The sequence below is a fragment of the Typopeltis vanoorti genome, chromosome 19 (assembly GCF_054136105.1).
Source record: "Typopeltis vanoorti isolate ZY-2024b chromosome 19, IOZ_Tvanoo_1.0, whole genome shotgun sequence".
NCBI lineage: Eukaryota > Metazoa > Arthropoda > Arachnida > Uropygi > Thelyphonidae > Typopeltis > Typopeltis vanoorti.
In genome coordinates, this window is record NC_143567.1 from 15,089,042 (window position 1) to 15,161,130 (window position 72,089).

A 72,089-nucleotide genomic window follows, 5' to 3' on the forward strand; every position below is an offset into this window, starting at 1 on the left:
AGAGTCCAAAAGACGGCCTGTGACTAGTGGTGTGCCACAGGGTTCCGCTCTTGGACCACTACTTTTCAATTTGTTCATTAACGATATAGGAAAGGATCTGAGAGGAAGTGTTCATTTGTTTGCTGACGATGCAAAGTTGGGTAGAGCAATGGTGAGTGCACAGGATGTCAAAATTTTGCAAGATGATATGGATGGTTTGGAGGACTGGGCAAAGGAGAATGGATGTCAGTTTAATGTGGCAAAGTACAAGGTTATGCATTTTGGGTTGAAAAGATTAGCAGCAGTATGTCATATTGGTGGATCCGTACTCCAGGAGATTGACGAGGCTAGGGATTTGGGAGTGTTGGTGGATAGGGAGTTGAAGTTTAGGGGGCACATCGCAAAAGTGGCTAAATCAGCTCATGATCTCAGTTGGTTGCTGAAAAATACTTTAACAAGCAGAGACAAACAGGTTATTAAGTTAAGGGGATAAAATTTTATCCCCTTAACTTATCAACCTCGCCAGAAAAAAAATAGCCGTTTGGCTTTTCATCTTAGTTATAAACAGGTTATTGTTTCTCTATATCGAGCCTTGATAAGACCCCATCTAGACTACTGTGCCCAGATTTGGGCGCTAGGGTTTCTTCCTGATGGGGAGGAGGTGAAGAGGATCCAGAGATGAGTGACCAAGATGATAGCAGGTCTATGGAATGAACTTTATGAGAAAAGGTTGAAGATTTGTGGGTTGCAAAAATTGGTTGATAGGCGGAAAAGGGGTGATATGATTGAGACATTCAAATTACTGAAGGGTTTCTATAAGATTAATTCACTAGATATTTTTGAGAATAGGACTTGTGGTGGTGGTGGTGGTGGTGGTGGGAGGACTAGGGGCCATCTAGACTACTGTGCCCAGATTTGGGCACCAGGGTTTCTTCTTGATGGGGAGGAGGTGAAGAGGATCCAGAGATGAGTGACCAAGATGATAGCAGGTCTATGGAATGAACCTTATGAGAACAGGTTGAAGATTTGTGGGTTGCAGAAATTGGTTGATAGGCGGAAAAGGGGTGATATGACTCAGACATTCAAATTACTGAAGAGTTTCTATAAGATTAATTCAATAGATATTTTTGAGAACAGGACTGATGGTGGGAAGGACTAGGGCCATACATAGAAGCTGGGCAAAAGTGTGGTTAGCAAGGGTGCTAGAGCTAGGTTTTTTACTTGGAGACTGCTGAATGAGTAGAATAAACTGCCAGAGTCTGTTGTGGGTGCCATGACTGTGAATGAGTTCAAGGCGAGGATGATAGATACTGTGTGAATGTCGAATAGTTGTTCTTGACATGCTGTTAGGGCCTCCCTCGATGAGTCTAATGACTCCAAGAGCAAGACAGACAAGCAAAATAGAAGATCAGAGTGAAGAAATTCATGCAAATGAACTGTTAGCAGCAATAAATAAAATAAAACTGGGCAAATCAGCAGGCCATGACAAAATAACACCAGAAATGGTAAAGAATTTAGGAACGAAAGCCATGAAATTTCTTTTACACTTATTCAATGTTGTATGGAAAAAGAAAATTATTCCCAAAGACTGGGAAGTAGCTATAATTATCCCTATATTTAAGAAAGGAGACAACAGCAAATGTGAAAACCACAGAGGAATTTCGCTTTTAAGCGTTCCAAGAAAATTATATACCCGTATTTTAAAAGCGAGGCTTAGAAATCAAATAGAGGATACACTGGATGAAATGCAATATGGCTTTCGAAAAAATAGCAGCACGCAGAATCTTATCTTCAGTCTTAGACAAATATCAGAGAAAACATTGGAATATGAAAAAGAATTACATTCATGTTTTATAGATTTTGAAAAAGCCTTTGACCGAGTTCCCAGACACTTAATATGGCAAACATTAAAGAAAAACAAGATACAAGATAACTTACCAGCAGCCATACAAAGCTTCTACAAAAGTAATAGAAATTATGTAAGAACCTGTAATAATAGATCAAAAGAATTTGAAACAAATGTAGGAGTGAGGCAAGGCTGTATCTTCAGCCCTCTTCTCTTCATCGTAGTAATGGTTGAAATTTTAAAGGCATGCCAAACAAAAAAATTCCACCTAGGATACAGGAAACTGAAAGAAACCAGGATTTCACACATGGCTTTTGCAGATGATGTAGTGATTCTAGCAAATACAGCTGAAGATTTGCAGTACAATATCAACATTTGGTATGAAGAAACAAAGAAAAGGAATATGACCATAAATATAAATAAAACTATGATCATATCTAGAAACCAACAAAAACACATAATAAAAATAGAAAATCACCAACTGGAACAAGTCCACTAAATACTTGGGATCATATATACAAGAAGATGGTAGACTAGACACAGAAATTAAATACAGGATAACTGGGGGAACAAAACTATTCTATGCAATGAAAGGCCACTCCTAGATAAGAAAGAAGTCATCCAGAATACCAGAATGGCAGTGTACCTTTCAGTGTTTCTACCAACATTAACATACAGTTGTGAGTCTTGGTGTTTAACAACAGGAAGCACAAATAAACTACAAACAATTGAAATGAAATATCTCAGGAAAGTGGCACAAAAAAACTAGATCGAATAAGAAATCAAACCATAAGAAACAGCCTTCAAGTTGCACCTCTGAATCAATTCATAACACAAGTCCAAATGAGATGATTTGGACTTCTTAATCGAAAGGAAGAATAGCAAAAACTGTATACGAAAGCCAGAAAATAGGAAAAAGAAACATAGGCAGACCCAGGAAAGGTTGAGAAAAGGAAATTAAAGAAAAATTGAAAAGAGACGAAGAAGAAGAAGATGTCTGTATTACGATTTTTTTTTTTAATGGGGGTCGTGAAATATTTTAATTTTTCCAAGTGGGCCTTTACATCTATAAGTTTGGGAAGCACTGTTCTAAGGCACTTCAGACTGCATCAATCCACCGAGATGTTGGTCTCCCACCAAGCCATTTTCCTCCCACCCTGGCAACAGATACCTGTTTTTTTTTTGTTTTGTTTTTTTTAATTTCTTCTATATCATTATGGACAGATAATTATGTTTCATTCATTTAATCATTTTAAAGGCTCACTGCTAGATAGCACTGTTTCAAATCGCCTCGTTTTCTCAGTGGTAAGAGTAAACCCGTTTGATATTGGTGAACTAAAGTGGGATGTTAAAAATTAACTAATAAACACTCTTACGGATGTTTGGAAATCGTGTCTATTATTAGTTCAGTATTATGAGTTTGCATTTCCTGGGTTATTTACGTCCCTGATCACCGAGTTGCAGAGCTAATGCTTTATGAGTTTTATAAGTTTACAGTAAAAAAAAGCTGGATGTAATTTTTTTTTAATCTCATAGAGTGCTAATTCCATAAGACAATGTGTAAATATCACAGGTAAGAAAAAATCGAAACACAAGCAGGAAACATTAATTTAAATCATTTATTTTCATCATTTAAATAAAATATATTAGAAGAAGAAAAAAAACGGTTCCTAGTTGAGCTTTGATGCAGTTTTTATGCCTTATTGTCTTCAATCACGAAATCATCATTTAAGCCTTTTTTTGGCATTTTAACTCTTAATTTTAAAAGCATCTAATTATTGAATTATCGTAGTATTTTGTAAAGCGTTACATTCACATTATCATCATTAAGCCTATGAGAATCAAAACTATGTAAAAACAGCACAGTTAACTTAATCCTTGCATAATGTTTATAACAATGCACCGTTCCAGAAGATTATGCTTAGGTTATCAAGGAAATAATAAATTGTACGGGTGCTTAGTTACAAAGTTCAGGCAGAGCATAATGAGAATGTGCTATATCTAATATCTTGATATGGGAGTTTTCAAAAGAAGATGAATTACTAGTAGTAAAACGGAGGTAACAGGTTCCCCCCTCCCCCACAGAGAAACTTGAGTTTTTCGTTCTCAAAACAAGCAAATATGCCAGAGAACTAGTGTATGGTAGACAGTGTAGTACAGACAGTGGATTGCACAGTATTGTGTAGCATAGAGTAGCCTCCAGCAATGTCACGGAACTCCATTGAATTATCATGGAATAATAATAAATAATTATTATTATCCTACGACTATGAGCAGTTGTTCACTTGATAAATTAAAAGACTACAGACGATAGCACACTGGTAACAAAGATCCGCAGTAAAATTGCTTTTGAAGAGATGATTCATTTTCTTCCTATTAAGTATTCATTTTCTTTCTATTGCCGGCCTGGTTGGCCGAGTGGTTAGCGTATCCGCTCTCCCGCCAAAAGGCTATGGGTTCGAATCCCACCGTGGGCATGGATGCTTGTGATTGCCTGTGGAAATACCAGTGGTGGTCGGCGGTAGATAGTGAAGGCAGTAGTGGAGACGGAGAGTTGTAGAGCAGGTGCCCTCCCTCGATGAGTCTTTGAACTCCCTGGAGGTGTTATGTAATAATAATAAAGGTGAAACAAGTGAAATCTATCGCATTGAATGGAACTCCTGGATGGGAGGAAAATCGAGGGACTCCTGAAAGCAGCATGTCAGGATCTCCGTGAGTGGAAAGTTGGTCTCCTCCACAATAAGACAGATACATACATATAAGAAGACGCTACATATAAGAAGAGTAAGGAAGAGCAGGTGATTGTTATATTTGGAAACTACTCGTATCTGTACACTATGCTCATAAATATATTGTGTGCAAAACTGAGCAGAGTAATCGTACACAATTAAAGTGCATTAAAAATCAGACGATATGCTCCAATTGCACATAATGAAAACCGATATTCCTTCAAAAAGGGTTCATTTCCGTAATATTGTTAACTTTAAGCTCAGGAAAAGAAACCACATTGGATTAGTCTTTTGACCTGGGAAATTTAAAATTGAAGAAAGGTTTTAAGGAGATTCAGTGGCAAAATCCGAAGGGACTAAAAAGGAAGCTGAGATGATATCTTCGGTTTTATGTCACATAACATCTGGATATTCTGGAGTATTTATTCGTATTTTTTATAATGAACCAAGCAACAAAAGAACATTGGTAAAAATATTCAAGAAGAATGCAGTCAGAGTGCATATCGGTACTTGATGTAGAAAAGCCACTAGAAATCCAAAAGATGGAAAGGTAGTTTGGAGTAGAGAATATTCGATCAGAAATGTTCAAATATGGAGGGATAAAAGTTTTACATTGGCAACACTGCATAATTTAGAAGACAGAAGATCAAATTCCAAATGATTAGAGTAGCGCTACCATATCACCCATCTATAAAAAGGGAAATAAAACTTATATAAGAATTATAGAAAAACTTCCCTATTGAGTGGTCCATAGGAAAGAATCCCCTGGGTCAGGCCAAATAGGTGTTTTCAGATCAGACAGACATTAGTCACGAAACCATGGTAATATAACGGGGATCTATTTAAGTTTTATAGATAGGAAAAGAGCCTCCGTAGCTCAGTCAGTATAAACGAAGCCCTTTGGTCGGAAAGACCTGGGTTCGATTCCCGTCAGTGATGTGTGGAACCTTTATCTGGTCTCTTTAGTCGAGTTAGTCGGTCTCATACGGCGATAGGGAGTTTTTTCGTCCGGAAATTTGGGGTTTTTCGTCCCCTGGAACAGACAAACTGGCCCCGTGAACACAAATGGATTACAGTCATGAATACGTCCCAGCCATATGCCGGTCCTGAGCCCGGATAAAATTGGGGGGGTTGGGGAAAGCAATGGGGAACTACCTTGTAAACATCTCACCAGGTATACTTTGTGGGTAATGTCTACAAAGTCACCTACGGTCGGAAACGACTGAAAGGGAATATCAGATCAGATAAGAAAAGGCGTACATCAAGGCAGTGGCGCACCCAGAGGGGGAGGGACCAAGGAAATCTGTCCCCCCAAAGAAAAAGGAAAAAAAAACACTAGAAAAATTTCCAAAAATCTTTTCCTAATTAAAATTCTTTTTTCTTTTTTTTTTTTAATGTATGTTGTGTCGTGGCTTCTATTTCTATACTATTTATGAATTAGTGATCATTGCAGATGCTCAGTTATAGATCGTATGCGATGCGTAGTATGTATTCTAAATCGTCTACTCAACTCGCCTCCCCCTCCAAGATTAAATCTTTAGTGCGCTACTTCATCAAGGTGCCAAGATACAAGTATTCCGGACTTTACAAAACTCAACTGAATAACTGCTGTAACAAATTTAGTGTGAAAATTAGCAATAAAAATACCGAAACAAAGAAAATACGTAGGGACATGAAAAATCACAACTGTATTCACAATGGAGAAAAACATCTAGAACAATTATTATACATTAGCTAAGTACACTTTTTAATGAAGATGGTAAATTAATTTGGAAACAGATAACAGAAGAAACAAAGCTGGTATGACGTGTATGTAAATTATTTAAAATAAAAAAGAAATTAGTCAGAGGACTAAATCATACAGGAGACAGACTTCAAATCAATTTTAACTTGTGGATGTAAGAGTTGGGTGAGAAATAAAACACTTGATCAAAGAATGGAGGCTACAGATATCAGAGTTTTGAGTAAAACTCGGCAAATGAACAGATGGCATGACAGAAAAAACTTATTAAAATGATCCGAGTTAATCTAAAACGGTATTGCCACTTAAACAGAATGGGAGAAGAAAGGTTATAAAAATAGGTGTTTGCTATGAGAAAAAAGACCCAGAGGAAGGCAATCAAGATCTAGTCGGAAGCATGCAGTTACTAATGTCTCAGAAGATCGATATGTAAGATCTGACAAAAAGATTAATTTGGAATAAAACTGTTGATAGTAATAATGCAAACTTAATTACATAGTAGTATCACAATGTCCTGTACACTCTTTGAAGGTACATATTAGGAATTTGATTATGACGGTGACGGAAAAATTTCTTTTTTTTCTTAATCCTCCCCTCGTCTATCTATTACGGTGTCGAGGTATGTATTCGTGTAACCGCAACCATACTGGACGATAAGGTGGTTAACCTTATGCTTCTCGGTGTGTCCTATGAGACGAAAAACAGAGTTTCCGGTGAAAAAAATCCCTACCTCCATTTGAGATCGGTTAACTCACCTTTCATCGAAAGAGACCAGATAAAGGTTCCTCACCTCACTGACAGGAATCAAACCCAGGTCTTTCCGACCAAAGGGTACCGACTGAGCTACGCAGGCCGATGAAAAAATTTAAATAATAATAATAATAGCTCTTTCATGCACTAAGTACAAAGAAGCCTATAGACACTTCCATTTATTCCTTTATTTGCAACCTAGATGGATATTGGTGTGTGCTTAGCATATGTAGCTAAAATAGCCAAGATGTCGTCTAATGTATTTTAATAAGGGCGTGATTGAGTTTTCAAAGATTTCATATATAGACTGGCAAGGGTAACTAAAAGGGAAAGAACCAACTGCGGCAATTGCAAATTTGCAACTAGTTTATTCAACTAAAGCAACCCGCATTTATTTAAACAGCATTTGTACAGTCAGGAATGTCAAGGCCACTTATTTAGTAAACACGTTTTTTTTTTAATAAAAAATTCCAACACGAGAGGTTTCAAACATGTAGCACATGAGAACTAAGTGGATTTAAGGGTTATAAAATTCAGGAACTCTGATTTAGAGAGCAAGTAATAGAACTATGTCAAGCCACATTGAGCAATGATATTCACAATCATTCATACCATACTGGAAATCGCACCCACAGCTTATAAGTTGGAAAGGAAGATGCAATTCACCGAGCCAACTCAGGCAAGGAAGTCATCCTCTCCTTAAAAACAAACATGGATATCACTTCAGTTTGATACCATTGTCCACAAGCTCTCAAAGATTTTCTGAATACTCTCGACGATATTTAATCCTCCATTAAATTAATTTTTTTTATTTAAAGTTTTTGATATTTCGCTTAAAAAAAGCTTGCGTATTTATTTTTTATATATTTTTATTATACATTTTTATTTCACACACGATAATCCTGTAGATTTTTTTATAGTAATCCCAGACATATGTGGTTGTTCATTCTATAATATATTAGTAATGTGGAGTAGTGGCGGCCCGTATATAAGCACTGCGACACTGCAGCACCCCCAAGGAAAAAATGAAAAAATTAAATTTTGTTTGTGTTTATAAATAATAACAATGATTACAACATTATATAAATGCAATACAACATGTTAAAGGTTACAGCTTATGTTTTGACATTGATTGAATGGTTAATAATTGGAATTGTTCGATTAACGCTTTAGATCACGAAACAAACGCACTGCGATCTAACGCCGATATTCGTTTGCTCTTGTCATTGCACGTTACGTCATTCCCAACTGTAACTGCTCAAACGGAAGTGTATTTTTAGTATGCTTACGCGCCTTATTTCTGTGAGATATGAAATGTTTATTATTGGTACGTGTGCGCGGTGAACTATTTTTTGTAAATCTTATTTTATTTTGTTAAAATAAGATATAATTATTTATTTATTATAAATACAAGGTTGAATTATGACGAATGTCACTGTTGAAAATATGAAAAGAATTATATTTTTTCAATTATCGTTACACGAAACCAATCCGCTATCCAACGCCGATATTCGTTTGCACTTGTCCTTGCTATTGATACGAAACTTTTATTATTGGTGTTTGTTCGTGGTGAGGATGAAATATTTTTAATAAAGCAATTTTTAATATGTAAATTTATTTATTAATAAATTAGTTACTGATTAGGAAAAAAGTTTTTTTTTGTTTTGTTTTTTATATGCAGCACTCCCACTTAAAATTTTCACCGGCCGCCACTAATGTGGAGAGACAGAAGTTGAAGAGAAGACGACACTTGTTCACGTGGGATTTGAAAACATGCATATTATATTATTTTGGAAATAATTGGTTATGTGTATGGGAGAGGTAACTGTCCCGAAAGACAGCAATAGAAAGAATGAAGAAAAAGAAAATTTTGTTCTATGAGTTTAGAGTTAAACTCTTTTCTGTGCTGAGTAAAGCATTATTAGGGAACTGATTTTAGGCACCATCTCAAATGTGAGGATACTGTAATTAAGGTGTGAAAGAATAATTATCAATGCTTGGGTGGATCTTTGATTTGTAGAGTATTAATAACTGCTATAAGAAATTTTCCTCAGTCAATCCAGTCTTCTGGCTTCTTACTAAGAAATCTGGGCATAACATACACTTCTGTCCATCCATAACTCCGCCTCTTATATCAACATAGCTCATGTTAAGATAATTCAAAGATAGAGCATCAATTGAACTCTTGGTATCGGCCTTCTCCTTTAACTATACCACCGACAGCTCGCCGTTTGCCTCCTCTGATCTTTCGATCAGGGGAGACATGAAAAAAATCCATAAAAAATCCAGAAAGACATAAAAAAATCCCTCAATAAGTTCTGGGTACCATCAATCTTCTGATGGTATCTAGAGCTAATGAGGACTGTATCCCAAACAACTGCTAAAAACTTGTGCTCCAAAATTAATGCCGTCTTATGTCGCCTCTTCAACTTGTCATATGAGTATGGTATCTCCTCACCAGGACACAAAAGCAAGCCTACACCTAGCTGTTCCCTTAAAAAAAAGATAAAAAGTTATTTTATCATTCACTTCTGAATCTTCTGTACTATTTCGAGTGTTCTTGATTAATTAATGATCACCAATATGAATTCCGCCATTTTCGTTTTCTACAGCTGTTCTTCTAGCCAACTGTATCCATCTTTGGACGAGGGGCGAATGCTGGTCTTGAAATTCACGCTTGCTCTTGTTATCATTCAGGAAGTGAGAGGTGTGATTGAAGTCTAATTAGCAGAATAATGAATTATTAACCATTTAAACTATATATTTAGAAATTTATGTACATTTAATCATACAAATACAACATTTATTTTACAAATGATATTCTATCGTTTTCAATTTAGCTACTTGAATACAAATTCTACCCTACGGTTCTTCTTTATGAACTGGTCAATAACATCGTCATAAAAAGTTGGTCGTAACTTAATTTTCTCAAGCAACACGCACACTTGTAAAGGCTGGCTGAAGCTCACTGGCTAGAGCTACTTTGACTGCGTATGGCCTGTGTTTAAGCAACAGAGTGAGACGATGTGAAACGGCTATGCGCGCGTATGAAATCACGGTGCTGCTGCGAGGACTTGAAAGCTCCTACAACCGAGCAAGCCAAGGTAGCTTTGACTAGACGAGCAAGCATCGGCCTTCGATACACAACGCAAAGCTCAATTATTGCCGCGCAAGCTTAAGACGTCTTCTGTCTGCAAAAATAAAAGCCTAAATGGAATGCTTATAAATGCATGCGTTTATTAACAAATAAATATTACTTCTTTCTCAATTAATGAGCTTGCGCAGCAAGCATAGCAAGCATGGAGAATTCTCCCCCTGCTTTGGACATTAGCCACGAAGAGATCTGAAGAAACTCGCGTGAAAGCATTTCCAGGATTAGATCACGTCTCGAATAAAGGCCTCCTTTCCAAGCTACCATCTTATTATCTTTAAGACTAGGTCGCCAGTTTCTTTTATGAGTCTTAACTGCGTTTTATGATTGATGCTTTCGCTCTCTGCAAATTTCGCAATTAAGGTTCGATAACCCACGACCTTATGCTTGGAAGAAGCTCCAGGAAAGGAGAAAGAGCACTTCTTTTGAGTTTTCTATTTAAAATATTATATTTAAGTTAATTTTTTTCTAGGAGGCATTTCTTACACACAATATAAACTACAATTTTTTTTTTCACTTCTCTTCCACTAGTCTCCACGCTTCAATTGATAATTATTCGTCTTTCTTTTAGTATATCCTAAAAAATGTTCCGCTTTTGTTTGCTTAATTTAATCTAGCTTCTAATGTCATCGATCTTAATTTTCTGTTGTCTTTCCAAATTATTATTTTCTATATTTTTCTTTAACATGCATTTTCAACTCTCTACAGACGTTAGTGTTTCGTAATTTATCAATATCAAATTTCTGCTATTGTTTTCCTGTTTAATTAATTATTTATTATTTAAATACACAAGTGCACAGATCCAATATTAGATAGTGATCTGATCCAATATCAACAATTTTCTTTTATTTCATCTAATAATAGTTTCCTGTTCTTTCGGCTATGGTAGTGTGATCTGTTTGATTTTTATTTTTCCATCCGGTGACACCCATGACTCCTTTATGTATTTCCTAATGCTGAAAGATTTATCTATTACCAAATTTATATTAGCCATACACTTCCATCAATAACTCACCATTAACTCTTTCCTCTCTGAGATCATGCTTACTCATTATGTGTACCAATTTCAGAATCAAAGTCGCTTATGAAAGCATGTTGTCTTCACCAATCATCATCAAAGTTTTATCAAGTAAATGTTTTCTTTTTCTTTTTGTTTAAATGATTCACTCACGTTCGTGTGTAGCATTCTGACCTTCCAAATTTAGTTTTTAGAATTAATGTTATTATCAGTTATAATAAATAATAATTTGTTAATCTAATTAATCTACTCAACTGAAAATCCAGTTTTTTTTTCTTTTTTTTCGGTAATGATTTGTAAAGTAATCATCTCCCTCTGGAATCCGCCACTGTTTATAGCACACGGCTGAATTACGAATTGTTTACCTGTAACGGAAAATATACTATGAAGGCTTTAATGAAGTTTTGGATTACGTATTTGCGGTTGCAGTTGTCAGAAAAAGAAGAAGTCGGACATGCAGAAAGAGGAGGGAAGAGAAAGAATTGCTATATTAAATACACAGTATAAATTTTTAGACCTCGCTAAATTCGTTAATCTTTAAGAACCTTCAATGAAGTAGTTTTACGTACCATTTTACGTACCATGAAACTGTTCTTAATATTGTAATAAAATATTAAGAACAGTTTCGGTTTTTTGTAGTGTTATGATTAAACATCATATCCGTTGTGCGTGTGGGAAGTACAATAAAACGTCGCATTCAGAACTATCATGAACAGTGAAGTGCCATCCTCCCATCTTGCCCTGTCCTACTTCAGGGTATTAGTTCCGTCGTTCTCAGCAGGAAAATCAACTACTAATTGTTTGTCTACTGACCTTCTGATCTCGCTGGAAGTCGAGGTCACAAATAATCGGGGCTGGATACACCAAAGGGTACCGTGTCCTCACAATTATCATGTGCTCGTTAACTCAAAACCCTCCTCCTACACCAAGACAAACTGACCTTAAGCTAGGAATGTCAACCGCCGTATCAGCAGGAGGGGAGGTGAGTGTTGGAAATGCCAAACTTATTTTACACACTTAAATGATTTAACAACATTTTTTTTGTCTTTTCTGGTGAAGAAAGTCGGTCTTAATTTACGCATGGCTTGTAACATTATTGAATTTTACTACAAGCTCACACCCCCTCCCCAAAGACCTATCCCTCCTAACTCTATAGGTGACGTAGAAGTTTCTTAGGGCCACCTGAATTGACAGACAGTGGTGACAGACTTCGAACGCACCCTCCTGAAGCGTAGATCACTGTCAAATAATGTTTCACCAATCAGGAAAGAGGCGCAGATGCTACCTAATTGATCACTGTTATCCTGTACCTGAGAAGCGTGGATGCATAGAACCTGTGTTTTCTAGTATAACAGTCACAGCGGAATGTATAAAGATGATCTACCAACAGATCACCACAGATGATTCCAGAGGGAATATTCTTAGGGGGACTGCAATATATTAACCTAAATCGGACTTATTAATACAAATGAACAAAATGCAGTTAATTGTACTTGATTATCCTGAGACTTGGACCGTGATTTTAAAGTGTCCTAAGAGAGTTGCTACTTATAGTGAATGTTTTGTCATTTGTGCCGACATAACCGAAATGAATAAAAAGCGACTTGAAGAAACGTGCGAACTGCAGAGTGGTTGTATGATTCCATCCATTAATTGAAGTATGACTCGGTGGCAAACTGATCGTTATTTCTTCGAACTTACAGTTATAATAATCCTTTTGGCTACTGATTTAGCGCAAAGTTGCGGTCCCGGCAGGGGTGGCGGACGGCGCCGTATTCCCCGTAAACTCTTGCCATTGGTGTTCCAACAGCATGTTCCGAACGTTTCCGAGAACACTTTAGGTGCAAGTGGATTGAGAGAAGGAAAGATACAAAGAGATGACGGAAAATTTAGACTACTTGTGCCAAATTATAATTCGGATATTATCTTCAGAGATGAAGAAGGTAGCGGAGCTGATCGGTTGATGACTCAGGTAAGTTTAAATGTGTCTGTAAAATGCCGGAAACGGCAATGCCGATTAGAAAATATATCTGAATGAATAACGTGTTTCTACAGTATACGTGATTATCTAATATTTTATTTGTTTTTCCAACAGTCCGAGATTGAGTCATACATCTATAAAAAATCTTCTTCTCACCGTTTACAAATGAAGATTACTTGTGTTATCTTTACTTTAGATTTTTTTTTTCCCTCGATTCACAAGCGAACGATCCTTGAGTACCAAAACTGTCTTCAAACATCATAACGGAAACTACGCATATGATCCAAATAAGCACTCATTTCCAAAGCAAAATTTTTTTAAAAATACATTTTATTTTGACTTCTGTATTCTGTTTATAATTTTGCTCTAAAATTGACAGCATAGAAAGATATTTCTGGTGATGACAAATTATTTTCTTTCGCGTGTTGCCGTTATTATCATCTCTCATAAGTTATATGTTTTATTTATATTTCAGATGTCATATATTCAATCCAAAGATATCACAAACTGATAAATAACTTAATCAGTTATTAGACAATGACATAATCAACTTAGTAGATATTAGTGCCATTTTGATAACGTTTATCAAGGTGGCACAGATTCTAACATTTACTTTGGTAACAAAATAGAGATAATTCAACAAAAACAAATAAAAAAAAAATAGATAGTTATCGTTTTAAAAAAAAAATCGTTTATGAAAACAACAAAGATAATTTTGCTGCACAAATTCTGAAACTATTCCATTAAAGATTATAAAGTACTAACATAAAATATTCATTAAAAATTAAATCGAGTAAATGTTTAGTATATTTAAGACGTTTTAATTTTTTGACATGTCAAATTTTAGAGAATTTTACTTATATTTCATACATTCTTAAACGACTATTACGTTCCTGGGAGTCAATGATAACGAGAATTAAATACGTATCGCTACAATGTTCATGTCTGTTGCAATTCAGGAACAAAAGGACGTAAATTTGGCATAGTAATATATCAACATAGAGAAAGATATATTTACCCTTTATTGCGTACTTCATCGTCACAAAAGGCTAAACACGTGTCTTTTTATCTATCTCCTAATTTTTCATAATATAATACTCTCTCTTTCTCTAGATTCTCAAATAACAAACATATTGCATTGGTTTTGAATTTTATAAGCAAACAGTTCCTTCGTAGAATGAATAAGTAATCGATATCAGTTCGGTTAGTGTAGAAAAAGAGTACGTCTACAAAAACGGCACAGATATGATATTTCTAACACATCTTCGCTGCCAAATAGAAGCCATCAGAACCGTAAATTACTCTAAAATGAGTTTATTGTACTTTGCTACCCCAGGGTGCTTAGTACTGTTGTAAAACGTAGCGATTTCAAGACCCTGCTCGTCACTTTATGGTATTTTCGAGTAATCACTGTTTGACCAACATCTGTACTACTGTTACTGCTCATCAGTGTAGGCTAAACTTTTTGCCATTAGGCGTGCTCCATTTTGCTGCTTTTCTGTTATTTCTCTTGATGTCCAAAAATCTAATTAAAGTATAAAAGATGGAGAAAAAACTGTCTCTGGTTCTTTTATAGACAAGTAAAAGGAAAGAAAATATTTGCCTTAGAAATTTGAAAGTTTCGACGCGTTTTGATAGGTAACAGAATAGGTAAGAAATGAAGCCATTTTTTAGACTCGTTTCTCCTGTATACTTTAGCGCGCTATTCTAGAGTTGACTTATGGAAAATATAACTTTCAAAACATGAGATTCGATGACATTGAAGAAAACGATTACTGAATTCATAATCTTCTGAAGAGCATCAACAGTTCGAGAGCCTATCGGGCAGGTGACACTGTAATCAAAAACGCTAATAAAAGGCGAATATATGGGCTCCTGGGAATATTCGATCGTCTTTCAAGTCGGTCAATATCAAACGAATTCTCGTTTCGAAGTCTCTCGGTCAGCCTTCGATTTGAAGACAGATATTGTTTTGCGTCTTGACTATAAAATGCACTTCTTATAAAATAAACTGGACATTTATCATTCTTTATGTTAAAAGTCTCTCTCATAATTGAAATTGTAACAAATTCCCTCTATTTATTTATATGAAATCGCTACTTAAGGCTGAAGAAATGCTATTTCCCAGTGTAAAATTTCCTTAATATTTGTTCATAAATCCAAAACAACTTTTGTTGTGGAATTACGAATATCAAAAGAAGTGCATCTTTTAGTCAAGACGCAAAACAATATGTGTCTTCAATATCAAATGATCTTCAATATCAAATGATATTGATATTGAACAACAATATCGAACGTAAATGCAAAAGTTGCTTTGAATTTGCAAACGGAGCGAATTAAAGTTTTAAGGCCAGTGTATTATTACACTGTGCGTGTGTGTGTGTGTGGGGGGAAACACCTGTCACCTCTATATGAGACAGAATACTTCACCTTCAGTTGAAAAGCCCTTATGAAGATTCTTCGCGTCTATTACAGATTCTAACCCAGTTGAAATTAAGAGGTAAGCCTTGTTTCTAGAATAAAATAGCTGTAGTATAAACTACACCAATTAAAAAAAAATAGAATGTCTTATTTTTCAATATTTACTATTTCGCATATCTGTTTTCAAAACGAAAGGTGTATAATTAATAATTATCTTTGTAATCTGAATAATACATAATATGCATGAAAGAACTTTTATTTCGTAAAGAGTATATTTTATGCATATACTGAATCATCGAATTCAATAAATATTATAAGCAAAAATAGTGAAATTCTAGTACAATTTTAAATATATTTTTACAATCAGCTGATGGAAATAATATTTCTAACTGTTTGATTTCAACTAGCATAAGAGGATTTATTTAAATTTAATTTTCGCGTTTGTTCGCCTGGTGGTTTTTTATTAAATCAATAAACAATAAGTATAATATTTAGTAATGCATACTCGTATTATCAAAAGTAAAATATTGATAATGATGCAACAGCGGTCATTTTTCGAGCCGTGAATGCTAACACGGTGTGATTATTATGCATAAAAACGTTAGTTCCTTATGACTGGATCAGAACTTTTAACGGTTCCTTGCACCTTATTTTATAGTGATACATTGACCATTCGAGGTGCAGATTTTCAAAATATTTTATCAGTGTACAATTCCCGAGTAAATAGTTGATAAGAAGTACACATTAGGAAACGCTTAACTTAATTTTCGAATTTCATTTAAGGTGCAACAGGTATTGAAGGAAGATTTCTCGCAATACCTGGCTAATACGTAGTACTTATACAGATCAATTAAGCTTCATGAATCGTTCTTTAAATTAACTGAAAGAAAAAAAAATTAAAGCAAAGCTCCTTAACCGTGTTAGAGCAATCTGTGTTTAATAAGCAGAACAAAATTCGACTAAAATAAATTAATATTCACAGTTTAATTACATTAACACTCTCAATGTTTAAAGAAACAGTATTCTTCCCTTTCTATATATATATTTATTCAAATTTTGTCTTTTCTTTTCAAATTTCATGCTCCTAGCATTTCTAACTTCTTCCTTCTCATTTCAAGACCCTAACCTATATGATTTCCTCTCGCATTTTTGAATGATCTTCTTATATCTTCTTTATATTCTCTTTTCCCTTCATCAGTGTCCGTGTCTCTACTACACATAATATCCAAAATCAATCTTTTATGTTTTTGTATTTCTTGTCCAGTGGTGCACTATTCATACCGTCAATTTTCAGTATGTATACTTTTTTTTTTATTTTATTTCACTAAGCAGTCTCGTATTCCCGAAAATTTTAAGCTTCCTCTTACTCTATTCTGCAGTCATGCAGATCTCTTTGGTAGTTGATTCATTATCTCTGCTGCAATATCCAAATCAACTTTAAACAGTTCCCATGGTGTTTCTATAACTCTGACATCTGTAATATATTATTCCTACTCCCTTTTTCTCATAATCTTTTAAAGATAAAACATCTGAAGGTCATTTAATTACACAGAAATCAAAATATGTGGAATCACAAACAATTCCACTTCCCCCTCCCCAATAAAATCTGAAACGGACCTTCATAATCATGTTCAAATATAGCTGAAGGGTTCAACAGTAATAATTTAAGTTCGATACATCTTAAGATTTTCGAAGAACTTAAAAAAAAATTAACTGTTTATTATCCTAAATTTCAGTACACAACAATATAATATCTAATAGGTAAAGATCTTTTATTTAGTAAACACAGTTGTTCTTCCAATAATACATTACTGCACGCATGCTCAGTCAATCACAGTTCTATAAATGCTAAAATATTAAATACGATTACTCAAACTTCAGTTGAAGACATTAACGCATAGTTCGCTGCTTAGTGTTTTCTTCTTATATAAACTAATAACATATTCATTTGAAAAAAATAACGTTTTTTCTATATAACTATATCATGTGAGCGCAAATTTCTCTTATCAAGGAAAAGTTTCTTCAAAAGAATGAAGTAAATGTGCTTTTTTTAAAATTAAATTTTAATTTTAATTTAATTTTTTAAAAAAATTAATTAAAAACCGCATTCATTCTGTGTTTCATGGAACAATCGTTTTTATCAAGGAAAAATAAATAAATTAAAAAAAAAAACAGCAATTTGAGTCTCTAACATATATATTATGAAAATTGCTGAGTGCTTTTTACCGATTTTCATAAACCTACTTGAAGAATGCGGTTTCACTCGTACATGACAGTGAATTACGTTAGAGCTTGTAAAATTTATTGCATTGTCAAAATACGTATAAAATTTTGAGTGATACACGCTTATAAAATACCATTATTTGGAAAATACACCGGGTGTCTTACCAAAGATTCTTTGCTTCAGTTCAAAATCGGTTTATAAAGGATGCAAATAAATTTCAAGTTTAACCCTGGGGATGCATCGACTAACGTGTAATATTCATTTGTCATTATACGAATTCAGATCTGGATTGTTATTCCAAATGACCTGAATATTAATTTGAACATATCCCTCGATTCACTTCTCTCATTCATCATTATGTCAAGGTTAAGGCAATCCCATAAACTATAAAAATATACGAAGATAATTTTATACATTTTAATAGAAATTACCTGTGATATCACAAGAAATAGTTTTCTTCATAGAATTCTGAATGTGGTTATACCTAGGAGGAAAACAAATACAAAGTTAACTTGAAGTTTAAGGGTAACTATACATATAAGTTTAAGGCTTATATATAGTTCATCACAGTGATAAAAACAAATCATACAGATCAATAGTACGGATTGAACTACTAGATGATTAGTATATTAAACGGTTTAAATGGATCTCTCTCTTTCGCGCTAACCAAACAGAGGTGTGTTTGCTATGGACGCAGGTATAGAATGGAATAATAGTAAATAAGTAGAATTGTGACAAAATTTAGAAACTACACAAGACTTCACAGGAAGGTTTCCTCTTCTCTGGGTCGCTCTCATAAGTAAAAGTTTGTAAAGAATGCAGTTGAAGTTTCGAGTCTCAAAGCGATTCTCAAGATTTTTTTTTTTTAAATATGAGTTAGAAGATCCTTTGTTTTATGATATGTTCGGAAATTTATTAACTCCAAATGAAGTACAGGAAACATTTAAAAGGCCACTGAATAGGTTTCTGGGCTGCGAGGAAATTATTTAATCATAAAAGAAGAGTTGCGAACAGACTAATACAGAATGTTCGGAACATAAAAATTCGTCATTCTTCGATTTGTCAACCTCCAAATAAGTCTGATTGTTACTAAAATATTTATTTCAAGAATTATGCTACGATTAGGAGTGCTGAATATCGAGAATATAGGCAGTTTTTACAAAGACGAATATCTCGCGGTACGAGTTCTTTTCTGTAAGGGTGCATTTATAAATCAAATAATGCTATTTTCCGTATTTTACACACCCTGCTCCTCCTAATTTGTTTCTGTGACAAATTATCACGCGATATAAACTCTGAATTAAAAAGTTAAGTGGTAAATATGCAACCATTTCTTTGAACTACAAGTAAAAAATAAAAGTAAATAATGCTATTTAGATATATCAGTTTTTCATAATATAAAAAAAAAATCATTAATTTATTTAATAACAAAATTGTCATAATTAGTCGATTATATGTCGCTTGTAATTTAAGTTATGAATAAAAGAAATTACAAGCGTCAAATAATCGACTAATTTGAACGAAAACTGTTGACTGGAATTTAATGATAATGTAAACTTTAAAAGATCCCTAATCTGTACATTACTTGAGAGCACATATCGGGAACTGATTACGATGAAATTACTAAAACTGTTATAGTAATTCATTATAATTCTTTATATCATATCTTATTTATATTGTATCGAAATTTAACTTATCAATCAACGAAATACAGTATACTGAAATGCTAACGTGAAGTTTATCTCATGGTTCATTAAAATAGAATTCATGCAGATGAAGATGTAGAAAGGCATCTTCATCTTTTTTTGCATAAGCAATAAAAATTAAGTTCGCTTATGTCTTCGCGAAAAGAGGTAAAGCTACCATGTTATATCTTTTCAGAGATGTGGATTGACGAATTTTTTTTTAACTGATTTTAGAAAAATGCATCTGGTCTTTCAAGCTGTACATATGAGGTTCTAGCCTATGTTTACTGTATTCCCTTGTATGTCAGTATTCATTTATCTTGACTGTTTATTGTAAATATATATGACTATAAATATAATATACTATAAATATAAATATATATTTATACTATAGTATTCTTGAACTTTTATCACACTAGACAATAAACTGTTGATGCGAGCATGAGCGAACTGATGTCAACAATGTGGACAAGGTCATCGCCTAAGACCGTCATATTGAAGGCGGTATTCACGTACTCTTGGGACTACAAAGAAATTGTTTTGGCAGAGTGGACAGTATCATTGTCGAATCAAATCGCGACACGTTGGATTGTTTTGTTCTGCCATCCAAAAGAAATACATTTGAGGCGGTCTGAAGTGCTTCCACTTCACCCTGCCCCTTCTAATTTGTTTAGTTTTATGCACTTCACACCTTGTTAAAACTGATTTTCTTGCTTTGAGACTCTTTAGCGGTACGTACGGTCTAATGGAGGTCCTGAAATAGCATATATAGCTTTACGTAAACACACACAGTACCGATCTTATTCAATCACAACTCAATGAATGAGAATACGGCGGGCCCGGGTCCTTCATCAAACTCCTTATACATCGGCCATCCATTAAATTTCGCTGTCATTCAGATACTACAAAAATCATACAATATTTCATTCTTCCTCTGATGATGTAACTTTAGACGTATGGATCACCCTTTGTATTCTATAAATAATAATACAGAATAACATACAACTCGGATTATCTTTGACAGTATAGTTCGTATTATGCTTTAATAAAAGTATCATTAAAGAATTTTGCTGATAACGTTACTTCAATCTAAGTTCAGTCTGCTATCGAGTTCTTTTATTTGAGGACTGTTAACCCACTATCTTCTTTGAGTATTTGTTAAACGAGACAAATCATAATTTTTTAACTTAATATTATATAAAGATGAAAGCTTTCATGAAGTTATTAATTGTTAATGTCAGTCTCTATAATAAATGTTACTAGGAGTCACTTTATCACGCTGCGTGTTGTCATGATGGTTAGTAATTTATGTTGCACTCAGCGGTTAGTTTTATGCACTTTACACCTTGTTAAAACTGATTTTTTTTACTATGTTTAGCGGTATCGTACGGTCTAATGAAGTCCTGAAATAGCATATAGATGGTCTATCTACCTTATAAAAAATAAAATCGGCAATTCAAAACTTTCATACGATAACCATTATTATTATTTTGTTCAAATTAGTGATTATTTTTCGGTCAAAAAATCTGTATATGTAGTATATTTTTACAACGGAAACATATAATTCGTTCTCATTATGAGTTTATGATGCGAAAACCAAAAGACATCGAGAGTTTGGCATCCTGCCGATAGGGGGAGATAATTTCCTCACTTCATCAGAAACGACATTAAAACTGCATTATCTTCCGTTCGCTTTATTTTGTAGCCTGATTAGTGATATATACTTTAGTTTCGGTTTCGCAGAGCTGTTATAAGTTTCAATGAATCCCTACTGAAATTTCTGTTTAGTATTTTACAGAAACAGAATAAAATAAAGATACTACATAAGGAAAAGGTTCGGTATTGCATTGTATTGAAAAATATAAAAGCATCTTATTAGGAACAAACATTTGACTTTTCAATTCAACGTAAAAAAGAAACAATAAGCAGTAAAAGCTCATGCGACTAGAATGTTTCAAGTTAATCGGAAAACTTGTAAAGATTATTTTTCCAAGATTTCTAAAGGAATGAAGAATTAGAAGAAAGTGCATATTATTATTATTATTAAAGTTTGAAAACATTAAATGACCAAAATTAGTTGCCGAAGTATGTGATTTATTTAGGGTTTTTTTTTTTTTTTTAAGTGCTGAAAATAGAATTGGCACAGCAATCATAGAAATCGGAAACAAACCCACACTTAAACATAAAAAAAATCTGTAATGAAGCAAAACAAGTTTCGATGTAACACATCGTGCAAGATTGGGCGGAAAATACTTTGGACGTCAAGTCATTCACTGTTTTTGCATTTACATATAAAGTACCGTATCTGTCGAGCATATGAAGATAAATAGTGCAGTATTTTAAACGTAATAGGCGTGCATATACCTCGCTTTTCCTGTTCCTTATTGGCTGTCGATTCGATTCAGGCGTAGCACGAGAAAGGTATGTACTAAGAATCCTGCGTACTTCAAGAGAAGACCATTCCACCAATCAAATAGGGTAGCTGCTCTTCGGTGTACGAACTAAGACTACTTTGAATACTTTGCAAGCAATATACGACGATATTTATTTCACTCTGATGTTGTTCTTTTGTTTTGTTTCCTTGAATTTTTTTTATTAATGTATAAGGCTGTATAAAAAAAGATGTGTAATATTTAATAAATAAATTACCGGATTAATATTTATAGTAAGAATTCGTGTGTAGATGATATCACCTTTTCAGGTATTGGTGATTACTGGAGGCATAAAAAAAAAAATTCTAGTATCTAGGGGGGGAGGAAACGGCGTTCCCTTCCTCCATACATATGCTAAACACATTCTAGAAACGGCTGTTAAATTCTTCCTCTCTATGTGATACTAAAGTGCTATAGATTTCTAACCTTCCGTGGATCACGAAAAAAAAAAAAATCAAATTAAATGTCGAACTTTTTGGGGGTGAGGGGGGGGGGTTCATGCGCTTATCCATTCCCTCTAAAATACACGATTCTTGTTATGCTGAAGTGTAATTACTTGACCAGAGAATAAATTTCAGCTTTTTACATCGCATGGGTACAGCGCTTCTCCACGGTAAGATTCTCCCTCTACTCCCTTAGGATAGGCTAACTTAGGATCTCGGGGTGTAATTTGAAAACCCATTCAATTTTATTTTGTATTTGGAAAACGAAAAAAAAAATCTATCTTGCTTTCACGAGTGTCCTACATTGTGTTTTATCTTTCATGCTGCTGAGGATCCAAAAATGTTTATGAAAAAGCAGCGTTTGCATTGATAACCATTGAAGTGAACAGGGTGTTTAAAATTAAAAAAATAACAATAAATTGAAGATTAAAATAAACATTTCTTTTAAAATTTACCACTAATCTGTATTATTATTATTATTATTTTTAATTTCATTCACTTTGAAAATAAAATATAACCATTCAACTAGACAGGTTTTGATGAGGAGGAAGGTAAGATATCTTTTTTTTTTTTTTTTAAATGAGGACATGCTACGCTAATATTTCTAAATGAGAATTTTGCTCGTTGGATTTCTCTGAATAATACATTCATAATAATAATAATAAGGCCAGTGATTTAACTTGAAAAGAGTGCTGCCACGCTTGTTAAAAAAAATAACTGCAGTATAAGAAATAAATATTGAAAATGAACCTTCACTTAGCTTTCTAACAGCAGTTCTTTATCGGTTTAACATTTAACTGGTTGTAATCTATACTAAGAATATTATCCTGTCTCCTTTATTTATTGATATTTACTGCTTACTACGACTACACAGTGTTGAGAGAAGTTTTCGAGAGGGGTGAGAGAAGGCTAAAGCTGAAAACATTCATTTACTGATCACTTTTCAAGCAATCAATTTCGTGTATAATTCACAGGCCAAACGTTTTTTTTTTTTTTTTTTTTTTTCATTCCAAGAAAATTTCCGAAATACGTCAAGTACAAACTCCCCCCCTCCCCCAAACACACACGAGATGTATCAAAACTTATAACATGACAGTGCTGTGTCGTATTATAAGTCACAGAATTATCAAGAAAGCCTTCGGTATTCATTTTTCTGTCAATGCAATCCAATTCAGTTCTAGTTCAAACCAAGATAAGCATCCCCAAACCATACCACTACTGCCACCACACTTAACGGACAGTACGATACACTGGTAATTCTCCTACCACTTGCCAAATGTCTGTGTGATTTGAAAAGCATATATCCTGAGTCATTGAGTCATCAACCTCACACTAACTTTTAAACAGTTACTGCCCAATCATGACGAGCTTTGCTCCATGCAAGTCGGACCCGAGCATCGTCTGGAATGATTTTGGATCTGTGGCCCTTTAGTAGAAGTCGATACTCAAATTCCACAGCTAAGGGCTTCAATTGAATTAAATCCATATTTTCTGAGATTCAATTGAATTAAATTGAATCCTAATAAAGATTATGATGACACAGATGTCCGTATTGTGATTATTATTCTTATTATCTTAAAACTAAAAACACCGAGAATACTCTTTCATTCTGTATCTTTTTCTCAACCAGAAACAGAACAATGCCGTATGAAGTTACCTAATGGCGCATTGAGATCCAATTCCGAATCGCCCAACGAATTTTACGATAGCGTGTGGTTTGAACCGAACTGAATAATTTGTACTTGAAGTAAATATTTTGGCCTACGATATTTAAAGATTCGGTCTCACGTTTGTAGATTTGTGTCGAGTGCATAAATCAGCTATAAATTTGACACCAAATTTCAGGGAAAATTCTTACCAAAAATATATATATATATATATATATTTCTCATTTTTAAATGTTTAATATAATCATATATTCTTTTTGATTATGCAGTAAAGAGTAATAAACAGAAATCAAAAATGGTTTTGATATATACAACTGATCTAACTTTTATTCATTTTCTGCTATAAAGTTTCCGGATCTCACCATGTATACTAACTAAAAATTACTCCATAAAATGAGCTTCGGCTAACTCATCACAAATATTTTACGTTCCTTACAGTGTGGGCAATAAATTTTTATTGTACAAGAAGGAATGCTTCTAACGGAAAATTTAAAGTTCAGAGAATGAAAGAATAAAATAATCCAAAATGTTTTCGTATTCCCTTAATGTCTACATTTGTTGATTTACTAACTGCTGATGTCACATATCAAAAAGAAGTGGTTTAAGACAGGTGAAATCAATAAAAGGGATAGCAGGAGAGCATTCCAAACAGGGAAGTAAATGACAAATGTCTCGGTATGGTTAACTAAATATCAGTTTTAGCGAATCACTTACTAGACTCGGATTCCCAGGATAAACAAAATAAATGAAAATAAACGAGACATTTTAATGCGACTCTTGATAAAAAAGTAGTTAAAAATCTGGCAAAAATGTGAGTTTTTTTATGACAATTCTACCAACAGCGAATTGGATGGATTGTTATAGAATGGAAAGGGGAGACACTATAAACACACCATTGTACAGTATGGCTTTAAGTTACATTATAAAAGCAAGAAAAGTGATTTTCTTTCAAATCATTTGTCACTTAAAAAAAAAAAAAAAACTGCAGAAATAGTAGGATGTGTATTTGAATGAAAGTTAAAATAATTATTTTAAAATTTTGATTAACCTTTAAATCTATCGACTTTCGATATTAATTAATAAAACGTTTGCAAATATATTAAGAAAAGTTTTACAAACTATATGCCAACATCTATATATCAAAGAATAATTTTTTGCGCATGGTATATCTGCATCAGATAATTGCAAGCCTATATATGTAATATAAGTATTTATTTATAATTGAACTGTATATATATATATTTTTTTTTTTTTTCTGTGCAAATGAGTGCATTTTAGTGCATTCCTTTCTCAGTCCTCTCGTGTTCAAGACAGATATATTAAAAAAAAAAAAAAAGGAGAAACTTGCTGTTTTCTTTGGACCCCCCCCCCCCTCATTCCATACCCAAAAGGGGATTTCTAACTCTTTTTTTTATTATTTATCTTAACATTATCCTTAAAAAAATCGTTATCAATAATGAGTTCCCGATAATTCAAGCTAATATTCATTTCGAACGTTCGTGATTAGTCTGTTCTCCTTTGGTGTTTATACATATTATGAAATAATCCTTGTAAGACATCGATACCAAATATATCCTGAAAACGCGTTAAAAAAAAAAAAATTCCAATATTCATTAATTCATGGTTTCCAGTGACAAGCACAAGATTTCCAAGCCACGTGTTTGTAAACTTTGCTAAACATTTTAAAATCCATGTCATCCATCCATCTCATAGCTATCCCACTGGATGCAAAATTTAGAAGAAAATTCTTATGTATTTCTTATTTCTCCGCCACCATAGGAACGTTCCATTTAAGGTGATGACTCGTCACGCGGGGGAATGATGTTATCGCAACAAAACATCATCACGTTTCCGCCTGTGACTTTGAAATATCCAGTCATCTCAAAAAAAAAAAAAAAAAAAAAAAAAAAAAAAAGAAAGAAAAAGAAAAGAAAAGAAAGAAAACTAGACCGTTGCTTTCTGTTTTGCTTTAAGCCAAAACCGCTAAAAGGTACAACTATTTATGACATTGTTGGTTCCACTAGGATATTAGGGGAGGCAACATGTAGAGAGCTACCAGTAGGTATGATTCCTTTGTCCGACGAATCTGTTTTCCTTCCCACAATCTCCTTTCCTAGTTATTTGGTGTTGACCGCCTAAGAAACACTTACTGAAAGCAGTGGTCAGGGGCAAGCATCTAAGACGAAGAAGGCTAAAAGCTGAGCCCCCACATGTGAGTATGAGAAACCCTACGGTGCGGTAATAGGAAACGGAGGAAAATAAATGACCAGTGGGTGCTGAATTCGCCTGGAGCATATCAGCGCATTCCACTACAAAGTCAGAACAATAGGGAAGTTGGAAATGTTTTAAAGAAATAAGTTGGTAGTGCATTTTTAAGGAATGGAATTGCTAGGTATTGTAACTTTGAATTGCAAAGTTTCAATAAAATAATTACTCGGTAATTCGTCTAATATGGGTTAATAAATCAAATTGAAGAAATTTCACAATGCGAATAGTGAGGTTTTCGAAATTAAATAATAAAAAAATCTGCACAATTAATACTTTCAGTAATGAAAGTATTAATTCTCTTTTTATGAAGTTTCTTCATTATTTTGTTTAGACTGTCATTATTATTATTTTTTTAATGTCTCTGCAGACATTAAACGGACAAATTATTTCTGGGCAAGGATCACACGCAGGTACACAATGAGATATTCAAATTTACACTCGTTGTATAACTTTTTTTGTTGTTGTTTTATTTAATCATGGGTTTATGCTGGAAGTCTAAAAAATAAAAAAAATGAAATAAAAAGATGGCTCAATAAATAAACAGATGTATGGAATAATCTCCATTTACAATTAATGTAAAATTTTCTTACAAATACAAATTTAAGATTCCAAACGGTCTTGTAATGGACCAATAAAAGCTTGATTTAGTATATTTTTTTTCTTTTCTTTATGGAAAGTACTTAATATCAGATTTTTACTTCTGAACCACCTCGAGTTCAATAGCAGAACGAAGTAATATATTTTATTTAAATTCAAACAGAGAGAGAGAGAGAGAGATTGCATACAGTAGATAAAGGAAAAGAAGGCATAGGACTAGCGACCGTATCTCGAAGATAATGAATGAATTTTTTTTTCGTATGAACGGCACCATATCAATCCCGCCTAATTTTATCCGGACTCGGGACCAGCAGAGCTGACGAATCAGGCCTATGGCTGCGTCTTAAGTATTCTTGAATAATCCGTATGTATTTACGGGGCCGGTTTGCCTGTTTAGGGGACGAAAAATCCGAGTTTTCGGGTGAAAAAAAAAACAACGCACATCCGTATGAGACCGGCTAACTCACCTTTAGTCGAAAGAGACCAGATGAAGGTTCCTCACGTCACTGATGGAATCAAAACGTAGGTCTTTCCGACCAAAGGGCTTCGCCTATACTGAGCTACGGAGGCTCTAAAGGTTAAATAAATAGAAATCGTTGACACCGTAGGGTAAAAGAGGAGGAAAGTAAGAGAAGAAGAAAATAAATAGGATGTAATTTTTAGCACAGAACTTTTTTATTTTATTTTATTTTATTTTTTAAAAAAAAGTCATTTTAAATAGAGTACATCCGGAATTTCCAAACAAATAGGAATACGGTTGCAAAGATTAACTGAAAAGTTCTCATTTTGATCTCATGTTTATTAAAATTCTTTAGAGAGATGTGCTGGTACGCAGTTAAACTCAGGTTCTTATTGTACTGTATATACACACACACAAACACACACACACCATGCACTTCAGGATAGCACGATGGTTCTCGTTCAGCATATTCAATTTTTGTTATGCACGGTGCTGAAATGTAAGTATGGCAGATACCCTAGTAATTATTTTCATCACTCGAGTCTCTAACATACTGCGTGATGCATACTCATTGTATGGTTTATAACGTTTTTGGAAAACCATCACATACTCCATATTAAGTCGGGTTCACACGATGCTAATTTAGAGGTGAGCACAATATCCATTCTCACAATGATTGACCATCTAGTGGAAGTATCTATGAGTATCTACATAATATTGTCACCTAACAATCTATGATTGTTATGTGCCAATCAACGTGCGATTAGCTGCTATACTTTCTGCACGTACCTACCACGGGTCTAACTAATCATTTGAAGCTAAGATCGGCATTCGCAAAATAAGTATAACATACAGTGATCGATGAACAAAAGTCACATCCTCTGTGTAGATCAAACGTCATTTTTGGAGCCCTGCAATCTAAAAACAGAATACTTCCTCCTCCTCTCTACTACTGTAATTAAATCATTTCGATTCCGACTCCAATCCGCAAAGTGTGACTTGTAAACACTCACTATTTCAGTTCTGTAAGTTTGTTTCCTTGCTTTGGTGGAAGTTACGCTGCCAATTTTTAAGATGCGGAAGAGGTTCTGTTTGGTGATTAAATGAAGTGAGTAACTGTCATGAAAGACTATACGCAAATTTAATTGGAAAAACTAGTCATGCATTCAACAGTGACATAGAATTGTATGCGTATATTAGAATCGATTCGAACAAACAGATACTAAAAAATGGATTTTTCTTGAGTAATGGCATTCATCATGAAGTAAAAGTGATGTTAATGCGAACCTGGAGTAAATTGCTCATTCAGTATATACCTAGTCCCATGATGATGAGCATGATGATAGAACTCCTAAGTTCTCTCCGCAGAAATCGGAATCATAGTTGTTTGGAACCCAAGCAACTACAGCTACGAGGTCAGTGTATGTCTGTAAATTACGTATGTTCTTCTAGCCGGCTTCCCTGTTTTGAAGGACAAAAAACCCCAGTTTCCTGGGGGGGGGGAACCCTTTCCACTTCCATATAAGAATACCAGCTAAGTCACCTGCAGATGTTCTAAGTCACCATTTGGCACCGGAAGGTCAGATTAGAAAAAGAAAGGTTTAAAATCGGGCGGAAAATCAGCGAGAAATATTAAACTTGTATTAACAAAATTAAATAAAATAAACTTTCAGTAAACTTAGTGCATTTATTTCGTATTACCTTTGTGTCATTCTACCTTAATTACCAATTACTTGGGTATTACCTTTGTATTATTCTATACCTTAATTACCAATTACTTCCATATTACCTGATTTTAATTTTTATTAGGTACCTTTGTATTTTCTTATTTTAAATAATTTCGTATTGTCGTTAATTAAGCTGTCACATCATTTTGAGAAGTGTGCAGTTACAAAGGTTGGCAACAGAAATACAGGATTTGGAATTATTCGAGCACAATTAAAGAAATTGGGAGACAGTATCCAAATTTATATCCATTGGAAGGGGGGTCAGTTGTGAAGTAAGGAATCAGCATCAGCACTCGATCATCCACAGGTAGTGATGTCTATTTTTTTGACCAGTCTGAAACGGCGTGGCCAGTCATCTATTCTCCTATTTGATTAATTAATTAATTATAGAGGCGACTGAGGAGTGGAAGATGCAAAATTAAGTGAGGATATTTACAAAGAAAAGATATTATGAATGAATTAAGGATGGTGCAAATTGAGGATGAGTACACATAAGAGATATGTTATTAAAAGTGAAAAGGGAAAGGTGACAGTAAAAAGTTTAAGATGAATGACAGGAGTGGAAGGCTGAGGTAAGTGTGTGTGTGTGTGTGTGTGTGTGTGTGTGTGTGTGTGTGTGTGTGTGTGTGTGTGTGTGTGTGTGTGTGTGTGTGTGTGTGTGTGTGTGCAGATTCAACATTATATCAATCGTTTCAGCCAAAGTCTTGGCTGAAACGATTGATTTCTGAAGAGGTGTAAATGAGTAGCATGGGCTTGAGAATACAATTAGAGACAGTGAACGAAAGAGTATGAGGGATCGGGTATTTCGAGCGTGTTACAGAGATTTGTATTTTATCGATAAAATAGCCAGCTAGGGTATGTAGGAAGAGCGGACTTGAGTGTGTAAATGCATGAAATAAATTGGAAGACTGAAGAAAGTCATTTGCTGGAGATGGTCTGCATTTGAATGAGAGAGGTCGTGTGAAGCAGAATTTATTGCAGCTAAGAGGACGAGAGACTATTTGTATGTCCAGTACTGTAAGCGTATAAGCTATCAGCATAGATGGGATAAAAGCTGAGGGAATGAGAATTTTTGAATAATGGCAGAAACAATTAACTATGAGATAGGTGTGTTATGTCTTAACTGCTTGTGCTCTTTTGGCCTGTTTATCCCGTTTGTGAAATGAAAAATCAGGGTTTCCGAAAGGAAAACCACTGCCTTCATATGAGATCGGCTAAGTCAAAAAGGTAGGGGTACAAGAGTAGTTTCAGTGGAAGCAGCGAAGCCAAACGTCGTGTCAAATGATGTGGTGAAGACAAAATAATGTGACATAAAAGAAAAATCATAGGTGTGATATTGGAGTCTATTAAATAGGTTGACAGCCAGTGTAAGCTTTGTGTTTATATATCAATGCGAGTGGAATAACGCGACAAAATCTGTGACCATGATCAAATTAGATGATCAGAGAATTTTCGGTGTCAGTGAGAAGGAGCCAAGTAGTTCTGATGACTGCAGAAAGTTGCGTCTTCACGCGAAAGTTCAAAAATAAATAAAGCGGTAATGAAAGTGTCCTAAAGACTGAATAGTATGAAACTGAGATGATCAGGAATATCAGATATTTAGTGAAGTTGCTATAGGGTAAGTTATGTAGATGGAAGGGGGATGGATAGTAACTTTGAGATGTTTAGGTAGATAACACTGGCGAGTGACAGAGAGCTTCACTGTTACTAAAAGCAGAGAACACCATGAATGAAGAAAATGAGAGAGAGAGAATGAAGAAAATGATTGTGTGTGTGTGTGCACACGCGCCACATAACGTCCCACACGGTGATAACAGAAGTCACCATGATGCCACTTGTAAGAATGATCATGTGATTTTGATATGGGTAGTTGCTAAGCAATAGAGTATTTACTGAAGGTAAGAGAAATATGGAACAATGGAGCAGGAGACTATGATAAATTCATGAAACGGACTGGTGACTCTGTGGCAAGAGCAGCTGACGGGGAAGGAAATCAGTAGTGCTTGGTTCTAGATCAGTAACTGATGGCGTAGGCGGACTTCATTCCTGAAGTTCGAAAGATAAACAGAATTAGAAAGCAATGTATGAATCATGAAATTGAGTAGGAACCGGAAGAAAAGCCTCTAATGAATGAGGTATAAAGAGCAGATCCTTATCAGTTGCACGAAGAGAACACTATATAGTCAAAGAGGACGATATTATATATATGAAAAGGATTTTGTCAATATATGCATTTGCGGGGATGGGGTGGGGTGGGAGCTCCGAATGTAACCGTGAGAACGCTTCATGAAAGCGAAGAATTTGGAAGAATTTGTGCAACGGTGCTGCTAACAGTACCTTTGACTTAATTGTCTAACAACAGTCTGGCATTTTATAATAAGGCGACCAGAGAATGGCACAGAGGAGATGCTTACGCAAATCTTTGAAGATTTTTTAAAGGGTATTCGATATAAAAGCAAGTGGCAAACTGCTGTTGAACCTGAGTAAAATGGAGAGAAGATGCGTAGTCATTAGGGATGGTTGTTGATAGAAACCAGCGGTTTGTCAATGGGGCAGCGATGAGACAAAAAGAGAAGAGTGACAAGCGCAGTACTACAGGATTCTGTTTTGGGTCGCTGCTGTTTATATATTTGTGATATATTTCAAGGTTTTAGAGGAGATTCGTTTAATTATTTGTAGATAAATGGTAAGATGAGAAAAATGGTGGAAGTGAGGTCCGCTCTGATGTGTTTTGGCTACAAGAGGTTTGAATATGCTGAAGCTTTGGGCAGAAGTTGGGGATGTTACGTTAGTATTGCCAAGTGTAGTCATGCACTTTGGAAGCAGAACTGAATGGAACCACTGTGTAAAGCACTGATCAGATTTCATCTAGATTTCTACACCCGGATATTGCTGCAGGTTATCTGTGTGATAAGGAAACATTAGAGAAAATCTAACAGCTAGTGACTAAGCTTGTTTCGTAATGTTGAATATGAGGACACAATGAGGGAACTCTGCAGAGTTTGACAGAGAGGAGGAGTGAATGTAATTGAGACGAAATTTGGCGAGTGCCTATGAGACACATATAGGGGTATGATATTGTGATCTATTCAATAGGCTAGCTAATGTGAGAACGAGGGGTCATCCATGGAAACTGTGTAAGGGTCATGAGAATAAGGAAGTGGGAAGATTTTTTTTTATTATTATTATTTTGGCGTGGAAAGTGCTGATTGACGGGAAAGAATTGCTGCAGTGAGTGCACAAGCACTAAATATAATCAAAACAAGATATGATATTGGAGTCCATAGGAAACTTAGCCTCCTGCGATGTTATGTTACGCCATGGATGCCAGAAAGTATTAATACTATTACTAAATCCACATTCATTCTGGCGTAGTCAGTGAAACTTCTAATTTAAGTTTTTCAAAAGATGGGACGAAATGAGCATTAAGTCGGAGAAAGTATAAAACCGGGTATCGAAATGAATAAATTCAAGAATAAAGAAAAAATGAAGCACTTTGAATACATCCATCAGGGTTTAATGAAACACTGCTTTTATCTTGGAAAAAAACCTTTACATAAAAAATATTTTAAATCCTAATTTTAATTAACAAATATAGAAACAGAATTTCACAACTGCATGGTGAAAGTTAAAGATAATAGGCAACGTTAAGAACAAAACTCACTTTTACAGTTTCATTGCTTTACCAATGGTTGTGATCACTAACTAACTTAATAGACGTTTGTATTATTCATTTTTTAAATGAGATCATAAAAATCACTAAATGATTCAAAACTTTATTTCAAAAAAATTTGAAGAACTTCATTTAATATGCGACTTACGCTAATATTCTAAATGCTGATATTTCATTCCAAATGCTGATTGTGCAGGCTTGATGTTTTACTTCACTTTTTTTTTTAATATTTTCTCCACCTTGCGGTTAAACAAACGCAAAATGGAGATTTGTTTATTGTATTTACGTACGAAGTCGCTAAGGCTAGGTAGCCAATGTATTATATAAATCTTTCAAGGGATTTTCTGAACCTTTAGGTTCAGAAATGTGATTGGCAAAGTTGAATTTCTGGAGTCACCCGTTGATTCAAACCTTCAAATTGGTCTAAAATGCCAGACGAAATTAAACTTAGAAAAAAAGTAATATAACTTTTACTTTTTCGATTCTTTTTATTGCTTTCACATGATGTCATGTTTTCATTAAATACCGCCGTTAATTGTGACTATGGAAGTATACTGATTTCGATTGTATACTTAATAAAAATGAAGAAAAAAGAACAAAAAATGAAGCAAATGAAGTTAAACGCAATTGAAATTAAATTGTAACGTAATCTTTAACGGACGACACGTAATATAAAATTCTATAAACGCTAAATAGATCAACACCGTCATGCTGTGTCACCTTAAATGGGTTAATTAGGATTTTACTTTTTACAATGTTTTGTGTTGCATGTCGTCATCAGTCAAACAGTGTGTTACAATTTTAATTCCTATTTTGGTTAGTTTGAAATTCAGTATTTCGTTCTTTTGCTTCGCTTATTATTTTTTTCTTTTTTAAATTAACAACCATACAATTTAATGAATTTAAATTATCAACCCATATAATTTCACTTTATCTAGTGTGGCGCTCCATAGTCTTACAATTAATAGCGGCATTTTGTTACCTGAATTTGAGTGTTTCTTTTCCATTAAAACATAAATGCATTTTCGCATATGCTCAACGATACTGACAAGAAACTAAAATTATCGTTTGTTGTGTACTGGATTTTTGTATATTCTGAGCAGTACACACTATAATGTTGCCAGAATCTCGCTGAAGTAATAAATATTTAAAATTTTGTCAACCGTAGAAAAGATGACACGAAAGAAAGAACAGTAAAATACATATAACAGCGTTTATGTGGCATATTCGTTTCTTTGAAACAGAGCTAATGCAAGTACGATATGCAGGGGAGATTGGATATTAACAAAAATTGGATATTCAAACTCCGGCAGTTTTCCATTGCAAAGTACACTAAAAATATTTAGCTGAATGATCTTATCTTATTCACTTGGTAAAATCAAATGTGAAACTATGTAAATTTCATTGCATAATTTTCGTAATTTCAAAAGTTCGCTCCATCTAATATCATACATCTTCCATCTCTCCATCCCCGAGCCTTCTGAGACCATTGCCCTATACTTCACTGCTTTCAAGGAATCTTTGACTTGGTATTGGGCATCATGTCGATCCGCTATAATTTCTTATTAGGGAATGGATAAAATTCTAGTCAGGAATTTTAGCAGACGAAATTCTTCTAATTTCCTAAGATTAGAAGAATTTAGTTACCTTCTATCACTATCCTTCTTACATATAAAAGAAATGCATGTTTTAATTTCTAGTTTTTTAGTTTAATTCTATATTCGCATATAAAGAAAATGGGTTTAAAAACAATAATAATTTAATAACAAGTATTATTGTGAAATAATAATTTAACAATAATAATTAGGGATATAAGCAGATTGCCTAATTGCGTATTTTGCCAGGGAAACATCGGTCGAGATCTGCATAACGCTACTTTTCTCTATTTTCCGTAAGCGTTAGTACTTGTGGTTAAACCATGCATTCATCATTTGTCAAAAAGTTGAATGGTCTAGGATTATATATATGTTTTCTTCTTCTTCTTCTTCTCCGGTAGTAATAGTAACATTTCTTTCCCCCATTGCTATTGTCTACTACTGAAAGACAATAATGGGAAAGAGAGACTAATATTCATCTATTTCTCACTTTTCGTTATTGTATTGGCAAATTTGTATAATTCCTAAAAACTATCGATCGATTAGGAATAGCTTATACTTGCGAACTTAGAAAAAGAAAAAATTGGTCAGCCTTTGGCAATTTTAATACGTGATAACAGTAATAGTAACCACATTTATTATGATCTATTATTATATATTAGGGGGGGGAAAGCCTGGAATTATCATAGATAATTCCAGACTACGTGATCAATAGGTATTCATCATCATCATCGTTTATTTATAATTTTACAATTATAAATAGGGAAACCAATCAAAACAAATAAGTAGTCGTATACACTAAGATGAGACTTGGAAGTTCTTATGACGTGAAGGAAAACCAGGCTTCTTTGTCATATGCTAACTGACGTATCTCCGATGTGCATAGTTGGGGGAAAACGGGGAGAACATTGCCGATGTATTTCCAATATTGAGTTCGGGGTCTGCCTCTTTTTCCATTTGTAGGGGCGTAGAGGACCAGAGCATGAAAAAGGTGCAGAGGGTGGGTGTCTGAGTTGGCGGCCGAGCCATTTTATTTGGTTAACAGTGCTGACTAGAGGATCTTGCTGGGTTTCATCTAATGTAGTAGAGTTGGGAATGTGGTCTTGCCAGGAATAATCCAGGATATTTCTTAGACAAGTAGTTCCAAAGCTATTTATAATATTGGTTGCTGCTTTTGTTGAGATGTTCCCGGTCTGGGAGCTGTATAGAAAGATAGACTGGCTGATGCACTTGTAAAGACGAATCTTCGTCTCCTTTGAGATGAGGCTCGACTTCCATACTTTATTAAGACTTCTGTGGAACTGGAGTGCTTTCTGTTTTCTTGTCTTAATGTCTGTTAAAAATCTGAAATGTGTGATCCTAGGTATACAAAGTCCTCTATTTCATCAAGGTGATCATTTTGATTTATATAGATGTGCTCATCTATCTGATTTTTTAATATCTTTGTTTTTTTGGGAGTTTATTTTTAGACCAAATATTTCTGCGGTTCTCCTAAAGCTGTTGAAGTGGTTTTGGCAGCTGTAATATTGGAGTCAATAAAGACTTATCATCTGCAAAGCTCAGGTCTTCAAGGTGCATCTATATATATGTATTTAGAAATAATCTTTATGTATTAAGAAAGAAAAAAAGAGAAAAGAAGTGGTTATCAAACAAGATAGGCATAAAATAAAAATGCTATTTGGAAATGCTTGGTCTCAGACAATTAAATAAATCATTTGAGAAATTATATGGAAGAAAGACAGTTAAAATCGGGAAGAGTAGATAAGGGAACTTGCGTGGACCGCATTTTCAATCAAAAAGTTTCTTTATCATTATTTTTACAAATTATCAGAATATTTGCATTTTCGTTTAGGAAATTTAAACTAGAAATCTTCGTAAACCGTGAGTGTTTGATGATCTCTAACTTTTATCACTCTGTTTTAAAGTTCACCCACTAATGTGGCCAGTTTAATGAATCAAATGTTGTGATGTTCAGAGTTACCTTAGATCGTTGGTGACAAGAGTTATTTCGGAGAGAGTGGAGGGTGGGGGCACTCAAGCCGATTGATCACGTAGCAGTTTGATATCTAACATTGAAAGGAAAAAGACTATAACAATCAAACGTTTCTTATAGTCAAAATGTAGTTTGGGAAAGCAATATAATATTCTTCAAAAAAAAAAGGAACAAGCTAACATTTGGTATGAATAATTTAACTGATTTTAATAAAACCAGTTTAGTTATGAAATTAAGCTGGTTCCATGGTTTAACCCTCTGTGTGCAGGAGTCGTGGGAATCGTGTGAGTAACCTAGCAGCCTTATCTGTTCACTAAACGAGCCATTACAGGTGCCACCCACATAGACATCAGAACAACACTCGTTCCCACCTCGACTTTCCCATGCTGAAGACTACACATTTACGTCTGTCAGCGAAATTCCTTACGGTCCACGGATACAATCACTGAGTTTTATTCTCTCCCAAAGCTGCACCCCTCATCTAAGAGTTATCCTTAAAGTCGACGACTAAGAGAACATCTTGTATGTCTCCCACGCATTAGGAGGTCTTCCCTTGTTATTTTCTCTTTAGCGACCAATAGTTGACAAGATAGCCGTGGTCACAACAAAAATGCCATCGGCTAAAAGAGCGGAGACATGTGAGCGGACTCATTGTTTTCGGTTCGCACATACAAGCAGAGGAGATGGGGGGGGGGGGGGTGGAGCTGAAAAGAAAGAGAGAAAAGCGGTGACGGAATGTATAACAGACACACTTTATCGCATAACTACAATTGTCTTTTTAAATCTAGAATTTTGTATTTGACACAAACAAAATGTTGACACAAACAAAATACGCGCATATGCAGATATTCAATTGACATTACTGAAATTCGAATATTCAGTTAACATTCTGAATGGAAGTGTTAGTATTAACAAGTTTTTAAAAAATTGCATTTTAATTAATCCGTACAAAGATAAAGTTCATGGCCTTCGTAACAGCACTTCAGTACGATAGCTGTCAAATGTGTGAATTTAGTGCAAAAACAAGGGACAAAATATAAATGAGTTTTGTTGCATTCATTTTCTCTTCCCAAGAGATCTCCGTCTCTTTTTCGTGCATTATCTCGGTCAATATTTCCTGCTTTCCTGTATAAACCCATGTGGACATATGACTGTGGTGCGTCTTTAACGTAATCATTACAATCCTGAGTCTTTCTTGAACCCTAAATATCTTTACAAAATGGTAATAGTATTCTTATATTTTCATTAGATCTTCGTCTCACTTATTCTTCATTACAAGAGAGATTTTATACCACAGTGGAGAATTTATAAGTTTAGTAAGAGGCGGTAATCATCACTGCGAGTACGAGAAGCTAGAGAGAAGTATAGTCTTCGATAATAATACTGACCTTCAGTTCAACATCAATTTTCACGCAGTTGTTTTCTAGTAAAACGATAAAGAATATTTCCCAAAGAAAGACTTGTTTTTTTTTTGGTTGAAAATAAATCCGAAAACAAAACAGCAAAAAGCTAAATATAGGATGAAACTGATTCTGTTACGATCAAAGAAATTACGAAACAAAAATTTCTTTTATGAAGTTCTAAAAATAGCTGCAAAAGACACTTGCATGTGCAATAGCGGCTGGTTATCAAAAGCAGTTTGACGATGCTCACTTTAGGATTTGGAGGAAAAGGGAAAGAAAGATCTGCTAATTCCTTTTCTTCTCCGCTAAGAAGAGGGAACTTTTGTCATCTCAAATTTCTCCTACATGTTTCAAAATTCCCATCAAATGATGAATAATTAAATTAAAAACCTGTACGAAATGGATTTACATAATTTAGCTTTAGTTTTTCACATTACTTTTATTTAACGTATTCATTCATCTGCACCAATATTAGAGGTTGCTGAGAGTTTTCGGAATAAGGAAAGGTTTCCTTCCTTCCTTCCAGTCCAACCTTCTCTAAGATGGAGAGAGAGAGATCGACCTTTCCTTTCTTAGGAGTCAGCAGTCCCCTCAACTATTTCTGATACGTAAGATAAGTTCTGCTTTCTGCTTAGGTTGTCCTCTGCGGATCGTTGTTTAGCTGCTTTCTATTTCACGTGTTATTTAAATTTCTTTTGTGAGGTGTAATTTTTCTTTTGTAATTTTTTGCCACTAAAAAACTACTTAAACTGTTGTTTCCATAAAAAATCAATCAAATTATTGTTATTAAATTATTATTGTTTTAATAATTTAATAACAATATTGAATTAAACTAAATAACTAGAAATTAAAACATGCATTTCTTTTATATGTAAGAAGGATAGTGATAGAAGGTAACTAAATTCTTCTAATCTTAGGAAATTAGAAGAATTTCGTCAGCTAAAATTCCTGACTAGAATTTTATCCATTTCCTAATAAGAAATTATAGTGGATCGACATGATGCCCAATACCAAGTCAAAGATTCCTTGAAAGCAGTGAAGTATAGGGCAATGGCTCTCAGAAGGCTCGGGGATGGATGGAGAGATGGAAGATGCATGATATTAGATGGGGCGAACTTTTGAAATTACGAAAATTATGCAATGAAATTTACATAGTTTCACATTTGATTTTACCAAGTGAATAAGATAAGACCATTCAGCTAAATATTTTTAATGTACTTTGCAATGGAAAACTGCCGGAGTTTGAATATCCGATTTTTGGTAATATCCAATCCTAATGATCACGTAGCCTAGAATTATCTATAATAATTCCAGGCTTTCCCCCTTTCCCCCTAATATATAATAATAGATCATAATAAATGTAGTTACTATTACTATTACAAAGGCTGACCAATTTTTTTTTTCTAAGTTCGCAAGTATAAGATATTCCTAATCGATCGATAGTTTTTAGGAATTATACAAATTTGCCAATACAATAACGAAAAGTGAGAGATAGATGAATATTAGTCTCTCTTTCCCATTATTGTCTTTCAGTATTAGAAAATATCAATGGGGAAAGAAATGTTACTATTACTACCGGAGAAGAAGAAGAAGAAGAAAACATATATATAATCTTAGACCATTCAACTTTTTGACAAATGATGAATGCATGGTTTAACCACAAGTACTAACGCTTACGGAAAATAGAGAAAAGTACTATGCAGATCTCGACCGATGTTTCCCTGGCAAAATACACAATTAGGCAATCTGCTTATATCCCTAGGCATTTCACTGATGAGCACAATAGTGTTCATCAATATATCAGTTTTCGCTGATTGGATACAATCTTTACAAATTTCTGCTATTTAATTATGTTTTATTAATCCAATTCTTTAGTTAAAAAACTGCCGTTTTGGAATTGCAGTGTTACTACGTCATGACTCGTTATATATTACAAAACTCTGGGTGGCGTAGAAAAGTTATTTCGTGACAGTAGAACAGTAAGAATAAATAATGTAACAGAAATCTTTCTATTTTTATTTAAAAAAAATATCGCTTGCTGTCACGGCCGACTATCTTAGCTTTTTGGAAACTTAATTAATGCTCTAATGGAACAGTTAATTCTATCCGCATAGTGTATTACGGATGTTTTACGAAAAACCATTCCTCCATATATGAGATCAATTATCTGATCTTCACGTGAAAAAATAAGGTTCTTAGCTCCAAGACAGGATCCGAACATAGTTCCAACTCAAGGGTATATTGTCGAAACCGACTGAGATACTACTGGAGGCTCTTTTAAACACTTCTCACATTTTTTTCAGATAGATACAATCTGTGGACTCATGAATCTACAAAAAGTAAACTGCCTGGTTTAAGAACGGACCTTATAGTTCTCTTTTTAAATGCATAGTTTATTAGCATTCACTTTTACTCTTTACAAAACTGACTGGAGTTCGGGAATTAAAGTATATTCTTTCAGATCCTTATCAGATTCACAGTTTAAAGATCTGGTGCGTGTGTGTGTGTGTGTGTGTTGTCAAACATATTCCAATTTTGTTCGGTATCAGCGTATATCATTTTAGGCAAGGTTAATATTGCCTAAAATGATATACGCTGATACTGAACAAAATTGGAATTTGTTTGACAACACACACACACACACACACACACACACACACACACACACACACACACACACACACACACACACACACACACTTAAAAGCTTTTTAAAATTCTATGCCATCTTCATTGAACTGTATGTAGGTATCGGTGGAATACAAAAAAAACTTATTTTTCATTGAGGAAGGGGGGAAAAGGAATTTGCAGGTTTGACAAGAGATCTTTCCAGTGTGCTGTTAGTCATTAGATGATAATTAAAATTCTGCTGATAGATCAGTTAAGATATCAAATGAAGAATTATTATTGATTACTATAAGAGTTTAATCTTTTATTTCAAAAGGCGGTAATGTATTATTCTATTTTACTTCATAATTGACCAAACAAAATACATTACCGAGATAATAAGTTTGTTAATGATTATACTTTTTAATAATGATAGTCTTTGGTATACCTTTTTCTTTTTTTAAACTCTTTTAATGTATGCGATCTATATCAAGGGACATGGATAAACTTTATATTCGATATATCATATGAAAAATAGAGGAATCCATACTTTTTTCTTTTTTGAAGTTTAATCAAAGAAAGCAAAACGTTTTTACTATTATATGTACTTTTATATCAGTACTTCAGATAACTAGGTAATTATATTAACCATTCAGTACAGTAAAAGAAATGTCTTGTTAATCATTGCATAGGCTAGTGATAAAAGTTTTCTCAGATTCATCGCGGATCTTCGTGATGCTTTTTCGAAATTTTTTACACTGAAAAAAATAGAGAAATTACTGATCAAATAGCGTTAGATGCTTCGATTGTAATTCCAATCAACTCAAGCCTCTTCATTAGTTATCTAACGATATTTTCATGAGAATTCTTCTTCTGAATTTCAAAAACGTTGTTCAGCCCAAAGAGGGCAAGTTCGACTGCCTATAACTGTTCACAGCGGGACAGTGGACAGTTATATGCAGGTCAACACATTCTAGATTGGCTGCCCACGAAAAAGTAACTTTTAAGCAATCTACCTTGCAAACTAAAATACTGTAGGTACGTTAGAAGCATTGCATTAGCTCGATACAAGAAACGAAGGTAAAAAAAAAAAGATCAAGATTGTGCGATGCAAAGCTTGTATTTCGTTTATGGCCTGACAAGCTTCACGCATAAAAAACAATAAATGAATAAAATAAAAATATTTTACTGGTGTGGAACAACATCATACTGCTCAGTAGCAACAAGAAAATTCAAGTGCTGTACGAAAAAAGTCTCGTTGAGAAATATAAAACTGAAAATATTAATTTCTTTACTCAATCGCTTAGCAGTTTTAATGCAAATGTATCAGACATTTAGAATATCTTTAGATACAAAAAATAGGGCTTGGCGGAACTGCAGAATTTTGTATACGTAAGAAGTAACTATTGAAAATTCCAATAACATTCTAAGTTCCGGAATCAACTGCGTACAGAAGTTGAAATCCTTTCGAGAATCAAAATGTTTGTTGACCTTTGCTACCTCACGCCCTTTGATGAGTAATCCACGCCTGAAGTGATGGTGTCTTAACTGCTTGTGGCTTCTTCTAAACGACTTTGAAATGGTCATAAATAGTTTCTACGTGGGAGCATCCGCGTCAATTGTTCCAAGTCCATAGGGAGCTTATTCACCCTTTCCCTAAATTCTTGCCTTCAAGGTCGCTACTCCCGCATACAAATAGCTGCAATAATGATCATCGTGGGAGACACTTGTTCAGCAAAAGGTGTCTTCGCCTTCGTGATCTGCAGCTGTTATGTCTAGCATTTAGAATCGGCATTTCCGAAGATTCTCCAGCTCGGTTCATTCAGGAATCAGTACCAACACTAAGAATACATGGAGAAAATGAAAATCCTTTCAATCTTACCGATATGGATGCTTTTAAGGAATTATTTATACAAATTTGTTTATTATTTATTCCTTGATCATAGTTTCTTCCACCGAATGTTAGGAACTTTAGTTTTAGTGACAGGTCATTGCTAAATGTTTTCATATTTATATTCTACTGTTTTATTTTTTAACCCAATTTCGTCACGATCTTATCTTTATTGTTCTTTGCTTATATAAGTGTCCGGTTCAAGAATGACAGGAGTAATACTTCATTGCATTTGTCCTGTTCGGATTTCCTAAAGTAACAAATCACTTGTCTACCCTTACGTCTGTTTCGTTGTGAGATGCAGTAAATAAGAAACGTTTTTTTTTTTTTTAAATTTATTTTGTTTGTGTTTTAAAACTCAGATTCTCATCTGGATAAAGTTCATACACACATAGCTGAAGTTTATATTCGCAGACGTAAGTTTTTATTTTTATCTAGGATCTTTCTTTTTTTATTATTTAAATTATTGAACTTGATTCATCATACAATTACCGAACCGACAGTCGCATAGATTTGTTACCTGTCACTACGTGAACTTTCTAATAAGCACACATTAGCATGCTGCTAATTCTCTAAATCAACCATACATTATCAGCTTTTGGAATGACCTTATTGGTATTTCAAGTGTTTGAAGATAACAAGCAGCCCAACATGACAGAGAAGAAACCAGTTACCCAATTCAAAAAAAAAAAAAAAAAAGTAAAAGAAAGATTACCCAACCGGAACTTACAAGATGCTAAGCTAGACGTCATCGAATGCTCTGAAAATATCAGGAGCAATAGCAGCAGAGCGTCAATTTCTCTAACCTTATTCATAGCACGTGCAGAAGTGAGAAACACAAATTTCGTTTAGTTTAATCATGATTACAGCCGAAATAAGAAAGACAATGAGGCAGTATATCATATTTGTTGATTGTATGTGTTTACCAACCGGTATGACTGTTCTGCGAGATGTTTCAGAGAAAATAGCCTAGGTAACTGCCTAATATGCCTTCACTTGACAATCCCTTATAAAGATTACACGCGTCCTACTGAACTCAAATTTTTCTAGTCAACTGGCGAATGTCATTTCGTACTCGCTACATGAATAAAATATGAAAGATCAAGTTAGATAGGCCTAAAATGGCTTCGCCTACTCCCTCTTTACGGGAATAAAAAGGCGTTAGCTGATTGATTGATTGATTGGTTGAGATCCCATTTTAAACTGAGAGACATAAAAATCCATACCAGTAATGTATGCTATATTATTTTGTGCTATATTAGAGTAGATGTACAGTAGAGTACAGCACAGTACGGCACATCTATCTTAATATTTGCATAACATGCCGATCCGATGCCTTATCTACTTTAGTGTTAATTGTGAGCAATCCGGCCCGACTAGTTGTCTGCCAATATTGAGTTTACCTATTGCTCGATTGTAAAAATAAAGATATCATGTAATTCAGTTTCATTTTCCAAAGGACAGGTAGGCAGCAGTCGCTTTTCACCTCTTACTATAACGAGGTTGAATGCATCAGACAAGGGGGAAATGCTTCCAACTAAACCAGTATTTATTTGTACGAGCCAGTTGGTGATCTACGATCAATTTTGCTGAGATGCAGATTAAATAATTCGGTACCTTTGGGGGAGAAAGAAAGAAAGAGAGAAACCTGTTTGTCTGAGCCAGATATCGACTCACTCTGGAATTGGCTAAAGAGAGAGAGAGAAAAAAAAAAAAACTCAAGTAAAAGTTCCCTTATAGGCGGTTAGAACTGAACAGTAATAGTTTTTCGTTTCTGCAGACCGGCTTTACTAAATTTATAACAAACAATGCAGGCTTATTCCTCCAGTTAGTTGTCTTTCTCCTGTTATCCTATTTCTCTTGATAAATTCTATTTATGGATTTAATAATTAAGTTGTTTTTAATTCACAATAAAGGATCAAATAGCGTAATATTCAAAGTGTGCTTTATTTTGTCTAGTAACTACGTCAGTGGCTGTCCAATTCAAAATAACTGAGTTGCCTTCTTTTTATTTTCTCACTTAAATAAAATTGAGACAAAGGGCCAGGTCGTCTAAATTTCGCTAAATAACCGAAATTGCAATCTATTTTGTAGCTTGCTTTACCATAACGCCGACAATTGCTGACCTAAGGAGTTACGCAACATCACCCCGTGGGTGAAGATTTCTATCGATTTTCTACCCAAGGAAGTGGATTGTGGAGATGGGTAACAGGCTTTATGTGACACAACAGACGATTTATGCCAACATTTAATTAGCTTGTTATTACTGTTACCTAAGCTATAATGTCTGCTATAAAGTATTTTAGGTGAAATACTGGTCATCAAATGGCTTTGATCCGTCACCTGTAATTTATAAAAACTGGTTCTGATATTTATAATCTTTTTACTTATCTAAAAGCGCTATCACGAAAAGTTTTTTTTAAAGAAATGTTTTTTTTTCTTTAAAATAGTTTCTTACATATTGTAGTTAAGAATATATCTCTCCAAATTGTTTTTATATGAATGACAGTTTGATTTAAAGTAAAATATGTATTTCATCGAAAATAATTTTATAAAAAATAGTGAAACAGTAATTACTAATAAATGCTAAACGGATTTTAAATGAACTGCATTTCCCCCACCCCATTTGAAACTGATATGAATAACAATAATGAACTCCCCTAAAGGTTAAAAGAGAATGAAGCTTGCTTCTTTGGTTCAACACATAATCAATGATCAGAATTAAGTCCTTGCTTACTACTACTTTCTAATAAACATGAGAATAAATTAGATTAATTCTTGTGCAATAATTAGAAGAAAAAAAACACACAAAATAATATCTCTTATGAGAGATTACTAAAATGCAAAAGAAATTTTAAGGTTTCTGTTACAAAGACTTCTTTATTAATAAATATTATATTATTATTACGTGACTCCTCCAAGGAGTCCAAAGACTCATCGAAAGAATATTTATTATAAATATTATCATTATTAATAAATAATACGAATGAAACATTTTTACAAGGACTATTAACCGGTTTTCAGTTTTTCTCCATTTCCTATCTATAATAGTTATAAAATAAATTGTTACTCTTAAGTATACATAGAGGAAGATAAAACTTTTTTATGGATAATTCATAATAAATAATTATAGCATGAAGTAAAATTGAAATCATAATAGCATGAAGTTAAAGGAAATAAAGAAATTATCTTTTACACAACTTCAAGGACAGAATATCATTCTTTTGAAGGATTTGAACTTAAAAACATAATGCGGTTCGTTGATATGAGATAGGTGGCGATGCTTCAAACCGGTCCCTAATACGCTGTTTAATTCTTTTACGGTACCTCCCTTCTTCCAGACTCAGTTTTCGTTTCGCTTACAATTAACTTGAGGGCAAGGGAGGTTTAATATAAGAGGTGTAACATAAAAATGTCGGTTCTCTTTTATTCTATTATCCCATCATTTTAAACAATATTCGGATGAATTTTTAAGAATGAAACAATTTTCCACTGGATTAAGCTTACTGTCAAGTGCTTTTTCACCGTGGTGATTCAGTGAATTTAATTATTTACAAAAATTCAATCCAATGACGATATTCAACAAAATGGAGTCATTTCACTGATTCAGTTGTGTGTGCTTTGTCATATCTGCCTTGATGCCGACAAAGTACACACACTCTGACAATCTATTCCATTCCCTCGCCCCTTTCCGAGAAAAAAAAAAAAAAACACTAGTTCTCACGCCCTTGCTAACTACACTCTTACTCGATTTATATGGATGACCTCTTCTAGTTTTCCTCACATTATTCATGTATTGAAATATTTCGCCCACATCAATCCTATAGTTTCCTCCTAAGCAACTTATATGTCTGTATCATAATCCCTCCCCCCTTATCCGCCAATCAAACAGCTTCTGCAACCCACAAATCTTCAATCTCTCCTTGTATGGGGTATCACACAGACCTGCAACTATCTTGGTCATTCGCCTATGAATCCGTCACCTCGTCCACATCTCCAAGAAACCCAGGCGGGTAAATCTGCGTGCAGTAATTCAGATGAGGCTTTATCACAGCCATATTATTTCTCTTTATAAGGCGTTGATCTTCTTTGATCAGGGTATTCATCAATAATCAGGTAATCCTGTGAGCTGTTTTAGCCACTTTTGCAATATGTCCTCTGGACTTCAACTCCCTATCCAGTAACACCTCCAAATCCCTGGCTTTATCAATTTCCATCCAATACAGTTATCCAATGCATCCAATACTTCATCAATACAGTTCCATCCGTACAGTATACAACTGGTATACTGTAATTCTTCTTTGCCCATAATATAATCCACAATTAAAACAAATTTGCTGCTATAATAACACTAGTCAACTTTAAAAAAAAAAGTTTTAATTTGTGTAAATGAAATTTAGGTTGTAAATTCAATTTCATTTACATTCTTCTTCCTCCTCTACTTTTAACTCTTTTTATGGCCTCCCAATTCTCCATCTATTTCTATCTTGAGCTTCTCGGTGCCAAAGAATTCCAATTACTTTTCTTATATCATTTGACCATCTTCTTTCAGGTCTTCTAGCTGATCTCTTACCTTCATATGGCAGCCATTCCAGTATAATTTTTGTTATGCATTTTTTATTTACATTAACTAAACTAAATGTAGATTAATAAATAAATTAAAATTAATCTGGGAGATTCTAATATATTTCCAGGGTCTGAATCTAAAACCTGAACCATATATATTTTGATATATGCCTTGTGGATGCATGTTGTGCTATGTTTACTGCCCTTCTAGCGCTTAAAAAAAAAACATTTAATGCCTCTTTGAATTATTCTTTCTCCATTAATTGATTCCATTGATTCTGTCTAAAGATGTTATGTAAAAAGTACAAAAAAAAGTACGATTCGCCTTTACTGAGCTTTTCTGTTCAGAATCCCACCGATAGTTTTACTCTCTTACATTCCTCAACCTTTCATCTCGTTTCTTTTGTTTACTTATGCTATTTTCTTGATCATTCCTTCCAACAATCAACTAATGAATTTAAGAAAAAGATCGCAGTCTTCCTTTATGTAATTTTAAATTAAAACATGGCAAACCACTCCAAAACAGAATGACTTACTGTCACTATGTTTATCTGTTAGGCCTCTTATGCCATAGCGATAGTTTTCGAATGAATGGAGGCGCGACATCAATATGTTTGACATGTCAGAGCTGTAACACAAACTCAATCTTTTTGAGTTTTCACTTGCATTCAGAGCGCTTTCAACCTCTCGTTTCTTTAATTTATTATAATGTTGCAATTACAGGTTTAGAAACTGTAAAACCGGACTGCTTTTGTTATTGATAGTAACTCATTTCCAAATGTTAAGCAGTGACACCGAATTACTAGCGCGGTAAGAACTTTCATTATTTTGGGTGCGAAAGAGAAGACCAAGATAAAAATCAGTTCCGCATTACTGTAACACATGCTGTAAAGTTAATTTGACTTCACGGATTTAGGGCAAAATCTAGTCTATGACTTTTAGGCTGGCAACATTGGAGAGAATCCAACATCCACGTAATATAACTGACTGACATATCTGGAGTTTTTATGAAAAAAACTAAGAATATCACCGAAGATCATCTGACCTGGACTTGAGTGGTTCGACAGCGAACAAGTGAACAGTTCCACAAGGAACAATATAAGGAAAATGGAGTATTAGTATATTGGGAGAATACAGCTAACGCCTATGCAATTGAGACATTGAACGTGCTTACAAAAAAAAAAAAAAAAAAAAAAAGAAAGAAAGAAAGTGCTTTTAGATTTGTTTAACACTTTTTTTTTTACTTATTGCAACTATTATAATATATGCAAATGCCTGAATTTATATCACGAAATTAAGTTAGTATCATTACTGCTTATTATCCACCTGCCTTTCACATTAATCTATTTGTCAGATTTCTGTTACAATCAAATTCTACACTTCGGTCTTCTACGTCACCGAATTGCATCAATCCTCTTGTTCGTTTTCTTCTATGTCTTTTCCTGCGATCACACCTCTCTCATTCTGTTTAAGCGACCCGCTCGAGCATTCTCGAATACTAACAATATCCTGTTTCTTTCTAACATCTTCATTTTTAATATGATTGATGTCATCTGTTAACTCCCCTAATTTTTCTCAGAACTCTTATATCTGTTGTCGCAGTCTTTGATCAACTATTATTTCTAACCCAGCTCTCAAATCCATAACTTTAAAGTTAGTTTGACCACTGTCACTATACAGCTAGTTTAGTGTTTTGGCTAATTTCTCCTCTCTTATATTAAATACAATTTTCTTCAGATGATTACCCAGCATATCAGATTTGTTTATTCCATTATCAATTTTCATATATAATTTGCCATGTTCACTAAAAATTGTGCGTAAATGCTAAATGTTTTACTTGATCTTCATTAAGAATGCGGTGTTTTTTTTATCATATTTCTCCTAATTTCATACTTTTTTGCATTTTTATTAATAATTATCATACCTAATTTCTTACTATTACTATTATAACCATTATACGAAATGTGGAGTATTTTCTAATAGGCAATTAGGTCTGTTGTTTTTTTCTTCTTTGAAAAAGACAGCTAAGTTTATGGTTTGGCATACTTTGGCGCGTACACACACACACACACACACGCACGCACGCACACATCAAATGTCTGCCAATTTCTAAAAAAGTTAATACTAAAACATTGCTTACTGTCTATTCTTTTGGGGGGAAATGAAAAGGGTTTGTGACCGATGGAAATGATTCTGTATGGATGAACGTTGAATACTTGGAAGTAATTTTCATATTTATTTTATAATAAAGTAAGCGTGTTGTTGTTCCGAATGAACTACAGAGGTTCCAGTACTCCATTAGATCTTTTTTTTTTCCTCATATAATTTGCCAATAGACATTTCCCTTTTCAAGTATGTCCTTATGCAAAACCTACCATAATTACATTCTTGAAATTTCTTTATAGAAAATGAATTCTGGGAATATGAATTTCAGCGAATTAATCTATGAGCGTGGCAATAATAATCTGCAGTAACACAACATTGGTGCATGCAGAATAATCGAATCTTGCAGATGTTTTTAACTGGTGACCTTTGAGCTTATCTCTGGATGTCATACCGTATCTGGTGTGTTACGTGGCCGTTGACTTTGATTTTCAGTTACTCTTTCAAATTCAAACCTGTAATCGTCATTGTGATCACTTTCTTCATTCTTGTGAGCTTGTCGTGTGTCAACCTTTTCAGTTTCCTATATCACCGTCACATTACTTACATAATATTTACTGTTTTCTTTATTTGTTGAGGAAAAATAAAGAAGCAATCATCAAAAATATATAAAAATATGATTTCTTTAAAAAAATAACAGAATTATATTTTCACATCTCTGAACACATCCGAACTAGTATTGGTTTGAATTCACAACCGAGACAACTAGTACCGTAAACTCAATCAACGCATCTGGAAAAACGTAGTTGATTCCGTATGACAATAATGATACAACATATACAGTATATACACCGCATTGAAAATGAATTTTTAACTTTTGTAGTAATTTCTGTGGTAAAAAATATTATAATTTTAGTACATTTTCTTTCTGTATTATTACTTTATATAATATCGTGCCAACACTTACATACTGTGAATGATTATTAAGTAAAACAGATTAATATATACAACAGAAAAATTTATTTTAAAACTCATCATAATATTTTATTAATCATAACTGCGTTAACATGCATAATATGAAAAGATTTGACAGAGCAAGTTGCTAATTGTTTTATTTCAGAGAACAAAATTAATTTTATTCCTATTCGGAACAAAAGGTTGATAAAAATCTGCATTATGGCATGCAAGTTGCAAATATGTGAACTTCCCTTTTCACTAGTTCATTCGATACATCATATGTAAAGACACTTTGTCTATTGGGTACTAGTAAATAATTTTCCCATCAAATATTTATTTCCAACAACACATCCGGACAAGCATCAATCAAATAGAGCGAAAGAGTTAGGAATGTACATTAAAAACTATTACCAGGCAAACTTTTATTTCCCTTTTTTTTTAATGGACTTTTAATTGCATAGAAAAATAATTGTTTTCTAAGCTGCGAGCTTCATGTTAAATTTTTTCTTCCAATGACCTTGAAATTTATTTCGGAACTTTTCTTTTATAGCGTTGTAAAGAAAAACTGAACACCTTAGCTATATCAGTAATGAACCAGTGGCCTGGACTCTACTTGAGAGTGACAGAAGCATGGGATGAAGAAGGTCTTCATGCAAAAGGATCGTTGCATTATGAGGGGAGAGCTGTTGATGTTACAACCAGCGACAAAGACCGGTCTAAATATGGGATGTTAGCGCGTCTAGCAGTGGAGGCAGGATTCGACTGGGTATATTACGAGTCCCGATCTCATATCCATTGCTCAGTCAAGTCAGGTAGGTTTCTGAGGATTTGGTATTAACACTAAACGATATAAATATTTCTTAATTCAAGACTCACGCCACGCTTCAACAAACCACTCGGCGTCTTTAATAATATAAAGATTTTATATTATTAAATTGTAGTGATTTTAATGCCGTCAGAATTTCTGTCTTTAATTTCTTCAGGAACATAAGCCACGGATTTCACGCTGTTTTTTCAAGTAATAGTAGATTCAGAAATAAAATTAAGTATTAATCACAATCGATTTAAAAACGACATGTGGATGATTAGGATTTGATTGCATAAATAATGTGCAGAATTATAGGCGTCTATCTAACAAAGAAGGCGTCAAGCTTTTACATACGAAAAGTAGGTGCCACACTTAAATTCCACTCTTGACCTAACGCACAATCCTCCCACTAAGTTCAGAATTTAATTGCTGACTAATATAGCCTCTCCACTTTGAAGAGTTGTAATCCACTGTGGCGGGTTGACTATTTTCATCACTCGGTGTGAGTACGCCATCAGATAATCTTATCCTTAGCACATCCACGCAGTCAATGCGCTATGAATGCTGCTAACTTTTTGAAATTATGTGCAATTAAATCTACGGATCACAGTCGTGGAAATATGATTGCTAGCCCGATATTGATGTTCTGGAAATGCGCGTATACTCGTTATTGCAGCAATTTTATGATATCGGCCGTTACATCTCTAACATAATAAGGCTACGCGTCACAAATCAATAACTGTAAATACGTAGCCTGAAGAGAATAACATGAATATTGCAGTCGACAGCAGAAAGCTCCGAGCTGAGCCTGATAGACTGTATGATGGATGAGGAACACAGAATTAAGACATGATGGAAGCAACGGTCTTCATTAGTAGATCTTACGAATGTGTTAAAGAAGAAGTAACGCATAATACTACTAAATTACTGCAAGAAATTTAAAATTAAGTTTCTGGCAGTAATTAAATTAAATCAGATTAAAATAACAGTTGGTGTGCAAAAGCTCAGAATAATGGGGCGCATATGAATTATCCAATAAAAATCAAAGAAAACAGAAATAAACTTGAACAACTAATTCGCATTTTTTGTTGCTCCGAGGAAAATCAATGATATATTCTAGTCCGCGTATTGTATTGCATTTGCTTGGTATTTCGAGCCCTCGGTTTTCAAAAAAGTGAATACGGAAAGTGATCTCAATCTGGAGCTGTGTGCAGGCAATCTGCATGTGAATAAATTTGGTACACGATGATAGGCTTAACGGGCTATATAATTAGGCAACGCCTTGTTTAAGTTTTGCACAGTGCGGGACCGCGAGAAATAGAAGCGATCAGTCGCCCACACCATCGCTTGAAAGTTCCGCCTCTGCGCACAATTTCCTTTTGTGTGGTCTTACACAGGATCTGTGAAGAAACACGGAAGGTTCTTTCTCATGGGCGCCCATTGTCTATGAACAGTGTTATAATGATGGATTATTGCGGTAAGGTGAACAACTGGATTGGTGGGTGGATAGCTCAGTAGGACAGTAGGAGGGTCTTTAAATGGCCTGCTTAAGTGGGAATTTGCTGCGGTTTCTAAGTCTTCGCCACGTCTCTGCGGTAGAAATATCTCCCTCCCTCCTTAAGGTGCTATTTACAACTAGTAATTACAGCCTTTCCAGTATTTTATAGGGGTGGTTAAACTTGTTAGTGGTATTTACAGACGAATGACCTTTTTATTGCACTAACACCATCTACTACTGCGTTTCAGTAAAAGTAAGGACTAACTCCTTTCTTCTTTTGTTTTTCCAGAAACTGCTAGAGCGCTTCGATCAGCAGGATGCTTCCACGGAAACAGCATTGTTCAAACGCCGCTAGGTGAACGCCGTATAGCTGACCTAAAGGTCGGAGACAAAGTACTGGTCGTCGGAGCCGAGCAACAACTAGTGTTCAGTGAAGTAATTATTTTTTTGGACCGCAAGGAAAATGCAGAAAGCTTATTTCAAATTATAAGGACAGAAGACGGAACAGAAATCACTTTGACTCCCAATCATCTGATATTCCTATCCATCACAAATCAATCTTTTGATACGCACACCGCTGTTGCTACTTTTGCCAAAAATATCCAACTAGGCCATTATATATACGTCAAAAATGGACGAAAGGTGTCAGCGAAGCTTGTAATCAGCGTAAGAACAAAAGCCGGAGTTGGTGTATTTGCTCCTTTGACTAGAGAAGGTAACATTCTGGTAGATAATGTCATTGCCTCCTGTTATGCTCTTATTGGTGATCAACGGATAGCTCACTGGGCGTTTACGCCTCTTCGTTTACTCGAAAATACGAAGGAGGCTTTGTTACATTTTCTGCAGAAAATATTCTTAATATCACCTGGAAGCAAACTACACAAATCAGCCAAATGTCAAAGGAGTGGGATTCATTGGTATGCCGAGTTTCTTTATAACGTAGCCCGTTACATATTTCCTCATGACTACTTGTATCAATGAAATCTGGTAATGAATCCACATCTAGCGTTGTGCGTCTGCAATAATTGACAATCATACGCTTTAATGTTCCTGCCTTTCAAAAGCTAAGATATAATGATGACTTTACCTGCCTTTGCTTAACAATATTTATTCTTTGAACATTGAGTTCTCTGTTCTCTTTCCAGAGATTAGAAACAAATATTGTGAAAGAGGACGAAATGAAGCAGATTCGGTGAATTTGCAGTTAGACGGTAAAAGAATGCTGAGCAGCTACTGCTGGGTTTTAACAGGCTTAGTGGAAAGAGGAGAAACGATGGGTGCCAGTTCAGTGGAGTGGGCCATGGAAATACCTTATATTGTTTCCAATATGAATATAATATTGTGATGGACTCATTGTTATTTAAAGACTGACAATAGCTAAAAGAAAACAAAGAATAAATTGCTGTAACTGATGTTACAGCGACATATTCAGATATAACACACACACACACACACGCACGCACGCACACACACACACACGCACACACACAGATCATTATCGAAGCTTGCAGAAATTGGTTGTGTTTCTGTTACTATGTTCAGCTTATCTACAAATCATTGTTATTTCAGTGAAAATAACTGTATAAAATCGAAATTATTGTAATTTATTTGTTATATAAGATGATATATTTGAAAATGTATATATTATAAGTGTATAAATGTAAAATCTACACGAAGGTGTTTTTATAAGTGCAACTTGATGTAAACCGGCAACTTATCCTCAGAAATAATAAGAAATCCGATATTTCAGTTAAAACAGTTTTGTTATTTGGTATTTTTAATGTTCATATACTTATTTGCACAAAGTATTTAGTCACATGTTGAACAGCAACAGCGGAACATCAATGAAGAAAACATTTCTGAGTCTATACAGAAACTCGTCTAAAGAAATAACCAACACACACAGTATAATTTCAGTTACCAATACTGAAATATTAATTACAACATAATGTGATCAACTGATCACGTTGGGATTGATACTGAGGTAACACTTGTATATTTATTTCAAATTTCAGAGATCTATCCCAGTGGGTCCCTTGAAACATGAAATAACGAAAGAGGGGATCTGGATCTTTGAATCATAAAATAAGAACTCATTGCCAAAAATTGCCTAATACTGCATTTAGATCTTTTTCATACTGTGGCTACCAGAGTTTATCAAAATTAAGCTGAAAGGTAACAAACTCCTGAACACCTTAATATATATATATATATATATATATATATATATATATATTCATTTTTTAAATTAACTGACTTAAACCCGAGAATTATAACACAATGACATTTATTTGAAAAAAACGCAACATGTTTCGTCAAAAATGACTTCTTCAGGCGATAAGAACATAGAAAGACAATAAAAGACACTTAAATTAACATTGACACATTGTGTCAATGTTAATTTAAGTGTCTTTTATTGTCTTTCTATGTTCTTATCGCCTGAAGAAGTCATTTTTGACGAAACATGTTGCGTTTTTTTCAAATAAATGTCATTGTGTTATAATTCTCGGGTTTAAGTCAGTTAATTTAAAAAATGAACATATCCCAACCCCGAGTTAATAGTACGAGTTAATATATATATATATATCACACTCGTAAAGTCAGACGCACGCAGATGCCCAACAATAGAACTTCAACACGGACTGTAGCTACAGTTCAAAGCTAACTGAATTTTATAATAGTCGTTTTTACAATGATACAATGTTTCTTATAGTGTTTTTTATTTGCTTTCTATGTTCCCACGCCTGAAGAAGTTGGACAATCCGATGAAACATGTTGCGTTTTGAATAAATTTAATTGTTTTTTCTCGGTTTTAGTCAGTATATATAAATTATAAATATGAACATATCCCAATCCCGAGTTAATATTACAGATCGTCATATACAGTATATATATGTACTACAAGTAATTAACTAATAATATCAGTAAAAGAATTAGAATTAATAGTGTATACATGAGCAAGAGTTTCTTCAAATAAGGATCCATGAGGTCACGTACCTAAGTTTGGGACTATCCGATCTTTTCTACTTGTAATGTACATGCTTTCGGGGGGAAAAAAAATTGGAATGCAAAGGAACTGATTAATTCGCAGTGTTCCTGGTGGACATCCATATACAGTGATTACAACACGAACGGAACTTACTAATTACTAAATTGTCAGTTCCAGTGTATTGCAATGGTTCCCGGTGAAATCAGAATAATAAACAGGAAGAACACAGCCTCGTATCCATCCTCACGAGTATAAACATATATGTGATATATGCAAAACCTACAACTGAAATATGTATTTTGCCTGGTTGACTACTCTGTTAAGCAGGCAAAAATATATTTCATCGCCCGGTGTGAGATAAAAACGTTTCGGGTTTCGTCGCTAGAATAGTGTTTCCAGATTAATTCAAAATAAATGAATACTATAAAAATAAATAAATAAAAATCTTAGCCCCCCCACCCCACAAGGATATTAATATGCTATATGTTTACAACCTTTGGTGGATCAGAGCCAAGGTGATAAAAAAAATAAAGAAAATAACAAATTACAAAATAAAATAAAAGAGAAGAAAAGTTATCTTTAACTATATAGGAAAAATATCCCTTTAGACAAAATACAGCTAACACTGATGTTTGTCCAGAACCGCTATGTTCTATTGCCGTACCTGGGTGGAAAATAATTCGCCCGTTTTTATAAATTAGATTTTTTAAATCGGTGAATTTTTTTTCTACACTGCATTTTTCGAAATGCAGTTTTTTAATTCGGTGATTGGACCAAACGGTTCATTTCCGTACCTCTCCCTCTCTGGCCTTGAAGAATCCGTTCTCACACAACCAAATTAGCAAGTGAAACACTACACACATACTCAGTTATTTTAAGAAAGTCTGCCACGAGTATGAAAATAAACAATTCGTAGTAATATGGTGAAAGAAAGACGAATGGTCCTATGGCTATTCGTCGGACTTGAGCATGTGTGTTTCAGTATTGCTAAAAGATCTATTAGGAAATTTCCAGCTAACAAACTTTAGTTAAAATTTCAACATTGTAAAAAAAAAAACGGGGGGGGGGTTCGATAATGAACAACATATACAAACTTACATATTAGCAAGGTATTAGTATAACAAAATCGCGAACATGACTACATTCAATCGATTGAAATTAAGTCCTATTTTCCATTATGCAATACATTCAAGATTAAGTATGCATGTTTTCTTAATATATATATATATTCTTTATTTAGCCTTTTCATACATTTTCAGTTTTTTTCTGATACCCCATTTCTTGAAAAGATAAACAACATAATTCGTATGAGCGGGGCATTAATGTTAACTTTATAAAGTCCATCAGCAACGCGATACTGGAAGACATAAAACTCAACTGACGCACGACAAAGAGGTTGATTAAAACTCACTTATGTGACATGGAAAACAAAAATTCGCTTACTCATTTTTCTTAATATCAATGGATGTAAGAAACTGCAGATACCCTCAGGATAAAGAAATAGAAAAACTTGAAACCCCTGTTGTCAAATATTCGCTGTGGGGACTGCTTACAAACATTCACAAATGTGTCACTACAGAAGTGCCGAGATTGTGTCGTTACGGTGGGTTAGCGGAAAGTGACAGCCACAAATGTGAGAGGTTTGTTGCGAAGGAAAGATGATCTTGCGTACCATTTGGGGAAGTGGGGGGGGGGGGGGATTCAATGATAAGTAGATGTGATTCATGAAGCAGGAAAGTGGGAAGAGAAAAGAAAGGTTTCGGACAGCTAAGATACTGACTGATCACGACCATCTTTTATTTTGATTTCTGATTACAGCTCCAGCTGAAATCCTTAATTGCCACATTGATTGAATCTACAAAGCTTCAACCGCTTCTTAAAGAAGAACATAATAATCGCCGAATGACTTCTTTGGCTCGAAAAGCGTCCCGTTTTAGATTATTTATTTCTTCCAGTAAAAGTGACCTTGTGAATTCACATTTCAAACTATCAGCGATATACCTCGATAGGTTTCAACCCACTGTAAATAAGCGTATTAAAATATCTGTTGTTGGACTGAATTTCCATTACAAGTAGCCTATGCACAAATTTCAATAGTTACAATTCCCCCTCCCCGCGGCGGGGAAAAATCTACTCTGAAACGACTCAGAAAAAATACCAAAAATCTTCATGGTGAAGCACGAAGATATACTACTGAAGTGAAATTTGTTTATTTAAAATGTTTTCAAATTCCGCCGTGGCACGCACTTAACATACAGCGTGTCAAGTTGGAATTTGAAATTAGATCATAGAAAATATATAAAGTGAATTCTCAATATGCTTGCAACAATAAACTCAGCTGGTAAATAAGGTTTTACACTTATATTACAAATAGGGTTCTCAGATACCTTCAACTTGACATACAATTTCCCCCTCCCCCAAAGCAGGTGTGCCCATCAGTATAAACAAAAAATTCAACTGTCACGATTAAAATTTATACATATCTATTATTTGAACATAATTAATTCAGTCATTTGAGTGGAAATTTAATCGAATTTGTACTGTTCCTTCTAATTTTTGATATCCATACATGGAATGAATTATGTGTATTAGTTATCAAAATAACGAGCAGATGTATCTCGGCTTGGCGTTTAGCCAAAGTATGTGAGCTATTATTTAGTTGAACTTTGTTTTCTAGCACTTCCACATACACTGACATAACACTGAATTAAGACTACCCTCAGCCACTGGAACATGCCTGCAAATTCATTCCGATGTCCTTAACATCCAGTATAATTAGTGTCACGACAGGTACAAACCATTTTCTGTTAAATGTGACCCAGTACGATACAGGCAGGTGGGTCATTATTTTGTGTTATATCTGCGTACATATATTTTCACAATGGAGTATTACACCGAGTTTCTCCAAACATTAAACACTAGAATTCTTTTTTCTTTCCTTCCCTCTGTAGTACTCCGAGGGAAAAACATAAATTGTCGCTGAAAACACATTTCATTTATATTTAATATACCACTTAGCAGCGCTAAGGAATCCCAAAACTCAGTGTTCCAGTCAGGATTTCAAAGAACTGTCACAGTCAAATCAAAACCTTATATTCATTTAAAACATTGTATTCGAACATCTAATTTTATTAAGTTCATTAATTTCTGTGCAATGAAAATGAAAATAATAATAATAATTCAGAATTCACTTGAAGTTTCGATACACGAAATAACTTTTCGTTGTGTGCTGGAATATGAAATATTTCATAACTGTTCAATACAATAAATTCGAACATATTCCCAAGTCAGTTTATAAAGTTTGAGATATCTTCAGGCTTGTAGAATATGCAAGTCACCCTGGCAAAAATAGTTCATTCCATTAAAGTAGCCGAAATTCTGTTAAATGTTGGCGTTAGTTCTGATTAATATTTAATCAGAACTAACGTTTGTTGAAATACAACAAGCAAAGATTTTGAAATATTTATAGCTATCAAATAGCTGACGGTCGTTGAACTTGTATAGGAAATATTGCGGTAATGTATAGGAAAAATTATATCTGTGATTAATATATGGATTTGCTTTTTCAGACGAATTTCATAGCAATGAAAATAACGCACCACAGTTACTTACTTTTAAAATGTATCGTAAATAAACTTCACTTGACCGTGTTGTTCTCTGATCTTGTACGCAGCAATATTCCAAACTGAATACGAAACGATATATAAAAAAAGCAGACGACAGAACTTCTCAGTTAGCGTACTTGATGGCATTGCTTTCGCCCTCTTACGTACATTAATCTATTGAACTGTGCCTAACTAAAATTACGGAGCCTAAAATGAAATAATAAGAATAAACAAACTGGATAAGAAAGGTCGAATAATATCATATAAATACAAAATAATCAGACTATTGTAAAATAGTAAATAATGGCTTAGTTTAATAGGAACTGAAGCTACGTTATTTCAGTTTCAATTTTGCATTTCCTGTATAATGAATTTATATTGATAATGATATTGATACTCTAATGAATTTATATTTATGTTATAGGTATTTAGGGGATTTTTTCAGATTTTTTTTCCTTCTTTTTTTTTTCCCGGTTCTCTCTGTGCGATGTATGACCACGACAAAATTAAGGCCACGAAAAGATTAACGAAGTTTTTATGACTCCTGTTTTTCTCTGATGTTTATCTATGTTTCTTGTTAAAAAAATAACGTTATTAACAGACTCTATGAAGGTACCATGTAGTAATGATAATAACAGTTTGCCTCGTGAAAGTAAAAATGTGCTATAATTTAAAAACTTAAAACTATTAACTACGTCCTCTTCCATTCATAAAAGAAATGAAGCCTTTGCACATAAGGTATAAGTTGATCTGTTATATGGAAGTGGTAGTGTTTTTTGTCATGTATAAAATGCAAACCGGTTACAGAATGCAATTTCCAAATATATTCACTTCATAGTTTTAGTTGCTTTGAAAAGTTACTGAAATTGCTCAAGATCCAAACCAACCAACCAACTAAACCATTTTTTCTACATGACCTGAGAAAAAATGGTTTAGTTGGTTGGTCCAGCGAATGGACTGGAGAAAGTTTTGCTTTAGCCAAAGATAGATGATATTTTGGAATCCAACTGTAAGATTCTTTGAATAGACCGGTGATTAAATTTATGTATGAAAACATCGTTAAGAAAGAATTTACATGTCATTTACAAAGCGTAGAACAAAACATCACCTAGTTTGGTAAACCCAAAAGTTGCACAATGATTCACGACAAAACCTTCAAGTTTAAATATAAAAGTTTAAATATTAAAAAATCCAATTTATATAAAAAAATTATATAAATTGGATTTGGCTATCCCAAATCCAATTTATATAAATATAAATTTGATTTGGGATAGCCAAAAGGTTCAGGTCTATTGTGATGTCAAAGCATGGTGATTCATACACCGATTAACATTTTTACAACGAGTAAACAGCAGTGAAGAACACATTTGGACAGGCGAACTATACAGTACATGATAAACTATTAGCGTCGCCTATTGGTGTCAACAGATTTTTAATCTGATGATAATTGATATCTAAGAGTTAAAATATATATAGGAACATCATCTTCTTGTAACGCTCTGATTCCATTCAGTACATTTTTGTGTGTCCGGATCGGTATCGTAGTGTATTATGGAAACCAGCTTTAATTAGAACAAATGATAATCTACAGCAGCCAGACTAGCTTCACTCCAATCGGTGCTTGATTGCAATACTGAAAAGCTATGGTTTGTAGAGGAGCTAGTCGGGTTTAAAAGGCAATGAAATTCGCAATTGGAAGAACGCCGGTACATTGTGTCCTTAGGTTAGACAAGACCTAAGTTCGATTCTCGTCGTGATAAGAAGAATCTTTATATATGTTTTTTTTAATTGAAGGTGAGTTAACTGATCGCACACGGAGGTAGTAGGATTTTCTCTTTTTTAGGATTTTCAAATCGGCATTGAGAACACACACAATTACTGACAAAAATATACTAGTAGTGGTGGGCAACAGATGGCGTTGTGTGTAGATAATGATGGTAGCGGTTCTAATGTAGTTGGTGGATTAAATGAAGACCGACAGTTGATAAGTAGAGTGCCCTTCCTCAATGAGTCCTTGGACTCCTTAGAGGTATCAAGTAATGATACTAATATAGTATGCTGTAAATTTCCTCACATGGCCTTGACTCATCCACCTTTCTACGAGAAAGTTACGTATTATGTCACCATATTTGAGCCGTTATCATTGATCATCGGTTTCGTAATAGATATTTTGCCTTTGGTGGCAATGCTACACCCCATAAGATACGTAGCGTTGTTGATTGTTTATTGAAATACAAAGACAAAATTCATACTGTTTGGAGAAACAATTCTATAGATAATCCAATGAGTAGAGATATACTGCATTAAGCCAACAGGTTCCATCAAACATATTTAATCGATGTATTACTTTTTAATGTCAAGCACAAGAGGTCACAGCCTATGGTGTATAGTGCGGTGTAAGGATATGTGGTTAGAGAAAGAATAAACATCTTGATGTGCACTGTGAACAGCTGGAGGTGAAGAAAATAGCCTGGAGAAGGCTGTTTCAGAGAGCAGAGATAGATGGAATGGAAGAGGAATGAGAATTAGTTTGATAAGCGTGAAGCTGAAATGCGTGTATGGATGCTGAATATTAGATACTTATGTTAGAGGAGCATTAATGAAAATACCCGTAATAAAAGGCATAAAGCAGGAATAAAATGTCTATGAGAAAGTGATAGGAGCGAGGCTATAAGAAAGAAAATCATTTATTAAGCAAAGTGCCCTCTTTTTGAAATTATCAAGCGTTTCCGAGAAGTTTTTTATGCTTTATTCCCGAACTTGAGTATTATAAAGTTCGACTAATTTAGAATTTATTTATATGGACTTATACTAAAGTCTTTTGGAAGCTGAAGAGACAACACGTATGATTTGTTGTGTTCGAAAAGTCAATTCTGAGCCTGAGAATGTTGGAGCCACTACCCAATGAGTTTCTCTAAATTTTTCTGTCTACAGGTGGATAAGTTGGATAGGAGATTTGCTGTGTGCGTGTGTGTGTGTGTGTGTGTGTGTGTGTGTGTGTGTGTGTGTGTGTGTGTGTGTGTGTGTGTGTGTGTGTGTGTGTGTGTGTGTGTGTGTGTGTGTGTGTGTGTGTGTGTGTGTGTGTGTGTGTGTGTGTGTGTGTGTGAGAGAGAGAGAGAGTCAAAATCTATGTTGGCATTCACTAACTGATTGGTGGGCTTCCAAGAAGTAAAGAAACTGGACACTCTTTTATATTTCATGATATAGTGTATAGTGGAAAGTGATTTGATTTGTTCGTCCCTACAAAAGTTTTAGAAGAAAACATGGTAAACGAACAGTGCAGCATTCTTCCGTACGACTATTCCTGATCCTATTTAATGTATTGCCATGGAGCAGAAAGAACCTCCCCTTCCTACACACATACACACATCTTACTGAGTGACATTATTATATTGTTGTTTCTGTTATCACTTCCACGCCATTTACTTTAATCTTTATTTATTTATTTATTTATTTATTATGTTTATTTATTAACTTGTTTATTTTTGTGCTTATTTCACATATGATAAAACCACTCTTCCGAACAGTTTTGGGTTGCTTCTCCCATTATTTGGAATTGATAGCGGCGAACGCATTGCCATCTATCGACAGTCTATGATAGATTCTATGACTAAAAATGACATATAATATAGCTAAAAATAATCATAATAGGTATTTATTTATTTTTAAGCATATAATAGGTCATTTAAAACGAGAAAGGATACATTCAGCTTTTTAATCTAATTAGAGTGATCATATTACAGTTTAAAAATATGTTATCCGCCGCTTCGAAAAACGCTAAGTACACCTATCTATTTAGAAAGAGCAGAAGTTAACAGCATAAACAATATTCACGAATATATTTTAAAGCGCGTTTAACATAAAAAGTGTTACATAAAAAATTATATATCATTTGAACTTAAACAATGAATTCTAGACGAGTGAGTTTTTTTATTGTCTAAATATATTAATAATTGCAATATAAACACGAATATCTCTACGAATGCTCATTAAAGCTAAACGTCAAACAAGTTAATCTCTTTTCATTAATTAGACAGTAGCCAGTATTTGGCGGAGAGAAAGTTCTTTCAGCTGTCGCTAAAATAATCAGCACACGTTTAAATATTTCAACAGAAAAATAATATGCTTTTAGATTGATTTTGAGAAACAATTAGTTTAGTTACAGCCTTTTTTCCCGATTCTTCCTGTTAAAAACCAATTAGATCTCAACAGTCAGCAAATCTCATGAAGGAAATTATTTAATTTGGCTATTTGGGAAATGGAGATAACTCGCGTTGCTGATTTTCGATCTTCAAACAACTCGACAACTTAGCAGCCCCAATAATTGTATATATTTTTATTATTTTTTATTACCTATTTATAATATTTATATTACTTATCATTACCTATTTTTCTAATATTTTTATTACCTATAAAAATAAGTCTTCTAAAGCCTTTTATTTCGAGAGTTAGTAGGCGAAGCTCCTTCAGCCATGACTAACTTTCTGAAGAGTAACGGGCAGCTAGTCCCCACCTTTCATCACCGTCTGATAGTGAGCTCGATCTATGAATGAATCAAGGCTTTCAGGGAAGAAATTACGGCAAATAAAAGTGCTGTCCTCCAATAGCACTACATAGAAACACATATTATGTCTGAACTATGTGTGAGTTGTATGGTCCCTTTTTTTTAGGTGTAGGATTAAAATTAAATACCTGAGCTTCTTAGAGGAAAACCCTACGAATGCCAAAGATCTACTAATTCTGAAAGAGGTTCTTCTTCCTCTAGTTGACAACTATAGTCGAACTTAGAACAGTTTTTCTTTGGGCCGTCTAGCGCTATGGAAGCAAATACCATTTCTATATTTTATTACCTGTATTGTATATTTTAAAGATATTCTGAAAGAACCTATGTAGATGAGTCGGTATGGACGGTGTCGTTTAGTTAGAAATATTTTGGCTCACCCTGTTTTCGGAAGTGACTTTTACAAGGATATCCAAATGAAAGGCATGGCTTTTCATCTCCAAAACTGTTTTTCATCCCATGCAAAACACAAAACTCCTAACCCTCAAATAACGTGGCATTATTCATTTTATTTATTTATTTTTATTTTATAATCAAAGCAATTCTTCGAAAATATTCCCTAAAAATAGATAACAATCAACTGTAATTTCCTAAGAGAGTAATTTTGCATACAGAGAAAGCTTATGGGGTTCTTCCTGTTGAAAATGTCTTAAATCTTAACTTTCTCATTTATTTATTTACTGTTGTTATATTATCCTCCACTACTCAAGACAGACGGCCCATCAGAGCTGTGCTTGGGCAAGCGAAAAGTGATATATTTGTATTCAAAATAACCCCAAATCTCTTTCATTATTATTGTACCGTATTTTCGATCGTTTGCTTCCCATTGCTTTAAACATTAAAACATCCAAGCAAGTGCCTATTATATCCAGCTATACTTATGGCACTTGGAGATAAAATACATAATATCAGAGATTCTGTGCAAGGTAAGATATTGTTGTTTTTATTTTTTAGAAAAGATGCTGGTAACTTTAAGGTGATCATATTTATAGAAAGACAAACGGGGACTAAATCGGCTGTGAGCAGTTGTGTAGTTGCCAAAGGCGCCGATATCAGAAAAGCGCCATCAACAGGATATTTTACCAATTATCAAAATCGTCACACTAAAAATAATAAATTAAAAAAAGGCGCGTAGATACGAATTTCAAACTCAGCTACGCTACTGGTTATGAGATACTGAAAAGTTTTATTAAGAAAATATTCGTGATAAAACTATTTAAGTATTTATTATTTAAGTATTATATATTATTATTATTATTATTCCTGACACCTCCAAGGAGCCCAAAGACTCATCGCAGGAGGACACCTACAACTGTCTCAACCACTACACCGAACCTCTACTACGAATCATCTCCATCAACGCCATCTACCGCCCACCTCCACCACAACTGGTATTCTATGTCTGTAAATTGCGTGTGTTCTGAAGGGCCGATTTGTCTGTATGCGGGATGAAAAACCCTGCTACCTCCGTATGAGATCGGCTAACTCACCTTCGATTGAAAATCGTCCAGATAAAGATTCCTCCCGTCGCGATGAGAATCGAACTTAGGTCTATTAAGTATTTATTTATTATTTAAGTATTATATATTAAGTATTCATTTATTATTTAAGTATTACATATTAAGTATATCATTTATTATTTAAATATTATATATTAAGTATTCATTTATTATTTAAGTATTATATATTAAGTATTCATTTATTATTTAAGTATTATATAATAAGTATTTATTATATTTATTTTTTCTTTTAGAAGTCATATTGTGCAAAGATTCGTAAAATTATTACTGTTTATCATTAAAACATTGACAATTATTACTGAACAAGGTAACAAACTTGATGTTATTGGCTGATTGTTCGGATCTGATTGGTTCGCAGAATTTCGCGCATGAGTATAAGCTTGGATGCACTGCACCATTTTTTTTTAGAAATAAGTAAATAAAATTATATTAATATAAGCCAAGTGGATATTAGATCCAGAATTATTTTAAAGCCGAATGCAGAAACTATGAAAGTCTCATGAAAGTCTTATCTCAGTCTCCATGAAACTTTCATAGTTTCTACATTCGGCTTTGAAATAATACTGAATCTAATATCCACTTTGCTTATATAATTTTGCATCGCCGAACTGAAGCCTTTTAACTCTTTATTTTAGTAATAAAATGATATTTTTGTAACTTGCAAGAGAGTGACATGTAGATGATATAAATGTGTCCTGTTTATTATTTACTATTTTTTGTGCTTGATGCAATTCATTATTTCAAAATTACCTGTGAAGACCTCAATTTTGTTATTATATATATATATATATCTATATATAATATATATCTATATATATATATATATATAGATATATATTATATATATATATATATATATATATATATATATATATATATATATATATATATATATATATATATATATATATATATATATATATAATCCTATGTGTATTCCAAAACCAGGAAAAGACTGGTATATAACATTTGGAACACCAGGACAAGTGATCTGAAACCAGTATTAACCCGCTCAAATAGAAAACTCATGGTCGCTTTAGTTAAATTAAACAAATAAATAAAACCTAATAGAAAATCATCTTTACAAAAAAAAAAAAAAAAAAAAACACTATAATTTCGAAACTTTGGTAGTTCTCCATTTTGTCGTCAGATGGCAGCACATATGCATCAGACAGAGGGCTGTTAAATACAATGCCATGAGAAACGAAATGTGTACAGTTACATCAAATAAATTAACCTAACTGAAAAAAATACCGTGCTGCAATATTTTAAAATAGCTACTGTTATTTTTAAGAACCTCTCTAAGAATAAGGATACTTCGTTAAAAAAAACATTTACAGTGCTATTGAACTTATCGGATTGTATTTATGGGATCTTTTTATATTGCGAAATAAATATCTGTTGACGTCTTTCTTTTCCCATGATTAGTAGATGAGACCGCTTTAACTCTGTCTAACTTTTGGAGACTGAGGGCAATCAATCCCCACCGTTAGTCAATCACAGGTATCACTAATTTTAAATGGCATCTGGTGAAGAGAGGCAGACAAGTGCCACCATCTTAGTTCCTAATCCTAACACAATATATTAGTTTGAAATAGTGTGGGTTCTACGGTCGATTTTCTTTATTTACTGGAGGAACGCCCTAGTTTCCAGAAGAAAAAACTTGTTTGCCATTGCCAGAGATCGACTAACTCGGCATCCATCAAGAAAAGGTTAGTCGGAGACTCTAAATGAAGTTAGCATATCTTCCTTCATGAAGCTAGTGTTATGGATCAAATGTCATTCCATCAAGGCTATGCAATCCTCATAACAATAAGTCTCTGCCAAGTCCTCGCTGCAAGGTTATGCAAGCACTGGCAAGTAGGATTTTTTCTCTCGACAACTTGGGTTTTTCTTCCCATAAACTCAAGAAAATCAATAGTAGAATTTACACTATTTCAGATAATAATGTGTAGTTGGGTTAAGTACCACAAGATAGCAGCAGTTGTTGGCCACACTTTTCCCAATGGATACCAATTAAAATCACTCATAGGCTTTGGCCAGCTATTCGAGATTGGCGAAGGGTGGCTACCCGCTGGCTTCAAATGGGGTTCTGGCATCGCCCGCTCTCTTTAGGGAATAAGAGGCATTGGCGGATTTATTTATATTTTAAAATGTTCTAAAAAATAAAAATAAATCCCTTAACGTCTGTTATTAGTTTTGTCTTTTACTGTTCTGAAGAAAAGGACAAAGCTGATAATAATGGCTTTGCTGGATGTACCTGCTGGATCTCTGTTCAGGACATGGACTGATCATCGTTACCACAATGTTTCAGCTTGAAGATGTAAATAAATTCATGCAGACAGAAGATACAAGAAGGAAAAAATGCCTTATTGACTACATTATCATTGACCATGATACCATCGTAGTGGTTTGGGATACGAAAGAATACAAGGGGTTTGAAATAAGAAGTAATCACAGATAGTTTTTAAAAATGATAAAAATGAATATGCCAGTGAAAATAAAAATATGTAAGAAATCTTTCATGTGTTTCTTGTTTCTACACTGAGATTTTGCACTTAACTTTTACTCGAGAGTGATCTAAATCACAGAAAGATCAGGTCTTACATTTATAATTCTTAATACCAATATTTTATCTGTAGGCATATGATCAATTTGATGAAATGATGAACCATCTGGGGTTATTCATGTCCTTTTATGGATGTGTTTATGAGGGAAACAATGCAGTGGATATAACCATATTTTTACTTATAGCAAAATCTATCAGTTTCTTTACATCATCATTAGAGTGGGTATATAGACTTTTTTCCCAATTGTTCCTTTTATTGAGGAATTAAATATTATAAAAATAAATTACAATAATTAGGAAACAATAATATTTAATGTAATTATATGGTTCGGTTCTTGTCTAATTTTATGGTGACAAGAATTGTTGTGACTTATTTACTTTTTAGTTTTGATTATATGATAATCCTTTTGTCGTTCTAATTTTCGCCCATTCTTGGATAATACAAGGTTTCCGTTCTAAATTTTGTGTAGCATTAAAATTATATTAAAAAAACTTTCAAAACTCAGTGCAGTAAAAAAAAAAAAAAAAGGAATGCAATTAAGTAAAATGACTAAATAAAATAAGTGCGTTTTAAATTTCCCCCAATTAAAATTTATTTACAAATGTAAATTATTTACGTTCAGATTGTTTTAAAAAGATAAATTTTTAAGTTCTTAAATATAAAGAGCCAACAGGCTTCATTTCGGCGATATAAACATTATTTAAAATAAGGGGATATTAAATCCCACATTGTTTTAAAACCGAATAAGAAACTCAAAGAGTGGAATCAGAGAGTTTCATGCCGAATATTGTATAATAAACTATAAAAGTATCGGCGATTACTAGCGTGAGCTAATGCAAGTAGTACAAACACAGGCAACTCGCAGCAAAGGTGGGTAAATGAAATGCAGCCGAAATGAAGCTTATTGGCTCTTTATATATATTTAAGTAACTTAATGGGTGCACCTTTGTGACAACTCGTATAGCAGAGTATATAAGTTCTCTGAAGCTTATTAGCTCTTTATACTTAAATATAAGTTCTCTTCGCTATACCCTTTGGTATTAATTTGGTCTAGCTACTCACTGATGAAGCCTCAAGAAAGGCTGAAACTGGTCTGGGTAGTGACCTCCCACCATAATGTAATAACAGCATACATTTCCTAGGAAATGTGTTTTTACATTATGGAAAATACCAAGAATAGCGATCAGAACTTGATCACCTTTGCTGCGAGTTGCCCGAGATTGTACTACGTACTAGGACTACTTGCATTAGCTCACGCTAGTAATCGCCGATAATACTTTATAGTTTAATTCGGCATGAAACTCTCTGATTCCAATCTTTGAGTTTCTTATTCGGTTTTAAAACAATGTGGGATTGAATATCCCCTTATTTTAAATAAAATTTTAAGTTTATGAAACAAAATAATTTTGCAAATTTTTGACATTCGAAATCGAGGCTACACTCAGTCTGTTCATGTCTCAAAATAGCGTGTCTTCCACAATTATAGTTGTATCTGAATAGTGTTAACGTCTGATTTACCAAGAGCAGCTCTAAATTCGCCTTAAATTTACATTTTCTTCTGCATACTATTTGCTTGTTGGATAAAGCATGTTATGTATAAATGGCAAATTATGTATAAATGATGCAATTAATATTTAAGCATTTCATTTGTTATGATCCCAATGTCCCCTTTCCTTTTCTTTTATTTAATTATTCTAATAGTTCTTTGAGCGTATATATGATTAGAGGGTTTTATCATTATTATTTTTATCGGGATTTCTAAGCCTTACACTGGGTTAAACTGGGTTGGGTTAAAATTGAAGCACTAATAGGAAAGACGACAATAAGAACGCTTGAGATTTTTTGTTTTAATTTTTAAAGTAGCGAAATACTAAGGCAAGTCATTCCGAAGAGTGCGTGAGTTATGTATGTTGTCGATACCTTCCCGACATTTCTTTGGATTTCAAAACAAACATTTCATATTTGATTAAAACATACAGATAATTTTATTCTCCTTGAATAAGTATTTCTAACCTAAAAATAGTTTAGCATTCACTTAATCAATTCCAAAATCTGTTGTTAGATGGCACCACTTACACGAACTTTGATCAGTTAGGTTTCAAGAATGCCAGTTTGTTAAAAATTATTATTATTACATGACACCTCCAGGGAGTCCAAGGGACTCATCGAGGGAATACATAAAATACATTATATCAAACCAAGCTTGCTGCTAGTTCGTATAAATTCCTTTTCGGAGACAGTGGAGCACCCAGGGAGGGGGCCAAGGGGACCTGCCCCCCCCCCAAAAAAAAGAAAACGGGAAAAAAAAACACTAGAAAAATTTCCGAAAATCTTTTCCTAATTAAAATTCATTTTTTTTATTTATTTATGTTGTGCCTTATATTTTATTTCTATACTTATGAATTAGCGGTCACATAAAGTGGGAATACCCTATAGCTCACTGGAATCCCGGCTGCTTTGAACGTAAGGGGAACGAAGTAGTGCTCTTGCGGACGGAGCGCTACTTCGTTTGCCCGAGTCGGGCCAGAGGAGATCACGGGTATCATGTATTGGAAATCACTGCAGATGCTCAGTCATAGGTCGTATGCAATGTAGTGTGCATTCTCAAATCGTCTACTGAACCTTCCCCCCCCCCCCCAATTAGATCTTGAGTGCTCGGCCTCCTCCAAGATTAAATCCTGAGTGTGCTACTGTTCGGAGACCTTTATAATTCCGTGAAAATGTAATGGATCTCTGGGGTAGATAAAAAAAAAGTTTTAAAAAGCATGTATTAAATATAGAGTGAACAATTAGGTGACCTGATTCTCATAGGCAGGTGTGGTCCCTCATATACCCGGATGTTTGAGTCGAAGTGCAGATCACAACACTTATGCCGATAGGCGATATGAAATGGGCTAACCTTATTCTCCCCTTCAGCATGCGTCCACTCACATAGACAACCACTTCCACGGAAATTCAAATATTCAATGAATGGTATGCACTTATTGTCCAGTTTCCACTTGAGATTTTAGTCCGCAAAATGCAGCAGAATTTGTGTGTGTGTGTGTGTGTGTGTGTGTGTGTGTGTGTGTGTGTGTGTGTGTGTGTGTGTGTGTGTGTGTGTGTGTGTGTGTGCGTGCGTGCGTGCGTGCAGGAGCGCGCCAGTAGTGTCCGGCGCCTGGGTGCAAAACTTTAGTTGGCGCCCCTATACTCCTTCCCCCAATAAAAAATCACTTTATAAAAACGTATCAGTGAGTAAAAATGAAATACGAAATATATTAATTATAAGTTTACTGAACAAAAAGCAGAAATTACAAAAAAAAATGTATGAAAAACAGTAAACATACAAGAAGGGTACAAAAACGACAAAAATAATTTGAAAAAAAAAAAGTAAATAAATAAATAATAGTAACTTACAAGTATATAAAATAGGAACATATTAAACATTATTGGGTAAAAAAATAGTTAAATAAATATTTAAACAGAAAGAAAAATCACTTAGTGAATTGAACTTTACTAGTTTTCATTAATGAAAATTCTCGAATAATATCATGTATATCAAGTTGATCCAAAATATCTGAATCTATTGATATAATGGCAAGATTTGAAAGTCTGTCTTGTACCATTGTGGAGCGCAAGTAATTTTTAATAATTTTAAGTTTAGAAAAGGACCGTTCCACAGGTGCTACAGATACTGGTAATCACAAAAGAATCCGAAGAGCAATTGTAAAGTTTGGATAAACTGTGATTAAGTCGTTTGAATAAATATACTGAATTATCTGATATATATCGTTTTTAAAATTAGAAATAAATGGTTGACAATGTAAAATTTCTTTGCATAAATCGTCTGCGTCAATGTCTGAATGATTCTCGTGTGTCAATTTTTGTCGTAACTTTTTACAACATAATAATAAATATTCTTTATTTTATGAAGTACTTAACAAATGCAAAAACTGAAATGAATTCATATGTTCTTTTAATAAACTAAATCTTTCCTGCAAAGATTGTAATGTTTGATCTTTTATGCAGAGAAAAAAAAATTACTTTAAATGAAATTACAGGATCTACTATATTTTCATTTTCATGTTCGTAATCAAATTGTGTTATCTTTTTACGTTACCTTGGTGGTCTACAACTACAAAATACAGATTCTGCGTCAAATTTTGCTGCAGTTAATTTTGAGCTTTCTACAATTTCTTTGAAAGTTTCATCAGACCTATTTTGATTTAGATCATTTAATGCATCTAAAGCAAGTTGGAGATTCATAGATGAAGACTGCAGTATTCTGCTGACAAAATTCACTTTATTTAAAATATCAAATTTACTAAATCTTTGGCGCCTTTACTATCCTGGGGCTTGTGTGCCTCGCACACATTGCACATATGGCCGGCGAGCCCCTGTATGTGTGTGAAAGACATTTATAAATGCCTTTTGGATGAGAACGGAATAGCAATTTACGCACGCGGACAGCGGAACTCATCTTTATCATGATTGTGAATATAAATTCGCCCAAATAGCCAGGCCAACTTGGTAAAGTCTCTTCCAGATGAAACCGGATACAATAAAAAAAAAAAAAAAAAAGCATCATATAAGTTGTATCGAACACTTCGATGGTTGATAAAAAGTTTAAAGAATAACTGAAAGGGCACCAC

General features: G+C 34.0%; 1 protein-coding gene across 1 annotated transcript; it reads left to right on the forward strand.

Moving 5' to 3' along the window:
- The first annotated feature begins 12,874 nt into the window (after nucleotides 1-12,874).
- LOC150095874 (sonic hedgehog protein-like) lies at nucleotides 12,875-53,194 on the forward strand. Its single transcript, XM_090409553.1, has 3 exons — nucleotides 12,875-13,186; nucleotides 50,458-50,719; nucleotides 52,503-53,194. The coding sequence occupies exons 1-3, from the start codon at nucleotides 12,875-12,877 to the stop codon at nucleotides 53,192-53,194; spliced, it is 1,266 nt and encodes a 421-aa protein (XP_090265679.1).
- The last annotated feature ends 18,895 nt before the right edge of the window (nucleotides 53,195-72,089 follow it).

What these genes read in the sequence shown, in the direction of transcription:
- LOC150095874 (XM_090409553.1), top strand. Translation starts at nt 12,875, where the DNA reads ATGACTCGGTGGCAAACTGATCGTTATTTCTTCGAACTTACAGTTATA. An exon ending in CTGATCGGTTGATGACTCAG is followed by an intron (nt 13,187 to 50,457) that starts GTAAGTTTAAAT and finishes TTTCTTTTATAG; the next exon opens with CGTTGTAAAGAAAAACTGAA. An exon ending in CCATTGCTCAGTCAAGTCAG is followed by an intron (nt 50,720 to 52,502) that starts GTAGGTTTCTGA and finishes TTGTTTTTCCAG; the next exon opens with AAACTGCTAGAGCGCTTCGA.